The sequence below is a fragment of the Silene latifolia genome, unplaced genomic scaffold, assembly GCF_048544455.1.
Source record: "Silene latifolia isolate original U9 population unplaced genomic scaffold, ASM4854445v1 scaffold_112, whole genome shotgun sequence".
Classification (NCBI taxonomy): domain Eukaryota; kingdom Viridiplantae; phylum Streptophyta; class Magnoliopsida; order Caryophyllales; family Caryophyllaceae; genus Silene; species Silene latifolia.
Genome location: NW_027413126.1, coordinates 1769042 through 1841130, shown reverse-complemented (window position 1 = coordinate 1841130; position 72089 = coordinate 1769042). Strand labels below are relative to the sequence as shown.

The 72089-nt window shown below is 36.7% G+C and overlaps 4 protein-coding genes across 4 annotated transcripts; 1 reads left to right on the top strand and 3 right to left on the bottom strand.

Moving 5' to 3' along the window:
• Nucleotides 1-2050: 2050 nt before the first annotated feature.
• Nucleotides 2051-3583, bottom strand: LOC141637460 (uncharacterized). The gene is made up of 2 exons (XM_074446937.1): nucleotides 3121-3583; nucleotides 2051-3036 (listed from the first exon to the last, which is right to left on the bottom strand). Exons 1-2 carry the CDS (start codon nucleotides 3581-3583, stop codon nucleotides 2051-2053), a joined length of 1449 nt encoding a protein of 482 aa, XP_074303038.1.
• A 38217-nt stretch (nucleotides 3584-41800) lies between these two features.
• Nucleotides 41801-43561, bottom strand: LOC141637459 (uncharacterized). Its single transcript, XM_074446936.1, has 3 exons — nucleotides 43400-43561; nucleotides 43004-43197; nucleotides 41801-42044 (listed from the first exon to the last, which is right to left on the bottom strand). Exons 1-3 carry the CDS (start codon nucleotides 43559-43561, stop codon nucleotides 41801-41803), a joined length of 600 nt encoding a protein of 199 aa, XP_074303037.1.
• A 9738-nt stretch (nucleotides 43562-53299) lies between these two features.
• Nucleotides 53300-54310, top strand: LOC141637458 (protein FAR1-RELATED SEQUENCE 5-like). Its single transcript, XM_074446935.1, has one exon. The coding sequence runs from the start codon at nucleotides 53300-53302 to the stop codon at nucleotides 54308-54310; it is 1011 nt and encodes a 336-aa protein (XP_074303036.1).
• Nucleotides 54311-65102: 10792 nt separating this feature from the next.
• LOC141637457 (uncharacterized) lies at nucleotides 65103-70780 on the bottom strand. Its single transcript, XM_074446934.1, has 3 exons — nucleotides 70499-70780; nucleotides 68451-69662; nucleotides 65103-65747 (listed from the first exon to the last, which is right to left on the bottom strand). The coding sequence occupies exons 1-3, from the start codon at nucleotides 70778-70780 to the stop codon at nucleotides 65103-65105; spliced, it is 2139 nt and encodes a 712-aa protein (XP_074303035.1).
• Nucleotides 70781-72089: the final 1309 nt, after the last annotated feature.

Here is a 72089-nt window from a genome sequence, read left to right as displayed (position 1 = left end):
TCGCATTATTGTCGGGGACACTCCAACAATCTCCCACTTGTCCTCGACAAGTGTGCGTCACCAATTCTCGTGTCCTATTACTATCTCCCACTCAATGCAAGGTATCTTTCAGGTCGTACTTGCAAGTGATCACATCGAGAGTGGTTTCCTTGATCTGGAGAATAACTGATTGACCGGAATTATCTACCATAGATACCTTCCGAGCGTGGCCACGCATTTCCAGTTCATTACTCCTCGAGTGGCCCTGAGATATTGTTTTAACCCTGACAAGGGGGTGGACAATTCCTATCGCACTATTCCCTTCGACTAGCCACGACCATCATAACCCAAAATATGCCCATTTGACCCCATTTACGAAGGTCGTAGTAACATAAATCAAAGTTAATCTGAAACCATGCCACCTTAGGCGAACAGTCTTTAGTCAAAAGAATCGACTCATTAGAATACTATAGTATCTCTCGCCACGACCAGGCTTTATAAATTTGCCAGAACTCTATAAGCGGTCACTGCCCGACAAAGTGTTCCTAACAGTCTGCCTATGTGATCGACTAGTCATCTCACATGACTCTATGGCACTTGAACTTGCCATCAATCGCATCACACTCTAGTCACTTCGAGACGTCACCTCATACAAGTGACTATGGGCAAATACTAAGTTAATCCGGGTTCACTTTAACGGGGTTCAACATTGTCATACAACCCGTTTGGATGTAACAAAGTATAAGAAAAGAGTTTTTAAAGTAAAAACTCGAACGACAAATGCGATTATCACATATGAATAGTCAATGCCTGATTAATATTTCATATTCTATAATCTAATTTGATCTTGTATGTGATGCAGGAGCTAGTAACCAGGACAATCGACTATTCCATGGTCAAGCAACTCAAGCAACAACAGGCCACAACTACTCCTACCTGGACACTGATCAGTCTACTTTGCTGGGCCATAAGTATCAGTACAAGGCAAGTCATCAGCTGCCACCATGGCCAGCTGATAGAACACTCATGTAAGCATAAAAAAGTCCTAAGGAGCCAGGCCTAATTCTCATTGCAAAGTATTGAAAAACCAGTATGAAAACAAGTTGCAGAAAAGGGGAGATTCCAAAAAGTAACATTGCCATTTTTGGACAAACCAAGAAGGAGCTGTGTGAGGAGCTTCTTTGGCTTGAGTTTCCATAAATCAGAATATACCTTGATCCCAAGTCAAGACCAAAGGAGACCACTCGTCCTCATATAAACAGAAAAAACAACTGCTGCCACAGAAAAGCATGAAAGGCTAACAGATGTCACTGTCACCTGACTGTCCTCTGCAATCTCTTTTGTTTTCACCCTAGTTTACATTTATGATCTTTTTCCGTTGTAATATATTATTTAGACTCTTTTCCTCATGTATGGGACAATCCTGGCCCTTAGATGAACTTTTTTTTTTTTCATGTTTAACCTAAAAGCAAGGCCTATATAAAGACCCTTGCATCAGACTGTTGGAGGCAGCTGATTTTATGAATGAAACCTGAGTGTTACTCTCAATTCAAATCTCTTAAATCTTATGTTTAGAAGCATAGGTTAGAGTCAGGCTTATTAATACTCTGTGCTTGCTGTGAGTATTGAATAAGAACCTGGTAACAATGTGAGAACAGTCCTGTGCTTGCTGTGGATTGTTTGAGCTTTGTTGTCTGTTTCAACTCGAGTATTCCTGTGTTAAGCTGTGGTTTTCTTGAGTTAAACAACCTATATTGTTAAATTAACTTCCTGTGCTTGCTGTGGAAGGTAGTTAAACAATTATATCTCAAATTTGTCTCCTTTATTCACCAATTTCGTCCACACTGTCAAACTGCTCCATTCTCTGTCAGTCCAGGTTTAGTAATTTATTTAAAATACTTCTGAGTCTCCAAAAATCCTAGAATTTTAGCAGAATTTAGCTAAGGTATCAAAGTTAATTACTGCAAATTTTCATGAAATTAGGAGTCCTTTAGAGAGCATAAACCAAATTTAGAAGTTAGTCCTTTTCTGCAACTTCACAAATTGTCAAATTATTGTAAGGAGTGGGTGTTTACATATCAAACGCTGTTTTCCATTCGTCACCTTCACGAATTCTCATTTGATGATAACCACTTCGTAAATCAAGCTTCGAAAATACTCGTGATCCACTCAACTCGTCTAACATATCATCCAACCTCGGCATAGGAAATCGATATTTTATTGTGATATTGTTAACGGCTCTACTATCAATACACATCCTCCATGTCCCATCTTTCTTTGGCACCAATAGAGCTGGTACAACACAAGGACTCAAACTTTCTTGAACATAACCCCTATCAACTAATTCTTTCACATGCCTTTGTAATTCTTTTGCTTCTTCAGGATTACAACGATAGGCTGGTTTATATGGTAATTGAGCTCCTGGAATTAAGTCAATTTGATGTTCAATACCTCTTAAAGGAGGTAATCCAACCGGTAATTCTTCGGGAAATACATCGCAAAACTCTTTTAATAGCCCTTGAACTTCACGGCTGCTTCCTTCACCATTGGCTTCTAATTCACGAACCATAAGAACATAGGCTTGTTCTCCACGAGCTAGAACCTCTTCAACCTCACGAGCTTCCATAAATAAGCTCCCCTTCTTTGATTTCAGCTCCTTGATTTTATTAGGTGATAAAGGCTTCAAATTGAATGTTGTTTTGCCCTTGGTCACGCTATATATGTTAGTTCTTCCATCATGTTCAACCTTTCGATCAAACTGCCATGGTCGTGTCAATAGAATATGGCACGCACTCATAGGAATCACGTCGCACCAAATATCATCATTATAAGGTCCCAAGCTCAAAGAAACTAATGCCTGCTTCCTTACTTGTATTCTATTATCCCCATTCAACCAATGCAATTTATATGGCTTATTATGATTCTTGGTTTGTAATTTCAGCTCATCAACTAACTCCTTTGACACAACATTGGTACATGATCCACTATCAATGATTAGATTGCAAATTTTAGAATGTACCTTGCAACGAGTGTGAAATATATGCTCCCTTTGTTCAGCTTCAACCGGAGTTGTTTTCACATGAAGATTACGAATTACCAAACACTCATCTTCACTTAATGGATCAACATCATAGGCGACACCTTCTTCTTCGTCCTCTTCAATATCAGACAGTTCTGTGGACTGTTCGGTTTGAACGAATGCTGGAACTATGTTGCGCAATTCTTGAGCGGTGAGTGCTCGTTTGTGTGGACATTCATTAGCTATGTGACCATAGCCTTGGCATTTAAAACAACGCCTCAATGAGCTACCCTTAGGCTCCACGACACCCTTACCTTTGTCCTTTACTTCTTCTGTCACGACTTCCTTTTGCTTGCTTGTTGTTGATTTAGAATAAGAACTCAAACCAGAACTTGCTCCTCTTGAATAAGTATATGATTTCTTTGCTTTATCTTGCTTTTCAAATTTTAGAGCCAAACGACATACATCATCAAATCCATTGTAAATCTGAACCTCCACTTTTGACGCAAGTGACGGTATTAGACCCTTGATGAATCTTGCAACTCTAAGCTCTTCCTTTTCTTCAAGATCACAAACAATCATCATCCTTTCAAATTCTTTAATGTACTCGGCCACGGACAGATTTTCTTGTGATAAAGATTGCAATTTTAGGTAATTTTCTTGCTCATAATCTCTTGGTAAGAATCTCCTCATAAGATGCTTCTTAAGTTTCTCTCAAGTATCAATCTTGCTCTTCTTATCTCGCTTTCTCTACTTTTTCAAGTTTTCATACCACAATGATGCATATTTAGTGAGTTTTAGAATAGCTACCTTGAATTGTTTATGCTCATCGTATTCCTTGTACTTGAAAACTCGTTCAGCTTGCCTAATCCAATCCAAAAACTTTTCGGGATCCAAATCTCTATTGAAATCAGGTATGTCAAGTTTTAGACCTCGATCATCATCGTTTTTGTTCTCCTTTTTGGACTTGGAAACCGCATCATCAGAATATGATCCACGAGACCTACTACGACTTGGACTTCGTTCTCTACCTCGTCCAATTGGAAGGTTCTTCATCATGTATTTTAGCTCGGCCATAGCTTGTTTCATCTCGTCTAACTGTTCTTGAAGTGTGCTTGAACCATCACCGGTAGCCTTGCTGGAATCGTCATCTCCCGGCATCCTTACTTCTCAAGATTAACTTGTTAAGAAACAAATTAAGAACCTTGCTCTAGTAACCAAATTGATGTAAAATCTGGTCGATTTTATGGGTTTGAACAGTACGTTGGACTGTTCGATTGTGTAGTAAAATACGCAGCGGAATATTAAACTGTTTATTTGATTTTTATATGTTTTTGAGCAAAAATTAGAAGATATGACGTGATCACTCCCTCCTCCCTCGCAAGGAATTTGATTGTAACACACGACTGGTTTTTGTGACTCTCACCTCGCAAGGATCAACCACACTCTAATCTCTCCCTCGCAAGAAAGAAATAAGACACTCAAAGCTCGCAAGCAATAAGCAACAAGAAAACTTGTATTAATCTCTAAACTTGAATGAATAAAACTGAATACAATGACCCTTATTTATACTAAGTAGACAACCGACCTCCCTTCCCTAAACTTCCCTAAAAATGTCCTAAACTGATTAGGAAATCCGACCCATATTATGGCAAATTGCCTTATTACAATCTTGCTAAGATTAGGAAAGAAACTATAAGGAAATAACAATACTACCTTAAATTTATTGACTGGAATTAGGAAAGCAAAAATAAGGAAACTAATAATCCTAAACACTTCCATCAGCACCGACCTTGACCCTCCTTGGTTGGCGTGTTGACTTTAGACGGATTCCAACCCGTCACCCTTGCTTCTCCATGCTATCATATTCATGATAATTGAGCCCATTTTGAAACCTTCAGAAATGTGAGTTACATTTCGACTAATTACGACTTCATTTTCATTTTCTTCAAGTGCTCCTGCATCACAACTACTAATTGATTTGGACTTACTTAGGACCGTCTTGATTTTCTCGTGGGTGATCAAGAGCCGAAGCTCTGATACCACTTGATGCGTTTTTGAGCGGAAGCGGAAAATAATAAAAAGGATATTTGTTTCGACATCTTGTGAAGAGATCGAACCAATGGGATATTTGCTCAATCTAGACCTATAGCTTGACCAATGGTAATTGATTCTCAAGACCTATTGAGAGTAATCGGGTTTTAATCAAAACGCGTCGAATTAAAACAAAAGGTTTTTTCGCAACAACGAAGTTCATCAGAAATGTGAGAATTTTACATCATTCTTTAGTTGTCTTACAAATGAGGATTTCGGCCCTTATATAGCCGAAATGTGATTGGGCTCCAAGGCAAAATTAAATGCTAAGGGCAATTTCCTAGGTGATTATTCAAAGCCCTTGACTATGTAGAAAAACATGCTAGACTCTTATAAAAACTAGGTGATGAAAACTAGGTGAGGAAGACTAGGTCCATCCTCCATCCTTGGCGGGCACTCCTTGGACCCTCACGGGTCTTAGCGAGTTTTCTTGCGTGTTTCGGATCCTTGAGTCGAGACCAACTTGAGGCAATCCTATACGCATCAAATTGGGGACATTTGTTTTTGGTAAATCTGTGTAAGTATTGTGTTCAAACTGATGTGTCATTCTGATGTGTCAAACTGGCAATTTTTTTGGTAAGTCATTGTAAATTTCCAACTGCTAATTTGGGGGACAATATAAGTATGAAACTGATGTGCTGAATCTGGCATCTTGTATCCAACTGTTAATTTTGGTATCAAACTGATTCACATTTATACTGTTATGAGCTCAAAGTTACACTATGGGAACCCCAAAGTTACATTTTTCTAACTCAAAGTTAGATTGTTTTCAGAATTTCAACGTTATACTCAAAGTTACACTGTTATGATCTCAAAGTTACACTTTGAGAACCTGAAAGTTACACTTTTAGTAAGGTCAATGCTAAACCCTTCAAATTAATAAAGGTCAATGGTAACCCCTTCAAATTAATAAAGGTCATTGTTGGATCATATAGATATATGATTAAGTTTTGATAATGACAAGTGTGTGCTTCGTTTTATATATACTCTTGCTCGTAATCGTTTGTTTAGTCTGTGTTATATTGACTTAGGTTACAAGTTTAGCAAGTAATGTTATAGCAACCTTGGCTATAACATCGACGATTTGTGAAGCATCGCTCAAGTAATGTTATAGCAGCTTGAGCTATAACATTGAAGATTCTTAAAGCGTCATAGTAACTGTAACAAGTTTCAAGTATGATGATCACTCAAGCAAAAGGCTCGATCAAGTCTATAGCAAGCTCAAGATGAAGAGCTTATGATCAAGATGAAGAGATGATTCTACTACTGAAGATCTCCAGGAAGATTAGCTAGTATAGGTCATCATTCGATAACGGTAATTTTAGAAGTAATTTTGACAAGTAATGTTATAGCTGTTTTAGTTATAACTTTACTAGTTGAACTCAAAGTTATACTCCCTCCGATCCAGACAGATGTAAACATAAGCAAAAAGTAGTTATTTAAGAAAAGGTGGAAAAGTGAGGGGTAAAGTAGAAAATATTGATTGGGGCCACATGAATTTAGGTGGATTAAATAAGTAGTTGGTGAGTGGATGGTAAAGTTGTAAATAGGTAGTGGATGTAAGGGTAATTTAGTTATTTTTCAAGTCAAATATGGTATGTTACCATTGGTGTGGTTCATCCATTTTAGGTAAGTGTTACCATTTGTCTGGATCGGAGGGAGTAGGTGATTCTACTATAACTTTGAGCTGCAATATGAAGAACACGGTTTTAATGTTTTTAAAATATATTTTTCAAAGCTTAAATAATAAAATCTTTAAAGAAAAGTATGTTTATAGTAGAGTGAGATTTGGGACATGATTAGATCAAATGCGTTTGAGATTATCCTATTGATTAGTAAAACGACTTATGAGTTGTCATACTATCTAGGGTTTTCCTTTAATTCATATCTAAACCCTAATTTTCTAACCTAATATCTTAGCTAGGGTTTCGGTTTGGGTGGCCGGCCTATGAGCCGTTTTTCCTCCTTATTCGAATACTCTTTGTGCAAGTTAGGGTTTGGAATAAATCTTAGTAATAATATTTGGTTAAGATATTTTATCTTCATATATTATTTGATTTATTATTTTCCATTATATAAAGATATTATTAGGTTAAAATTAGATCTACTACTTACTATATACTTCACACGTGATCTATATAGTATCTAAAGTTTTATGGTAAAGATCTTAAATAAATATTTGTTAGAGATATTTTATCTCCTTATATTTATTTTGTATCTTTTATCTAAAATAGTGTTGGATTAAAATAGGAAAAAATAGATCTTATTCCTATCCAAATCTACACGAGATCTAGGGTTTAGGTAAAGATCTTAGATAAAATATTTGTTAAATATATTTTATCTCCTTATATTTATTCCATATCTTTTGGTAAGATATTATTAGAATAAATAAATGGATTAAGATCTTTTTCTTACTTGGATAAGAACTAAAGTAGATCAAAATAATATTTGTTAAAGATTTCTTATCTCCTTATATTATTTTTATTCTTTCTTACTTTCCAAGATTAAGGAAGATTTGACCATTCTTTCTTGCCTCTCACGACACACACACGGCATCTAGGGTTTTATTCCTAAACCTAGATCTCCTCTCTACTACAAATACAAGCACTTATTCATTCTCTAAAATTACTTTTTCAACTTTGAGCTTTAAAATATCCTTGCAAACAAATTAAGTTTATCATTATTTTGCAATCGAAAATTGTTTTGAAAAGTTGTGTTGTTCTTTATTGCAATTACTTTTTAAGTTACGTTATTGGATAATAATGCTTCATATTGTTTCTTACTCGTTCAATTGTGTGAACACCTAGAAGAACAATCAAGTGTTTTCTTAGTAACTTAAGATAGTCAAAACCGAATATCTAGTGATATTCAAATTGAGTTATAAATAGAGTTAGTTATATGAGTGGGTTGATAATTTTGTAATCCGGAGAAAGATACTAAAATTATTAATCGAGAATAGTGGACGTAGGCTTCGACGTGTGAAGCTGAACCACTTCAAAATCGTGTGTCTTTGCAGTTTTCCTTTTCGTTCATTTCATTACGTTCATAATCACTTAGTAAATTAGTTAAAGTTTAATCAATAATCTTTAAGTAATTAATCATTGATATAAAATAAAAAGTGGGCATAAGTTTTAAATACTCAATTCACCCCCCCCCCCCTTCGAGTATTTCGGGTGTGATAGACTCTTCAATTGGTATCAGAGCCTCGTGCTCTTGATTGCCTAACCGCAAAGAGGCTAGATCCGTCTATCTTTTTATCTTTTTATTTTATTTTTATTCCGCTGTCTTACACGTGTGAAATGGATTCCAAGTATCTTAAGTGTCCCGTCTTTCATGGGAAGAATTATGGACTTTGGAAAAACATGATGACACACTATATAAAAGGACATGATTAAGAGTGTTGGACGATCATCAAGAATGGACCAAACAAAAATTTGGTTGCATCTTCGGAAGGCACTACCTATGAGAAAAAGGAAGAAGACTATATTGAGGCTGATTACAAGAAGGCTGAGAAAAACTCGAAAGCGATAAGCCTGTTACAAAACAGCATGACATCGACTGAATTCGATCGTTTTTCCTCTTCCACTTCGGCCAAGGGAATATGGGATGGTCTTGAGTTGGCCTATGAAGGAACGTCAGCTGTAAGGAAATATCGCATTGACCTGCTGATTCAAAAATATGAACTTTTTAGAATGGAACAGAATGAATCACTTGATAGCATGTCAGCACGATTTTCTACTATAGTCAATGAGCTCAAAAATCGTGGTAAAACTTTTGACTCCGAGGATATTGCTAGAAAATTACTTAGGAGTCTAACCAAGAAATGGCGTACCAAGGTCACAGTTATGGAAGAAGTCAGAGATCTCACTTCTCTTCCTTATGCAGAACTTATTGGTGCTCTCATGGCTCATGAACTCGTCCTGGAAGACGATGAGGCCGAATCCAGCAATAATAAGAGCATGGCTCTACAAGCTTTTGCTAAGGAAGAAGAAGATGTAGAAATAGAGGACGAAACAGTTTTGTTGCCAAACGATTTAATAAACGAATTTTCATAAATAAGCAAGCAAAATCGTTTAACAACAACAACAAGTCCTATAATAAGAAAACTTCTGAGTCTAAGAATACGTTTGCTAACAGAGGATGCTTCAAGTGCGGAGAATCCAGTCATATGATTAAGAATTGTCCCACATGGGAGAAAATTAAAGACAAAGCAAAATGTGAGAAGACCAAGAAGGAATTCAAGCAAGTGATGATGGCATCATGCTGGGGAGATCTCGACTCTGAGGACGACGAAGCATCAGAAGAAGAAGTCGCTAACCTATGTCTAAGCAACGTTAGTCTTGACCTCTTCTCATACAATGATAAAGATAGCGTGGACTCCTACTGCTGCTTCCTAGCAGATTCCAATTCAGAAGAAGAAGAAGAAGAGGTAAGTTATCTTGAACTTAAGAAAAGTGTTAAGAAATTGCCTAAGAATGCTTTAATTGAATATTTTGAACAATCTCTTGATAAGTGTCACGAACAAGAGATGGAATTGAAAGACTTGAAAGATCAAATTCTCGATATTGCTGAAGAGAATCACCTCCTTAAAGCAAAGGTCAAAAAGCTCAAATCTAAAGTTACAGCTAATATGGCTACAACTTCAGATACGACAAATGCTGAGAAGAAGGCTCTTGAGTCTAAAGTTATTGATAATGAAGCTATAACCTCAGACCTGAAACTCAACATTAAGCATCTTCACGCCAAAGTTATAGCTAGTGAAGCTATAACATTGGAATTGAGGAAAGTCAAAGAGCTTCTTGAGTCCAAGGCTACGGCTAGAGAAGCCGTGATCTCAGATCAAAAGAAGGAGATTGAATCTCTAACTCAGCAATTAAAGGAATCTAAAACTGTTCTTTCAAATACTAAAAGAACGCATACCGAGATGGTATAAGTTCTTAATGATAGATTCCAAAACCTTCCCTTAACCTCTTATGTTTAAGGTTGTCATACCACAGTGATGCATAACCCTTTAATTTCAACACAGCAACTTTACAAGCCTTAACATCATTGTAATTTTTGAATTCAAATATCTTTTCAACATCCCTAATCCATTTTAGTAAGTCATCAGGATTAAGACTACCATAAAAATCAGGAATTTCTACCTTTACATGTTTGTCTGCTTGCTCAAGAGCCTCCTCTTGTGTTCTGATGCTTTCCTCATACCCTGACTCATAACCAGGTGGTGGTTGTCCTCTCCCTGCTCCCATAAAGATGCCTCTTCCTCTACATCTGCCTCTTCCTCTTGGAGGTGGTTGTCTCCTGGGATCATGGTTTGGAAACCTCTCCATCACCACATGAACAACATTGAATAGTGTGTCTACATTTCCTGCAAGTGTTTCTATTCTGGTTTCAATACCAGCAAGTCTCTCTTCACTCATGGTTGTTTTTTTGTGTTTTTAATGTAGGTAGGGATAATGATCTCACAGCTTCTCTCAGCCCAAGATTAACACAAAGGTGGAATTGTGTTAAACCTGAGCTCTAATAACCAAAGTTGCAGTGTAAACCCTATGGATAGGTAACAATGCAGCTGGGCTTTGCAGGATACTTTAAAAATAACAAATGACTTTGGAAAATTCTGAAAATTTGCATTATTTTAATTTGGATGTTAAGCTGTGACTGAGCCAAGTTTCATGAATTTTTAAGGTGCCTAAGTATTTTTAATATTAATAGAAACAACCTGAAATCCCGAGGTTCAGACAGACTGGCTTAATTGAGAATGTGATTTGTTTGAGTGACTCAAGGATATAGCTAAGACCCTAAACCTCCACAGATAATTCACAGGAAATTTAAGATTATAACTTAACAAATTTCAGACTCAAATCCATAGATTGACACAGGATTAAAGCTGAACTTTGCTCAACACAATTAAAAGGAACCACAGATGGACACAGGTTCAATTTAATGATGCTAAACTGACTTTGATCAATTAACCACAGAGTTCACAGGTTAATTATCAGGCCAGGTTTCCAAACTACAGTTTAACACAAGTTTGAAAGAAATGAGAGAAGTCTCAAGGCTATTTTTTCATTCAAAAACAATCTGCCTGAAACAGATGAGACACAGGTCCTTATATAGGCCTTGTCTTTGCATTAAAATTCGAAACCCTAGCATCCAATGGTCCATAATTAATCTAAGATGAATACAAACAACATAAATTATCTTACAAGATGGTAAATAAAGTGAAAAAGTGAAAACAAAAGCAATTGGGGTAAAACAGACTGAAATAAAGCATGGTTGCAGGCTGTCACTGTCAGTTGTCCTCTTGTGCACAGTTTCTGTTTATTTGGTGGCTAGCTGAAGGCAAGGCTTCTTGTTGCTGCCTATGGCAGGCTTTATGAAAAAAGTTGCAGCAACTCTTTTCAAGGAGCCTCAACAATCCTCACTAAATAAGGAAATGTTGCTTTATGCTTTAACTTCAACATGTGACTACCTTGCTTTCCTGTTGCTGGAAATTCTGCTGAATTACATTGCATTTTAGGATGACTGGTAGGATGCTTAGGGACCTTGCTTGGACTTTCAGTTGAGGCCTGCTCCAGCTGGCCATATAGGCAGCTGATAGCTGGACCTGGTGAATCTCTTGGTTGGCTGAGCTGGGGGTGGTTCAAGGGGTGTTGCTGGGACTTGGACTGTGGTCAGGTCAAGATTGGGAGCCCCTGATTCTGCTCCTGCTGCAGCTTACCTTCTTGAAAAGGGCTTGACCTCAAGCCTGGTCCCCCTTCATCATCAGACTCACCATAGTAAGGACTCAGGTCTCCTATATTGAATGTGCCATGTACCCCATACTCACCAGGAAGGTCTATCTTGTAAGCATTTAGGCCAATTTTCTCAATGACCTCAAAAGGACCCTCTGCTCTAGGCATCAGCTTGTTCTTTCTCTTAGCAGGGAACCTCTCCTTCCTTAAGTGGATCCATACAAGATCTCCTGACATGAATTCTTTCTTCTGCTTAGGACTCTTGGCCTGTTTCTTATACCTGTTATTGGCCTTTTCAATTTGTTTCTTGACAGTTTCATGGAGCTTCAGCATCTGTTCCACCCTCTTCTTAGCATCATAGTTCATTTCTTCCTTAGGTACACTTGAAAGATCTAAGGGCATCAGAGGATTGATTCCATAAACCACTTCAAATGGACTGTGACCAGTTGCAGATGCAGGAGCCCTGTTGAAAGCAAACTCAGCTTGTGGCAGTTTTAAATCCCAGTCCTTCAAAGACTTGCTAACAATGCATCTTAATATTCTTCCCAAGGTTTTGTTAGTGACCTCAGTCTGGCCATCTGTGTGTGGGTGGTGTTATGTACTGAACAACAACCTGGTATGGAGTAACTTCCACAAGGTCTTCCAGAAATAACTCATTAACTTGACATCCCTGTCTGAGACTATGGTCTTAGGGACCCATGTAGCTTGACAATATTAGTGAAATAAAGCTCAGCAACACTCACAGCATCCTCAGTTTTCTTACAGGCTATGAAAAGAGCCATTTTGCTGAACATGTCAACTATAACCATCACTGAGTCATTCCCCCTTGAGGTCCTTGGTAAGGCTATAATAAAATCCATGCTCACATCCTCCCAGGGTTTGTTTGGTACTGGCAATGGGGTGTAAGGGCCTCCTTGGAAGGAGCTCTTAGCCTGCTGGCAGATGGAGCATTTCCTGAGTGTCACCTGGACATCTCCCATCATTCTGGGCCAATAGAACTGCTCCTGTAAGATATCCAGAGTCTTTTGGACCCTAAAATGACCTCTTAAACCACTGGAGTGGACTTCCTTGATCAGTAGTTCCCTGTATGAACCCCTTGGAACACATAGCTTGTTCCCATGGAACAGGAATCCCTTCTGTAGCAGGAATTTAGTTCCCTGAACCTTAGTTCCTTCTTTTGAGCTAACCAATCCTCATAGAAATCAGGATCATCTTTGTACAACTCTTTCATGAACTCAAACCCAAGAACTTTCTGTTCCATGATTGTCAACAATGAATATCTCCTAGACAGTGCATCAGCAACAATGTTTTGCTTTCCCTCCATGTACTTGCTTGAGAATGTGAAGGTTTGTAAGAACTCAACCCACTTAGCATGCCTCTGATTCAGCTTGTGTTGGCCATTGATGTATTTCAAAGCTTCATGATCTGAATGCAGCACAAAAGGCTTTGGCTTAAGATAATGACTCCAATGCATAAGAGCTCTGACAATTGCATAGAACTCCTTGTCATAAGTGGAGTAGTTTAGTTTAGCTCCACTCAACTTCTCACTAAAGTAAGCCACTGGCTTCCTTTCCTGAATTAGTACAGCTCCTATGCCAACTCCACTGACATCACATTCTACCTCAAATAAGCAGTTGAAATCAGGTAGCCTGAGAACAGGTGCCTCACACAGCATTCTCTTGATCAGGTTGAATGCTTGTTGAGCATTCTCAGTTCATTTTTACTCTCCTTTCTTCATACACTCTGTGATTGGGGCAGCAACAGCACTGAAGTTCTTAATAAATCTTCTGTAAAAGGAAGCAAGGCCATGGAATCCCCTTACTTCAGTGATGCTCTTTGGGATTGGCCAAGATTTTATGGCATCAATATTATCTTGATCCACAGATATTCCCCTCCCAGAGATGATGTACCCTAAGAACTTAATTTCATAAGCTAAGAAGGTACATTTCTCTAACTTTCCAAACAGCTTGCTGCCTATCAGAATCTGGAACACTTTCTCAAGATGGCTCAAATGTTCTCCTGTGGATTTGTTGTAGATGAGGATATCATCAAAGTATACCACAACAAACCTTCCCAAACAAGGCCTCAACACTTCTGTCATTAATCTCATAAAAGTGCTTGGGGCATTTGATAACCCAAACGGCATAACCAACCACTCATAGAGCCCTTGCTTAGTTTTGAAGGCAGTCTTCCACTCATCACCTTCTCTGATTCTCACTTGGTGATAACCTTACCTAAGATCAATTTTAGAAAAGATCCTGACACCACTTAACGCACCTAGCATGTTATCCAATCTAGGTATAGGGAACCGATACTTGACTGTTATCTTGTTGATAGCTCTGCTGTCAATACACATCCTCCAAGTGCCATCCTTTTTAGGTACCAATGGTGCTGGGACAGCACATGGACTCAGGGATTCTCTTACAAACCCCTTGTTCATTAGCTCATCAATCTGCTTCTGTAATTCTCTTGTAGCATCAGGATCACACCTGTATGCAGGCCTGTTAGGGAGTACAGATCGTGGCAAAAGGTCAATCTGGTGCTCAATGCCTCTTAGTAGGGGCAGTCCACTGGGAAATTCAGCAGAGAAGACATCCTGGTATTGTTCCAGTAATGGTCTAATCTCTGCTGGCAGCTTATGCTCCACATCCTTATGAATCTCCCTGGACAGCAAGAATAGAACATGCTGCTCATGCTGCATTTCCTTGACCATTTCTGCTTCAGATAGAAACAAGACTCCATTGAGTCCATCAGTCACACTTGGACTCCCATAGTTCTTCTAATTAGGTGGTAGAGGGGTCAATGTGATCTTCTTGCTACCTTGCTTGAAGGAATAGGTATTGCTCCTTCCCTAGTGGATAGAATTCTTATCAAATTCCCATGGTCTACCCAACAGCAGGTGGCAAGCATCCATAGGGACCACATCACACAAGATCTCATCCTTAAAAACATTGCCAATTGAAAATGGAACCAGACATTGTTTGTCCACCTTGACTTCTGCTCCCTTGTTTAACCATCTGAGCTTGTAAGGGTTGGGGTGCTCCTGGGTGCTAAGATTGAGTTTATTAACCATGGTGATGGATTCCACATTGGTGCAGCTTCCCCCATCAATGATCAAATTGCATACCCTTCCCTGAATAGTACATCTACTCCTGAAAATGAGGGATCTCTGGTCCTCCTCTAATGGTGCTTGTTGAGAGTGCATCACCCTCCACAAAACAAGACTATGGCCTGTATCAGGGTGAGCCAAGACTTGTTCCTGCTTGGGTTCCTCCTCAAAAGTTATCTCCTGATTCACTGGCTCCTCCTCATACTCAACTGAACCCTCTCTTTCCCACTCTTCTACTTCCATTGCTGTCAATGCTCTCTTGGAAGGACAGTCCTTCCTAAAGTGACCATACCCTTGGCATTGAAAGCATTTAATCTTTTCTTTGGTTAGAGGTGGGTTGGACTAAGGAAACATGGGTGCCTTTCCTTTGTCTCCTCCAGTTTGGGACACTGGTTTAGGTGTCTCAGAAATTTTAACACCAGTGTAAGATCTAAAGACAGGTTTGGGATTAGGAGTAGTAGGTTTAGATTTCCCCATTTTTTCCACTCTGAGTGCCAAGTTCACAACATCATTATAAGACCAAAGTGGTTGCATTCTAACCTTAGTAGCAATGTTCTTATCAAGCCCTTCTAAGAACCTAGCAATTCTTTGTTCAGGTTTCTCATTTATCTCACACTGTAAGGTTAGTTGTTCAAATTCTCTCAAATAGGTCTCAAGAGGTCTCTCATCCTGCCTACGCTTAGATAACTTAATGAACAGATCCTGGGTGTAATCCTTGGTAACAAATTTATCCAGCATTTTCTTTTTAAGCTTAGCCCAAGATCTAATGGGTTCTTTCCCTTCCCTTAACCTCTGATGTTGAAGGTTGTCATACCACAGTGATGCATAACCCTTTAATTTCAACACAGCAACTTCACAAGCCTTAGTATCATTGTAATTTTTGGATTCAAATATCTTTTCAACATCCCTAATCCATTATAGTAAGTCATCAGGATTAAGACTACCAGAAAAATCAGGAATTTCTACCTTTAGATGTTTGTCTACTTGCTCAAGAGCCTCCTCTTGTGTTTTGATGCTTTCCTCAGACTCTGACTCATAAACAGGTGGTGGTTGTCCTCTCCCTACTCCCATAAAGAAGCCTCTGCCTCTGCCTCTGCCTCTTCCTCTTGGAGGTGGTTGTCTCCTGGGATCATGGTTTGGAAACCTCTCCATCACCACATGAACAACATTGAGTAGTGTGTCTACATTTCCTGCAAGTGTTTCTATTCTGGTTTCAATACCAGCAAGTCTCTCTTCACTCATGGTTGTTTTTTTGTGTTTTTAATGTAGGTAGGGATAATGATCTCACAGCTTCTCTCAACCCAAGATTAACACAAAGGTGGAATTGTGTTAAACCTGAGCTCTGATAACCAAAGTTGCAGTGTAAACCCTATGGATATGTAACAATGCAGCTGGGCTTTGCAGGATACTTTAAAAATACCAAATGACTTTGGAAAATTCTGAAAATTTGCAGTATTTAAATTTGGATGTTAAGCTGTGACTGAGCCAAGTTTCATGAATTTTGAAGGTGCCTAAGTATTTTTAATATTAATAGAAACAGCCTGAAATCCTGAGGTTCAGATAGACTGGCTTAACTGAGAATGTGATTTGTTTGAGTGACTCAAGGATATAGTTAAGACCCTAAACCCCCACAGATAATTCACAGGAAATTTAAGATTATAACTTAACAAATTTCAGACTCAAATCCATAGATTGACACAGGATTAAAGCTGAACTTTGCTCAACACAATTAAAAGGAACCACAGATGGACACAGGTTCAATTTAATGATGCTAAACTGACTTTGATCAATTAACCACAGAGTTCACAGGTTAATTATCAGGCCAGGTTTCCAAACTACAGTTTAACACAAGTTTGAAATAAATGAGAGAAGTCTCAAGGCTATTTTTTCATTCAAAAACAATCTGTCTGAAACAGATGAGACACAGGTCCTTATATAGGCCTTGTCTTTGCATTACAATTCGAAACCCTAGCATCCAATGGTCCAGAATTAATCTAAGATGAATACAAACAACATAAATTATCTTACAAGCTGGTAAATAAAGTGAACAAGTGAAAACAAAAGTAATTGGGGTAACAGACTGAAATAAAGCATGGTTGCAGGCTGTCACTGTCAGTTGTCCTCTTGTGCACAGTTTCTGTTTATTTGGTGGCTAGCTGAAGTCAAGGCTTCTTGTTGCTGCCTATGGCAGGATTTGTGGAAAACGTTGCAACAACTCTTTTCAAGGAGCCTCAACAATGCCTCACTAAATAAGGAAATGCTGCTTTATGCTTTAACTTCAACATGTGACTGCCTTGCTTTCCTGTTGCTGGAAATTCTGCTGAATTACATTGCATTTTAGGATGACTGGTAGGATGCTTAGGGACCTTGCTTGGACTTTCAGTTGAGGCCTGCTCTAGCTGGCCACATAGGCAACTGATAGCTGGACCTGGTGAATCTTTTGGTTGGCTGAGCTGGGGGTGTTTCAAGGGGTGTTGCTGGGACATGGACTGTGGTCAGGTCAGGATTGGGAGCCCCTAATTCAACTCCTGCTGCACTCATCCTCCCAAAGTCGTAGAGTCAGACCATTCCAAATGCAACAAAGAAATACAGTCCTTAAAAGAATTACTCTTGCACGCTAGAAAGGTTCACGAAAAATGGGAAGGTAGCACACGTGTTCTAAATTTCCTAACTGAGCAATCAGATAATAACATGAAAATGGGATTAGGGCACGAGTGCTATGGTCATAGAGATCACTCTAAATGCAAATCAACCCCTTCCGAATGAGATTTCAGAAGGAGAAAATATTCAAATTTACCAGAATATTTGATTTGCAATTACTGTGGTCATACTGGACATATCCAAGAAAATTGTGTCAAACATGTTCAGGATTTAAGAAAAGGAATCAATTTTGTTAAAGCATCTGACACTGCTTTCGAGGAAAGTAATTGTACCCCATCTGAACCATGTACCAATGAAGAACGCAACAATGATCATCGTTGGTTCTACTATATGAGCTTCGATTTCAAGAAGGCTACCAAATCAAAACAAACATCTAAACCAAAAGAGCCCTTCAAAACCAAAGCTCCTCCAAAACAACCTGAAAGACCACGACATAAGGAACCCACAACTCAACCCAAGACGGTTCCCAAACAAACCCATTCACCTCAAAAACGTAAAGTTACTAAAAGGGTTTGGGTTAGAAAGGATATGGTCTTTAGGGTGACTAACGTCAAAGGACCTAACTTAGCTTGGGTACCTAAAAACTGTCTCTAATCATTTTTGCAGGTTGTAGTGAAAGAAAATAACTTATGGTACCTTGATAGTGGATGTTCAAGGCACGTGAAGATGTAAATTTATTTCTTTCACTTGAACCTTTCGATGGAGTAACGACAGATGATCCGTGTCTGTGGCACAAAAGATTTGCTCACATAAATTCAACAACGTTGAATAAGCTAAAGAAATGGGATTTGGTTGAAGGACTTCCCTCAATCAAATTCGATCAAGAAACATTATGTTATTCATGTGCCTGATGCAAACATGTGAGATCATCATTCAAACCCAAGAGAATGGTAAGTACCAAGGAACCACTAGAACTCGTGCATATGGATCTTTGTGGCCCACAGGTGAGAAGTAGAGGTGGATCTAGGTATGTCTTCGTTCTAGTTGATGATTATTCCAGATATGTTTGGCCAATCTTTCTCAATTCAAAAGATGAAACTTTCGAAGAGTTTGCAGTTCTAATGAAGCTTGCCCGATTTTGATAACCATGCTTTTATAGAATACTGTAGAGAGAATGGTGTTGGGCATAACTTCTCAGCACCACGAACCCCACAACAAAATGGTGTTGTTGAACGTATGAATAGAACATTGGAGGATATGGCACACACGATGTTGTTGTGTAGCGGCCTACCTCGAAATTTCTGGGCCGAGGATATTAGTACTGCATGCTATGTTCATAATCGAGCTTTGATTAGACCCATTCTCAAGAAGACTCCTTATGAGCTTCTTAGGAGACGTAAACCTAACATATCACATCTGTTAGGTTCATATACCTATTATTAGACTCCTCTAATAGTGAACTAATTAACTTGTTAATTATTTGTTCTTTAGATCTAGTGCATGCATAACAAAATGAAAGATTTATAAGAAGAACAATGTTCCTTACATTGTTATGTGTTTCGAAATTATGGGCACAAGTAAGGTCACCTTCCTTCACTTGTTCTTGAGCTAAATATGATGGATGATCCTCCTAAGACTCCAAGTATAGAAGCCACTCCAATAAATTGCACCCAAGATTAATCCCAAAAATTCCTACTAATATTAACTAAATATTTAGTAGATATATAACCTTAATAATACTAATGTTCTTTTATTACTACCTCTAGTAATATATGATAATTGTATTAGTATTCTAGAGAGTTATTTGATCTTGCATGTGAGGAAAGTTTAGAGAGAAGCATGAGCAAAACAAGCAAAAACAAGAGTTGTCAAAAATGAGCAACAAATGCTCATTTTAAGACACCAAAACCGGTGGCCTCAAAGGCATGGGAGAATCTTTCCCATTTGTTTTTTACCTCTTGTTTAGCATGTTTAGTGTATAGGGAACAATAGTGTAAGATATAGCATGATAAAAGCTTTATATGACAAGTCACAATCATGCGTTAATCCAAACAAATAAAGACAAAAGAGCATCTTGTGCTCTCTTGTTTTGGCCAAAATAATGGACTTGTTTTGGTCCATTTTTGCCTTTTGTCATTTGTCCCACAAATGCTTATAAGTCATATGTTTAACTATCTTACATTTTTAATTATTAATGTAATCATTTAACACTTAAATATTACAATTAATAATATAATATACACTCCACTTTTTGAGTAGTATACTACCATTATATCAACATATAATGGGTCCCATAATTCTTAGTTAGTTAAAATTACAACTTCTTGTAACTTTAAATAACTAATTACCTCTATCTCAAAACTTCTATTAATACCTCAACCAATTTAGTAATATAACACTTAATTACTAAATTTAATCTTATTTAATCACATTACAATAAGACGCAAAATTGCACTCCCATAATTAAGGAATTAATTAATTCGTATCGCATACAATTAATTAAATATCTATTTGGGCCTCATCCTATAGGTGTGACCTAAAGGGATCAACTAACCACCACCGTCACACGACAGTAATGTCAAACTCTAGTGAGCCAATCATTACCGATTAATGACGGTCAGTTGACTATATAAAGAATCATCCCTCACGTATTCTTAATATGAGATTTAATAATGATATTTAAATCATGTGATCGCACTATTGTTGAGGACACATTTCCCAACAATCTCCCACTTGTCCTCGACAAGTGTGCGTCACCAATTCTCTTGTCCTATTACAATCTCCCACTCAATGCAAGGTGTCTTGCAGGTCGTACTTACATTTGATCATATCTTGAGTGGTTTTCTCGATCTGGAGATTAACTGTCTGACCGGAATTATCTATCAGAGATACCTTCCGAGCGTGGCCACGCATTTCCAGTTAACTACTCCTCGAGTGGCCTTGAGATTTCAAACAACCCTGACAAGGGGTGGACAATTCCTATCGCCCTATTCCCTTCGTTCAGCCACAGTCCATCATAACCCAAAATATACCCAGTTTGACCTCATTTACGAAATCGTAGAGTATAAATCAAAGCTAATCAGAAGTTGTGCCAACTTGGGCGAATAGTCTCTAGTCAAAAGAATTGACTCATAAGAATACTATAGTAGCTCTTGCCACGACCAGGCTTTATGAATTACCAGAACTCTATAAGCGGTCACTGCCCGACAGATTGTCCCATACAGTCTGCCTATGTGATCGACTAGTCATCCCATATGACTCTATGGCACTTGAACTTGCCATCAACCGCATCACACTCTAGTCACTTCGAGACGTCACCTCATATAAGTAACTAGGGGTGAATACCATGTCAATCCAGTTCACTTTAATTGGGTTCAATTTGTCTCTACAACCCATTCGGATACGACAAGGTAGCGGGTGAGTTTAATAAAACTCAATTGATAAATGTGATTATCACATATGAACAGTCAATACACTATTACTACTTCATATTTTATAATCTTTAGTGTATTATAACACTATTTAAAATGCAATACAAGCTTTGCAAGTGGATATACCCGATATCCATATATTCCAACTTTATTAATTGCTATTTCCTTCCATTCAATGTTATCTCTAATGACATGAATTTCGCTAAGTATATGTCTAGACTTCATACTAGACCTGAGCTCTTTAACTTGAAAGAAGCTCCCACTGTTATCGCATAACTTGTGATAAAGTCATTTGTAGAGGGATTCACCCTTAATCACTATTTACTTAGAATCCTTTTGTAGAATTTTTAATGCGCGAAACTAAAACACCTTTCTTAGTCTCTTACTCTTTTGTCAATAAGACATCCTAGGATTTCAACAAATCCCTTTTGGTTTGGAAACTAAAGTTTGTGTATCCCTTCAACACCTAACTTAGTTTATCATCCAAACATGTGAACGACTCCTTCTTTAATTCTTCTCAAGAATCTCAAGGATGTTCTTTAAGGCTCTCACAAGCCATATCATGGGAATTATCTTGTTATTGACTTATCATGCCTTAGGCATATGTTTCATCACCGCACGTGTGTCTGTTGGCATACATAATCGTTCTAATGGCGGAAACATTAGCAATCGATTTCATGTAATCAACAACTTAATGGGTTCAGTGAACGACTATGATTCCATCATAGTAATTCCACTTTCATCATCATGAATAAGCCATTCATCCTTGTTGATGTTAAACAGATACCAAAGATCTTATCCTCATAAGACTCTCAACTCTATGCCAATATACTCTCACATAGATTCGGTAATCTAAAGTATATTGCACCTTTTCCCAGTCTCCCAATCACTCTTGCCAGAAGAGAGCATTGGTACATTATTCTCAATAATTAATATGTTATCAACATATAAGACATGGAAAAATAATTCTAGCTCCCACTTAACTTCATGTATATCATGATTCTTCAATCATGTGAATGAAACAATTCACTATAATCACATGAACGAAAAGTATAATCCTTTAATGCTTGCTTGAGATCATTCTAAGATCACTTAAGAAAGCTACGCATAATATGTTAGGATTCTTAGATCTTCATCTAAGAATTTGTGTTTCAAACACTTCCTTCTCTAAATTCTCATTTTAGAAAAGCGAATTTTTATTTGCCATTCTTCATTAAAATGAAATGCGGCAATTCCTAACACTATTTATCTTGATTAACATCTTCATGTAAATCTTATGCATTTGTGTACTCTAAAGCTCTATTTACTTTTGAGGAGACCCGCGCTTTAAAGTAAATCTACTCTTGAGCAACAATTTTCGGATTGTAATGCTTCGGCTCGTATGTAACAAGGTCATGATACTATCACTTTCACAAAGTAATATTTTTAAACAATAAGACATGTGCGATAAACTCCCACTGAACTATGCTCTCATACTATCTTCATAGATAATAGTTCAATACTAACTCCCACTCTATAATTCTATTTCTTTCACAAAGTAACATTTCAACTATAAGAGATGTTTGTGACGATTCAATCTACTCCCACTCTATCTCTCAAAAATATATCAATATTACGAGAGATAGCTTTGTGAGTCACAAACATATATATTTAACGGAGTATTAGGAGTTTTACTTAGACTATGTATTAGCTTTCAAAAGGCCATCCTAACATGGCAGCTTGATAATATACGAGTCTTATCCATGTCATCTGTTTAATAGACTCTCTATTCTAGGTATCTCATGGTTGACCATCCGTTTAGAATTACTTGTCCGTATTGGATTGCAAATTCCCAAAATTGAGTTCATCAACTCAAACCAACTCATATTAGTTTGATCTTATGGGTAGTGACGCTAGGTCATAAACCATCTTTAATAAATCAAATTTATTACTTAGATCTTTGCCACTGCGATTGGGTCGTAATGCTTAGAACTTTATTCAATTGGTTCTCTACGTCATTTAGAAATTTCTCAAATCTCTCAAATGCTTCACCTTTTATTTGATTAAGTAAATATACCCTTATCTACTTAAATCATTGGTAAAAGTGACGAAGTAGTCATAACCTTTCCTTACGGTGATGCTCGTATGACCATACACATCGGCATATATTTAGCCCTAACAAATCACTTGCTCGTGTTCCTTTACCACTAAAGGAAGTACAAATTATATTGCAAAGGAGACAAAATTCGCATATTCCATATGATTGAAAATCAAATGGTTCAAAAATTCTAGTCGACACTAGCGTTTAATGCGTTTCTCATTTACGTAACCTAATTGAAAAATCAAATGTACAAATCATTTGGATTACCAGTTATGAGTCTTTTGGTGCGTATTATGTAGATATCTTTACATGAGTTGGAACGGTCTAAAACTTGTGTATCATAAAGATAAGTGACATGGCTCACATCCATGTTAATTTTCAATAATATACAACAATTGTCTTTGATGGCAAAATATAGATCCTTTCATGTCTCACATAGAAATGGAAATAATGTTTTAGACTAAGTGGGTACATAATAACAATTATGTAAATTATAACTCAAAGCTATTAGCTAAAACAAGTATATAAATTTCTCTTGAAGTGGTGGCTACCTGAGCTCCATTTCATTGTCGGCGATCCACATCACCCTTGTTTAGCTTCTCCACATTTCCAAGTCCCACTTGGAGTAATAAGTCCAACTTGATATCTTCCAAATACTCGAAGCAAATATGCTTCCATTGGCCTATGACATTAAAATAATGATATTCATGGTAGGATTGGATACATCTTGGTTTTGTGGTAGTCTCACTATCAACTTCCAATTCACAATCGGATTTGGGTTTCTTACCTTTCTTTACTTTTCCTTTATTAATACCAATACTCCTTTCATTTGCAAGGACACTCTTGCTAGAACTCCCACTTAATTTGATATTTCTCCTTGTTTCATCAAACAAGGATATCTTGGAATCTGTGAGATTCCTCTCATATGAACCTCTTACCTGAGAGGTAGGCATGATTATGTGAGTGGGAGGTGAAGAAGTAGTAAAAAGACAAAGATTTCCATCCTCACTAAAGCCAACGCGTAATTCTCTAATCGTATCATTGTCATAATCGGAGCATTTTTCATCGTATGATTGGAGCTATGAATTAAGGTGATGGGTGTAGGAGTATACGATGAATTCATTGCGAATAATTAACTACAAAATAGAAAATGAAGGAATTAATTAACATCTATCGTTTTAATAATACTCGTAAATTTAACTACAAGTATTGCATTTATATAGTGACCTCCACCCAACTATATAAATGATTCCGAGATCCAAATTCATATCAACTCGGGCACGGTGAGCCGATTCATCCCTTATTAATATAACTCGGTGGATTAACTCTTTAATCGATTCTACTTTTAGAACTCTCGGTCGATAAAAATTACTCTAATTCTCATCTTTAGCCCGGAACACATGCGACTACGGTCAACAATACTTCCGTTGAGCTCAATCCAAATTTCGATGTAATAACTTTTTACTACCCCACTTCGCCAACGTAACAAGGTTTGTATTACGGTGAAGCCGGATTAACTCCCTTGTGAAATTGGTACTTCATGGGTTTCTACTTTTTGGTAAGGCTATTTCTCAATTATTATATGTGAGAGGTCTTGTCAATTTATTATCTATCACATTTTAAGTGAACTAAAGCGGTGAACTACGATAATTATAATTGACACGGTCGATTACTCGATATGATATGCATGTGTTGTTATGGCGATTTGGCAATGCATGCAACATATTAAAAGAAATGCAAAGCAATAAATAAAATTTCTAGTATGGCCTTCCTAAAATAGAAAATCAAATAATCTATTACATATTCGGAAACCAACTCCTTTGGTCCCTTGAATCTTCAAATGGCACGTCTCCCAAGACACCGTCTTTGTCGGATCACCTTTCCGAATGGCACCGTTTTTGAAGATGCTCCATAATTACAAATAATAACAAAAAGACAAAACTATTCCTATTATACATTTGAAAAAATGGAAAAACTACTGAAATAAAAATAAAAGTGATACGAGATCACATTAAATTACAACTGAATCAATATTCCCTTTCATTACGGGTAATATCGATTAAAACTAAGGCCATACTAAGATAAAATTACATAATTCAAAATTATATAAATAAAAGACATTCAACAATTGAAATATGCAGCATTATAATATGTACCTATCATGCAAAATCATGTGCCAAATCGCCCTATTTAACTTATGTCGTACATATAACCCGATTTCATGGAAATGCGTGATAATAACCTTTTAAAATCACTAATTAACACTTAAATCACATCTAAGCTCAAGTTAATTATCCTAACACATTTTAGGACTCAAAAATCAGTCATCACTAAATGTTTGACAATAATTCAACTTGATTTAATTTTATGCTCATTTTTTACCTTAAAATCATAATATTTATGAAATAAATCCACATTAAATCATAAAGATTTCAAAATTTGAATTTTAAATTTCTGAACATTCTGGAATAAATCCATGACACTCATAATGTCAAAAATCATGGTTAAAATTTTCGAATTTATTTTGAGAAAATATAGTTGCATTTTATCGGTTTTATCTCATTAAATACATAAAGTATCCGGAAATGAAACCAATAATTTTTACAACATTATATATGATTAGTGGGAAATTAATGCAACTTAAAATAATTTTCTCAAGCCATGTAATACGTTTTAGCCAATTTTTACTAAAATAGTCACTATTTATGCTATTTTTACTCAAAAATCCATAAATCATGCTAAAGAAGATCTTTTGATCTAGTAATTTACATAAACTCTTTAAATCATGCATGTGACATCATATTAAAAGATCATGGCTTAATTCGAGATTTAACTATTTTTAACCATTTTACCTCTTTTAATCCATTTTTATCTCATAAAAATCATAAATCATGCAATATTAATCAAATTAACACGTCCTTTTACACACAACTTTTAAAATATGCATGTGAGGTCATATAAAATTTCCAAGGTTAGAAACGAAGTTTAACTATTTTTAGAATTTTAATTCCCATTTTAGTCATAAAAATGTAATAAAATGACCAAAAATCCTTAAAATGAGCAATAAATTTCCATAAATCATAAAAATGACCTAAAAACATTTTAGAACCAGAATATATAACATGCATGGTGATTTCGTGGCTTATACTTATAAATCACAAATTTTTATAGTTTTATATGTTAACCTTTTAACTCGGAAAAACAATAACCGATTATGCATGCAACATCCTTATGCTCTGATACCACTTGTTAGGTTCATATACCTATTATTAGACTCCTATAATAGTGAACTAATTAACTTGTTAATTATTTGTTCTTTAGATCTAGTGCATGCATAACAAAATGAAAGATTTATAAGAAGAACAATGTTCCTTACATTGTTATGTGTTTCGAAATTATGGGCACAAGTAAAGTCACCTTCCTTCACTTATTCTTGAGCTAAATATGATGAATGATCCTCCTAAGACTCCAAGTATAGAAGCCACTCCAATAAATTGCACCCAAGATTAATCCCAAAAATTCCTACTAATATTAACTAGATATTTAGTAGAAATATAACCTTAATAATACTAATGTTCTTGTATTACTACCTCTAGTAATATATGATAAGTGTATTAGTATTCTAGAGAGTTATTTGATCTTGCATGTGAGGAAAGTTTAGAGAGAAGCATGAGCAAAACAAGCAAAAACAAGAGTTGTCAAAAATGAGCAACAAATGCTCATTTTAAGACACCAAAACCGGTGGCCTCAAAGGCATGGGAGAATCTTTCCCATTTGTTTTTTAGCTCTTGTTTAGCATGTTTAGTGTATAGGGAACAATAGTGTAAGATATAGCATGATAAAAGCTTCATATGACAAGTCACAATCATGCTTTAATCCAAACAAATAAAGACAAAAGAGCATCTTGTGCTCTCTTGTTTTGGCCGAAATAATGGACTTGTTTTGGTCCATTTTTGCCTTTTGTCATTTGTCCCACAAATGCTTATAAGTCATATGCTTAACTATCTTACATTTTTAATTATTAATGTAATCATTTAACACTTAAATATTATAATTAATAATATAATATACACTCCACTTTTTGAGTAGTATACTACCATTATATCAACATATAATGGGTCCCATAATTTTTAGTTAGTTAAAATTACAACTTCTTGTAACTTTAAATAACTAATTACCTCTACCTCAAAACTTCTATTAATACCTCAACCAATTTAGTAATATAACACTTAATTACTAAATTTAATCTTATTTAATCACATTACAATAAGACACAAAATTGCACTCCCATAATTAAGGAATTAATTAATTCGTATCGCATACAATTAATTAAATATCTATTTGGGCCTCATCCTATAGGTGTGACCTAAAGGGATCAACTGACCACCACCGTCACACGACAGTAATGTCAAACTCTAGTTAGCCAATCATTACCGATTAATGACGGTCAGTTGACTGTATAAAGAATCATCCCTCATGTATTCTTAATATGAGATTTAATAATGATATTTAAATCATTTGATCGCACTATTGTTGAGGACACATTTCCCAACAATATCTACGTTGCTTCGGGAGTAAATGTTTTGTCCATAATAATGGCAAAAATAGATTAAGCAAATTCGATCCCAGAAGTGACGAAGCGGTGTTTGTCGGTTATTCTAATCATAGTAAAGCATTTAAGGTTTTCAATAAGAGAACCTTATGCATCGAAGAAAGTGTTCATGTTGTTTTTGATGAGAATAATATGTTTGCCAAAGCTGAACAGGATGAGGAAGAAGATTTGAATGAACCTGATTTCCGACTATCCAGGGATGAACTTCCAGAAGTGAATGAGGAAGATAAAGAAATTGAGGGCACAAATGATGAACAAAGAAGCCCTTCGAATGATAAAGGAAAGATAACTGATGAAGCTATAACTTCAACTCCAAATCAACGAACTAGGTCCAATGTTATAACTAATTCTGTTATAACACCAGGATTGGATTCAGAGGGAACAAGGCTTGAACCCCAATCATTCGAAGAAGGTGAGACTAGTTCAGATGAAGATGTGCCTCCTGTTTCTAAGAAATGGAGATATAAGGACTCTTATCCAATGGAAACCATCCTAGGAAATTTGAATGAGGGTGTTCGAACTCGTAGAAGACTTAAAAACTTTTGTTCGTTCTACTCCTTTCTCTTAACCATTGAGCCAACTAATATCAAAGAAGCTAAGCACTTGCCGAACCAGATTGGATCATTGCTATGCAAGAAGAGCTTCAATAGTTCGAACGGAACAAAGTGTGGCATTTGGTTCCAAGACCTAAAGACCGAACGGTTATTGGTACAAGATGGGTTTTTAGAAACAAGCTGGACGATACATGAGTCATTGTACGAAATAAAGCTAGATTGGTTGTACAAGGGTATAATCAACAATAAGGAATTGACTATGATGAGACCTTCGCTCTTGTAGCCAGACTTGAGGCTATTAGACTATTAAACATATGATTGCAGTTAAGAGAATCTTAAAGTATTTAATCAGTACATCTAAATTATATCTGTGGTATCCTCTTGAGTGTAATTTCGATCTCATAGGGTATTCAGAAGCAGATTATGCAGGTTATTCACTTGACAAAAAAAGTACTTCCGGCATAGCCACGTTTGTTGGACCGTGTAGTATTACGTGGGGGTCAAAGAAGCAAAATTCTGTTGCGTTATCTACAGCTGAAGCCGAATATATTGATGCTGGATTGGTATGTTCTCAACTTTTATGGCTTAAGCAACAATTATGTGATTACGGTGTTAATGTTGGATGTATACCTATTTTATGCGATAACACGAATGCTATAATTATATCTAAGAACCTTGCGCAGCACTCACGAACTAAGCATATAGACATTAGACACCATTTTCTACGTGATCATGTAGATAAGGGCCACATAAGACTGGAATGTTATAGTACAGAAAAACAATGGGATGACATTTTTACCAAAGCATTGGCTAGAGAACATATTGAGAATTTACGGTTGAAAATTGGTTTAATTGGTGGCAACTAAACTTGTCACAAATATTTTATTTTCCGTATGATTGACTAGTTAAGACGAGATTGTATGTCTGTGTCCGTATTTTCCGTTGCAAGTACATTCTTATATAGTATTTTATTATTTTATAAGAATATTCCGTTTGCTAGTCTAATATATTTTGTGTTGCATACAAACCATATCTTTCATCACTTATAAATTCTAAGGTTTAGAGCTTCATAAACCAATGACATTCATGATTGGTTTCATTTAGGATGTAAGTAGTACTCCTTACATGGCATGTACATCAAATTGCATAAGCATGAAATTTGTCTTTTATTACCTGTATACACTCGGGTTTGTGGTGGTGACACATGTGGAGAGGCGATCCTTCCTTTACGTTTTACCTACTAACCTCACATTAGCAAAATTTGCCGTGTTTTGACCTATTTATTCTACTACATTCCATATGGCCTACCCTTGTCAAGCTAGTCTTGTTGGTAAGTTTGGAAGTCTTGTTGTGGTCCATTTTGTTGGTGTTGTGATGAATATTGGAAGGAAGAAGAAAAAGATGAAGTGAAACAAAAAAATGAAAGAAAATAAAAAGGGAGAAAAATGTTATTATAAAAGGCGGAAAAGCGGAAATCTCTTATTACTCCTATTCTTATTCATTTCCGTATTACATAAGGAGAAGTACTTGTTGATGTGAGTGAGTTTTTGCCATACTTGGCATGGTGCATCATCTTTTATATTGGATTGGAAAGTGGAATATGGCTACTTTTGATTGTGATCGGTTCTAGCTTGGCTTTTACCTCTACATATCCAAATTATTTTGCCCCTTATTACCCAATTACCTCACCTCACATTACTTTGTAAGTCCTTGGCATGTGTTTTGGACCTCGATTGGTTGGAGTGTGTATGTACGGTCACTAGAGATATCTATCATGTTAGATTGCATGCATGCTTTTGTAGGTCGTAGTTAGGTGAGTGGTTATTTTCATTCTCTCCTACAAAATCTATACTCATCTTGGTTTGTATTACACACTTTATATGTAGAGCTTTCTTATGTTGAAATCGTTCTTATGCTATAATATATGCTTTGATTAATTTATATTTCTTGCCACGGTTGATATCATTCTAGTTGTTTTATGTCTGTTCTCGTCTTTTCGATGATGTCAAGAGGGGGAAGAAATGATCGTGACTTAAGTATTTGCCTAAGCTTGCTCCTTGTCAGAACCTTTAATCTCTTAAGGTCCTTAGATGCTATACTTTGTATATAAGTGACTGTTCTTGCGTTCAACTGTCTATGACTTTTATAGTATTATGTTGAGGGGGAACTTACACTTAATCACAAATCGTAAGAGACTTGTCATCATCAAAAAGGGGGAATTTGTTGGAACATATAGATATATGATTAAGTTTTGATAATGGCAAGTGTGTGCTTCATCTTGCTCGTAATCGTTTGTTTAGTCTTTGTTAGATTGACTTAGGTTACAAGTTTAGCAAGTAATGTTATAGCAACCTTGGCTATAACATTGAAGATTTGTGAAGCATCGCTCAAGTAATGTTATAGGAGCTTGAGCTATAACATTGAAGAATCTTAAAGTGTCATAGTAACTGTAATAAGTTTCAAGTATGATGATCACTCAAGCAAAAGGCTCGATCAAGCCTATAGCAAGCTCAAGATGAAGAGCTTATGATCAAGATGAAGAGATGATTCCACTACTGAAGATCTCCAGGAAGATTAGCTAGTATAGGTCATCATTCGATAACGGTAATTTTAGAAGTAATTTTGACAAGTAATGTTATAGTTGTTTTAGTTATAACTTTACTAGTTGAACTCAAAGTTATAGGTGATTCTACTATAACTTTGAGCTGCAATATGAAGAACACGATTTTAATGTTTTTAAAATATATTTTTCAAAGCTTAAATAATAAAATCTTTAAAGAAAAGTATGTTTATAGTAGAGTGAGATTCGGGACATGATTAGATCAAATGAGTTTGAGATTATCCTATTGATTAGTAAAACAACTTATGAGTTGTCATGCTATCTAGGGTTTTCCTTTAATTCATATCTAAACCCTAATTTTCTAACCTAATATCTTAGCTTAGGGTTTCGGTTTGAGTGGCCGGTTTATGAGCCGTTTTTCCTCCTTATTCGAATACTCATTGTGCAAGTTAGGGTTTGGAATAAATCTTAGTAATAATATTTGGTTAAGATATTTTATCTTCATATATTATTTGATTTATTCTTTTCCATTATATAAAGATATTATTAGGTTAAAATTAGATCTTCTACTTACTATATAGTTCACACATGATCTATATAGTATCTAGGGTTTTATGGTAAAGATCTTAAATAAATATTTGTTAGAGATATTTTATCTCCTTATATTTATTTTGTATATTTTATCTAAAATAGTGTTGGATTAAAATAGGAAAAATATAGATCTTATTCCTTTCCTATTCTACACGAAATCTAGGGTTTAGGTAAAGATCTTAGATAAAATATTTGTTAAATATATTTTATCTCCTTATATTTATTCCATATCTTTTTGTAAGATATTAAATATATTTTATCTCCTTATACTTATTCATTCTCTAAAATTACTTTTTCAACTTTGAGCTTTAAAATATCCTTGCAAACAAATTAAGTTTATCACTATTTTGCAATCGAAAATTGTTTTGAAAAGTCGTGTTGTTCTTTATTGCAATTACTTTTTAAGTTACGTTATTGGATAATAGTGCTTCATATTGTTTCTTACTCGTTCAATTGTGTGAACACCTAGAAGAACAATCAAGTGCTTTCTTAGTAACTTAATATAGTTAAAACCGAATATCTAGTGATATTCAAATTGAGTTATAACTAGAGTTAGTTATAGGAGTGGGTTGATAATTTTGTAATCCGGAGAAAGGTACTAAAATTATTAATCGAGAATAGTGGACGTACGCTTCGACGTGTGAAGCTGAACCACTTCAAAATCATGTGTCTTTGCAGTTTTTCTTTTCGTTCATTTCATTACGTTCATAATCACTTAGTTAAAGTTTAATCAATAAACTTTAAGTAATTAATCATTGATATAAAATAAAAAGTGGGCATAAGTTTTTAAATACTCAATTCACCCCCCTCCTCGAGTATTTCGGGTGTGATAGACTCTTCAATTGGTATCAGAGCCTCGTGCTCTTGATTGCCTAACCGGAAAGAGGCTAGATCCGTCTATCTTTTTATCTTTTTATTTTATTTTTATTCCGCTGCCTTACACGTGTGAAATGGATTCTAAGTATCTTAAGTGTCCTGTCTTTGATGGGAAGAATTATGGACTTTGGAAAAACATGATGACACGCTATATAAAAAGACGTGATTGGGAGTGCTGGACGATCATCAAGAATGGACCAAACAAAAATTTGGTTGCATCTTCGAAAGGCACTACCTATGAGAAAAAGGAAGAAGACTATATTGAGGCTGATTACAAGAAGGCTGAGAAAAACTCGAAAGCGATAAGCCTGTTACAAAACGGCATGACATCGACTGAATTCGATCGTTTTTTCTCTTGCACTTCGGCCAAGGGAATATGGGATGGTCTTGAGTTGGCCTATGAAGGAACGTCAGCTGTAAGGAAATATTGCATTGACCTGCTGATTCAAAAATATGAACTTTTTAGAATAGAAAAGAATGAATCACTTGATAGCATGTCAGCACGATTTTCTACTATAGTCAATGAGTTCAAAACTCTTGGTAAAACTTTTGACTCCGAGGATATTGCTAGAAAAGTACTTAGGAGTCTAACCAAGAAATTTCGTCCCAAGGTCACAATTATGGAAGAAGTTAGAGATCTCACTTCTCTTCCTTATGCAGAACTTATTGGTGCTCTCATGGCTCATGAACTCGTCCTGGAAGACGATGAGGCCGAGTCCAGCAATAATAAGAGCATGGCTCTACAAGCTTATGCTAAGGAAGAAGAAGATGTAGAAATAGGGGACGAAACCGTTTTGTTTGCCAAACGATTTAATAAACGAATTTTCAGAAATAAGTAAGCAAAATCGTTTAACAACAACAACAAGTCCTATAATAAGAGAACTTCTGAGTCTAAGAATATGTTTGCTAACAGAGGATGCTTCAAGTGCGGAGAATCCAGTCATATGATTAAGGATTGTCCCACATGGGAGAAAATTAAAGACAAAGCAAAACGTGAGAAGACCAAGAAAGAATTCAAGCAAGTGATGATGGCATCGTGCTGGGGAGATCTCGACCCTGAGGACGACGAAGCATCAGAAGAAGAAGAAGTTGCTAACCTATGTCTAAGCAACGTTAGTCTTGACCTCTTCTCAGACAATGATAAAGATAGCGTGGACTCCTACTACTGCTTCCTAGGAGATTCCGATTCAGAAGAAGAAGAAGAGATAAGTTATCTTGAACTTAAGAAAAGTGTTAAGAAATTGCCTAAGAATGCTTTAATTGAATATTTTGAACAATCTCTTGATAAGTGTCACGAACAAGAGATGTAATTGAAAGACTTGAAAGAACAAATTCTCGATATTGCTGAAGAGAATCACCTCCTTAAAGCAAAGGCCAAAAAGCTCAAATCTAAAGTTACAGCTAATATGGCTACAACTTCAGATACGACAAATGCTGAGAAGAAGGCTCTTGAGTCTAAAGTTATAGCCAATGAAGCTATAACCTCAGACCTGAAACTCAACATTAAGCATCTTCACGCCAAAGTTATAGCTAGTGAAGCTATAATATTAGAATTGAGGAAAGTCAAAGAGCTTCTTGAGTCCAAGGCTACGGATAGAGAAGTCGTGATCTCAGATCAAAAGAAGGAGATTGAATCTCTAACTCAGCAATTAAAGGAAACTAAAACCGTTCTTTCAAATACTAAAAGAACACATACCGAGACGGTACGAGTTCTTAATGATAAATTCCAAAATTTCGTGACAATTATGAAGAGACTCATCCTCCCAAAGTCGTAGAGTCAGACCATTCCAAATGCAACAAAGAAATACAGTCCTTAAAAGAATTACTCCTGCACGCTAGAAAGGTTCACGAAAAATGGGAAGGTAGCACACGTGTTCTAAATTTCCTAACTGAGCAATCAGACAATAACATGAAAATGGGATTAGGGCACGAGTGCTATGGTAGTAGAGATCACTCTAAATGCAAATCAACCCCTTCCGAACGAGATTTCAGAAGGAGAAAATATAAAAATTTACCAGAATATTTGATTTGCAATTACTGTGGTCATACTGGACATATCCAAGAAAATTGTGTCAAACATGCTCAGGATTTAAGAAAAGGAATCAATTTTGTTAAAGCATCTGACACTGCTTTCGAGGAAAGTAATTGTACCCCATCTGAACCATGTACCAATGAAGAACGCAACAATGATCATCGTTGGTTCTACTATATGAGCTTCGATTTCAAGAAGGCTACCAAATCAAAACAAACATCTAAACCAAAAGAGCCCTTCAAAACCAAAGCTCCTCCAAAACAACCTGAAAGACCACGACATAAGGAACCCACAACTCAACCCAAGACGGTTCCCAAACAAACCCATTCACCTCAAAAACGTAAAGTTACTAAAAGGGTTTGGGTTAGAAAGGATATGGTCTTTAGGGTGACTAACGTCAAAGGACCCAACTTAGCTTGGGTACCTAAAAACTGTCTCTAATCATTTTTGCAGGTTGTAGTGAAAGAAAATAACTTATGGTACCTTGATAGTGGATGTTCAAGGCACATGACTGGAGATGTAAATTTATTTCTTTCACTTGAACCTTTCGATGGAGTAACGACAGATGATCCGTGTCTGTGGCACAAAAGATTTGCTCACATAAATTCAACAACGTTGAATAAGCTAAAGAAATGGGATTTGGTTGAAGGACTTCCCTCAATCAAATTCGATCAAGAAACATTATGTGATTTATGTGCCCGATGCAAACATGTGAGATCATCATTCAAACCCAAGTGAATGGTAAGTACCAAGGAACTACTAGAACTTGTGCATATTGATCTTTGTGGCCCAATGAAGGTGAGAAGTAGAGGTGGATTCAGGTATGTCTTCGTTCTAGTTGATGATTATTCCAGATATGTTTGGCCAATCTTTCTCAATTCAAAAGATGAAACTTTCGAAAAGTTTGCAGTTCTAATGAAGCTTGGCCAAAATAAGTATAAATCAAAATTAGTTTCCATTCGTACGGATCATGGCACCGAATTTGATAACCATGCTTTTATAGAATACTATAGAGAGAATGGTGTTGGGCATAACTTCTCAGCACCACGAACCCCACAACAAAACGGTGTTGTTGAACGTATGAATAGAACATTGGAGGATATGGCACGCACGATGTTGTTGTGTAGCGGCCTACCTCGAAATTTATGGGCCGAGGTTATTAGTACTGCATGTTATGTTCATAATCGAGCTTTGATTAGACCCATTCTCAAGAAGACTCCTTATGAGCTTCTTAGGGGACGTAAACCTAACATATCACATCTACGTTCCTTCGAGAGTAAATGTTTTGTCCAAAATAATGGCAAAAATAGATTAAGCAAATTCGATCCCAGAAGTGACGAAGCGGTGTTTCTCGGTTATTCTAATCATAGTAAAGCATATAAGGTTTTTAATAAGAGAACCTTATGCATCGAAGAAAGTGTTCATGTTGTTTTTGATGAGAATAGTATGTTTGACAAAGCTGAACAGGATGAGGAAGAAGATTTGAACGAACCTGATTTCCGACTATCCAGGGATGAACTTCCAGAAGTGAATGAGGAAGATAAAGAAATTGAGGGCACAAATGATGAACAAAGAAGCCCTTCGAATGACAAAGGAAAGAGAACTGAGAGTTTAGTTGATGATACTAAAACCTCTTCTCAATCTAAGCAATTGGAGGATAAAGTTATAACTGATGAAGCTATAACTTCAACTCCAAATCAACGAACTAGGTCCAATGTTATAACTGATTCTGTTATAACACCAGGGTTGGATTCAGGGGGAACAAGGCTTGAATCCCATTCATTCAAAGAAGGTGAGACTAGTTCAGATGAAGATGTGCCTCCTGTTTCTAAGAAATGGAGATATAAGGACTCTCATCCAATGGAAACCATCCTAGGAAATTTGAATGAGGGTGTTCGAACTCATAGAAGACTTAACAACTTTTGTTCGTTCTACTCCTTTCTCTCAACCATTGAGCCAACTAATATCAAAGAAGCTAAGCACTTGCCGAACCAGATTGGATTATTGCTATGCAAGAAGAGCTTCAACAGTTCGAACGGAACAAAGTGTGGCATTTGGTTCCAAGACCTAAAGACCGAACAATTATTGGTACAAGATGGGTTTTTAGAAACAAGCTGGACGATACAGGAGTCATTGTACGAAATAAAGCTAGATTGGTTGTACAAGGGTATAATCAACAAGAAGGAATTGACTATGATGAGACCTTCGCTCCCGTAGCCAGACTTGAGGCTATTAGACAATTAATAGCGTTTGCTGCTCATAAAGGAATTAAACATTATCAAATGGACGTTAAGATAGCATTTCTTAACGGTTATTTGAATGAGGAGGTTTTCGTCGAACAGCCTCCAGGATTTCTCGATAGCAAGTTTCAAAACCATGTTTTCAAATTAGATAAAGCCTTGTATGGTTTGAAACAAGCTCCGAGGTTGTGGTATGAGAGATTGTCAAAATATCTTATTGAAAGTGGTTTTAAAAGAGAATCTGTTGATAAAACCCTATTTCTGAAAATTGAGAATTCCGATTTATTAGTTGTACAAATTTACATTGATGATATTATTTTTGGTTCAACTAATAATCGTTTATGCAAGTATTTTTCAGAATTAATGACCTCAGAATTCGAGATGAGCATGATGGGAGAACTCAAGTTCTTCCTTGGACTCCATATTCAACAAACTCCTGAAGGAATTATGATACACCAACAGAAATAAATCAAGGAGCTAATAAAGAAATTCGGTATGGAAAACTCTAATTCTAAACCTACTCCTATGGGTACGGATAAGAAGTTGACCTTGGATGAAAACGGTAAGTGTGTCGATGAGACGACTTATCGAGGTATGATTGGCTCACTTCTTTATTTAACTGCAAGTCGTCCGGATATTATGTTTAGTGTATGCGTATGCGCTCGGTTCCAATCGTGCCCTAAAGAATCACATATTATTGCAGTTAAGAGAATCTTGAAGTATTTAATCGGTACATCTAAATTATATCTGTGGTATCCTCTTGAGTGTAATTTCGATCTCATAGGGTATTCAGATGCAGATTATGCAGGTTGTTCACCTGACAGAAAAAGTACTTCCGACATAGCCACGTTTGTTGGACCGTGTATTATTACGTGGGGGTCAAAGAAGCAAAATTCCGTTGCGTTATCTACAGCTGAAGCCAAATATATTGTTGCTGGATTGGTATGTTCTCAACTTTTATGGCTTAAGCAACAGTTATGTGATTACGGTGTTAATGTTGGATGTATACCTATTTTATGCGATAACACGAGTGCTATAATTATATCTAAGAACCCTGCGCAGAACTCACGAACTAAGCATATAGACATTAAACACCATTTTCTACGTGATCATGTAGATAAGGGCAACATAAGACTAGAATGTTATAGTACAGAAAAACAATGGGCTGACATTTTTACAAAAGCATTGGCTAGAGAGCGTTTTGAGATTTTACGGTTGGAAATTGGTTTAATTGGTGGCAACTAAACTTGTCACAAATATTTTATTTCCCGTATGATTGACTAGTTAAGACGAGATTGTATGTCTGTGTCCGTATTTTCCGTTGCAAGTACATTCTTATATAGTATTTTATTATTTTATAAGAATATTCCGTTTGCTAGTCTATTATATTTTGTGTTGCATACAAACCATATCTTTCATCACTTATACATTCTAAGGTTTAGAGCTTCATAAACCAATGACATTCATGATTGGTTTCATTTAGGATGTGAGTAGTACTCCTTACATGGCATGTAACATCAAATTGCATAAGCATGAAATTTGTCTCTTATTACCTGTATACACTCGGGTTTGTGGTGGTGACACATGTAGAGAGGCGATCCTTCCTTTACGTTTTACCTACTAACCTCACATTAGCCAAATTTGCTGTGTTTTGACCTATTTATTCTACTACATTCCATATGGCCTACCCTTGTCAAGCTAGTCTTGTTGGTAAGTTTGGAAGTCTTGTTGTGGTCCATTTTGTTGGTGTTATGATGAATATTGGAAGGAAGAAGAAAAAGATGAAGTGAAACAAAAAAATGAAAGAAAAGAAAAAGGGAGAAAAATGTTATTATAAAAGATGGAAAAGCAGAAATCTCTTATTACTCCTATTCTTATTCATTTCCGTATTACTTGGGGAGAAGTACTTGTTGATGTGAGTGAGTTTTTGCCATACTTAGCATGGTGTATCATCTTTTATATTGGATTGGAAAGTGGAATATGGCTACTTTTGATTGTGATCGGTTCTAGCTTGGCTTTTACCTCTACATATCCAAATTATTTTGCCCCTTCTTACCCAGTTACCTCACCTCACATTACTTTGTAAGTCCTTGGCATGTGTTTTGGACCTCGATTGGGTTGAGTATGTAGGTACGGTCACTAGAGATATCTATCATGTTAGATTGCATGCATGCTTTTGTAGGTCGTAGTTAGGTGCGTGATTATTTTCATTCTCTCTCACAAAATCTATACTCATCTTGGTTTGTATTACACACTTTATATGTAGAGCTTTCTTATGTTGAAGTCGTTCTTATGCTATAATATACGCTTTGATTAATTTATATTTCTTGCCTCGGTTGATATCATTCTAGTCGTTTTATGTCTGTTCTCGTCTTTTCGATGATGTCAAGAGGGGGAAGAAATGATCGTGACTTAAGTATTTGCCTAAGCTTGCTCCTTGTCAGAACCTTTAATCTCTTAAGGTCCTTAGATGCTATACATTGTATATAAGTGATTGTTCTTGCGTTCAACTGTCTATGACTTTTATAGTATTATGTTGAGGGGAAACTTACACTTAGTCACAAATCGTAAGAGACTTGTCATCATCAAAAAGGGGGAATTTGTTGGACCATATAGATATATGATTAAGTTTTGATAATGACAAGTGTGTGCTTCATCTTGCTGTAATCGTTTGTTTAGTCTTTGTTAGATTGACTTAAGTTACAAGTTTAGCAAGTAATGTTATAGCAACCTTGGCTATAACATTGAATATTTGTGAAGCATCGCTCAAGTAATGTTATAGCAGCTTGAGCTATAACATTGAAGATTCTTAAAGCGTCATAGTAACTGTAATAAGTTTCAAGTATGATGATCACTCAAGCAAAAGGCTCAATCAAGTCTATAGCAAGCTCAAGATGAAGAGCTTATGATCAAGATGAAGAGATGATTCTACTACTGAAGATCTCCAGGAAGATTAGCTAGTATAGGTCATCATTCGATAACGGTAATTTTAGAAGTAATTTTGAGAAGTAATGTTATAGCTGTTTTAGTTATAACTTTACTAGTTGAACTCAAAGTTATAGGTGATTCTACTATAACTTTGAGCTGCAATATGAAGAACACGATTTTAGTGTGTTTAAAATATATTTTTCAATGCTTAAATAATAAAATCTTTAAAGAAACGTATGTTTATAGTAGAGTGAGATTTGGGACATGATTAGATCAAATGAGTTTGAGATTATCTTATTGATTAGTAAAATAACTTATGACTTGTCATGCTATCTAGGGTTTTCCTTTAATTCATATCTAAACCCTAATTTTCTAACCTAATATCTTAGCTAGGGTTTCGGTTTGGGTGGCCGGCCTATGAGTCGTTTTTCCTCCTTATTCGAATACTCTTTGTGCAAGTTAGAGTTTGGAATAAATCTTAGTAATAATATTTGGTTAAGATATTTTATCTTCATATATTATTTGATTATTCTTTTCCATTATATAAAGATATGATTAGGTTAAAATTAGATCTCCTACTTACTATATACTTCACACGTGATCTATATAGTATCTAGGGTTTTATGGTAAAGATCTTAAATATATATTTTTTAGAGATATTTTATCTCCTTATATTCATTTTGTATCTTTTATCTAAAATAGTGTTGGATTAAAATAGGAAAAAGATAGATCTTATTCATTTCCTAATCTACACGAGATCTAGGGTTTAGGTAAAGATCTTAGATAAATATTTGTTAAATATATTTTATCTCCTTATATTTATTCCATATCTTTTGGTAAGATATTATTAGAATAAATAAATGGATTAAGATCTTTTTCTTACTTGGATAAGAACTAAAGTAGATCAAAATAATATTTGTTAGAGATTTCTTATCTCCTTATATTATTTTTATTCTTTCTTACTTTCCAAGATTAAGGAAGATTTGACCTAATCTCTCTTGCCTCTCACGACACACACACAACATCTAAGGTTTTCTTCCTAAACCTAGATCTCCTCTCTACTATAAATACAAGCACTTATTCATTCTCTAAAATTACTTTTTCAACTTTGAGCTTTAAAATATCCTTGCAAACAAATTAAGTTTATCATTATTTTGCAATCGAAAATTGTTTTGAAAAGTCGTGTTGTTCTTTATTGCAATTACTTTTTAAGTTACGTTATTGGATAATAGTGCTTCATATTGTTTCTTACTCGTTCAATTGTGTGAACACCTAGAAGAACAATCAAGTGTTTTCTTAGTAACTGAAGATAGTCAAAACCGAATATCTAATGATATTCAAATTGAGTTACAACTAGAGTTAGTTATACGAGTGGGTTGATAATTTTGTAATCTGGAGAAAAGTACTAAAATTATTAATCGAGAATAGTGGACGTGGGCTTGGACGTGTGAAGCTGAACCACTTCAAAATCGTGTGTCTTTGCAGTTTTCCTTTTCGTTCATTTCATTACGTTCATAATCACTTAGTTAATTAGTTAAAGTTTAATCAATAAACTTTAAATAATTAATCATTGATATAAAATAAAAAGTGGGCATAAGTTTTTAAATACTCAATTCACCCCCCCCCCCCCCTCTCTCTCTCGAGTATTTCGGGTGTGATAGACTCTTCAGTCACGGTTAAACCCTCCAAGGGTACATTATAATTCAGAAACTTCAATTCAAAACACAAATATTAATGAAGTTCCAAACAACATCAATGTTTTGATAGTGTAACTTTGACCTTTGACAGTGTAACTTTCTAGTTTGGGCAGTGTAACCTTAGATTTAAAGTTACACTATACAAACTTCAAAGTTATACTGTACGGTCACCAAAGTTATCCTACCCAAACATAAGCAAAATAAAGTTTGAATGTAACGTCAAAGTTCAACTTTGGAAACACAAGGGTCAATGTGGCACCCTCCCAAAAAAACACGAACAACTTCACAATGGCGCTTTCCAGAGGCCTCAGTTCTCATCTTGTTCCTCCTCTTCCTTTGTATCTTGTTCCTCCTCCTCCTCCTCCTCTAATTCTAATAATACCTCGGACAATGGTGGATGTTCTACAAAGGGGTTTGGGCAGTTCCTCTTGTCGTGATTCGCCATTTGCTTGCAATTTTTGCACATGCGTTTGGGTTTACTTGCTAAGGCAACGACTTTTGTTTTGGATGACAGTAATCTCTTACCACTCCCCTTATTATTGCACTTTTTAGGCCGCTGTATGTTTATTTCCTCGGTGCTTGGACAACCCAGTAGCATATGCAATTGTTGATTTTTATTCACTGCCTCGCCTGATGGGGATAAATTGTCTCTAAATTCGCGAATCAAAGTGGAGAAGCGCTCACATAAGCCTTATCTTTGAGATGAAGGATACTAATAGTTTGATGAAATTCCGACCACATTGCCGACATTGATAGTTGCATTCCGCCAATGATATCAATGTGCTCTGTCCCTTCACCATCATAATTAAAAATTCTGTAGCGAGTTGCATCTTTCGTCCATCTTTTTGCAATATAAGCATCTAGTATGGACTTCACACCATTTGATGAATAAATCCATATTAGATGCCTGCATAGTATCCCGGATTTTTCAAACATCCTACAATTGCAGCTTGCTTCCAATGTACCTTGGGTCAATAGCAGTATTTCATTGTGCCTAGGTCAGAGTTACACTTTGATAGTCTCAGAGTTATACTTCAATAGACAGCAAAGTTACAGTTTTATAGACTTCAATATTACACTTTTGTAGTCTCAGAGTTAAATTTTTGTAGACTTCAAAATTACACTTTTATAATCTCTTTGTTACACTTTTATAATTTCTTTAACGGTACACTTTTTTAGTCTCCAAGTTACAGTTTTGTTGGCTCAGCGTTACACTTTGATAGACAACGAAGTTACACTTTTAAATTCTTCAAGGTTAGACTTTTATAATTAGAGTGTTACAGTTTTATGTACCTCAATGTTATACTTTTAAATTCTTCAGGATTACACTTTTATAATCTCAGTGTTACATTTAAAATTATACTTAGATATGTCCACTCCACATTTGTCGGATCAAACATATCAGATATTTGTTTTTATTTAGTAAGATGTCTAACCTCTGTTGAAATTAACGTCATAACTCTTTCCTCTTTGTGCATCTTTTACGGTTGTCACTTCTACTTCTCCTCTCTCTTCAAACCCCCTGCTTTACACGTATCTATTGGCACTTGACCTCTTCTTGGAAGGTTCTGAATGCTGTATGGGTGTAAACATTTGCCCCGTGTTTCTTTAAATCCACATGTGTGCTAATCTTTGGGGACAAGTGTTTATTATCGTTGTCAAGCCTCTCATGTGTATGTCTTTGCTGGTCCATAGCACTCTCAAAGCGCATCCAAATTCAACCAAAGTACCTGACTTATGCTCAAATCTCTTAAAAAAACTATTTTCGCTCTCTGATCTTTGCGTTGTTCTCATAACACCCCCATCCTTAGATCTCTGGAATGTGCCTTGACCCACTATTTCCTTATAGTGTATGTGTCTGCAAACCAATCATTGTCACCGATTCCATGCTTTTGAACCATGAAAATCCACTGAGCATCAAATTCTTCTGCTTCAAGATCTTCATCCCACATAATTTCATTTAACAGTATCATAAAATCATGATAATCGTCCCTCGTTACGCTAAACTTACATGGTACCTTTTTAAGTATATGCCACATATAAAATCGGTGTCTTGCTGTCTTGAAAACAAGCGGGACAGATTTAATAATACACAGACCCTGATTGGTGATAATACATTATGGTTCATTCCCCAACGTGGCAATCAAGAAATGGCTGAAAACCCAATTGAACGATTTATAGTCCTCCTTTGCAAAAAGTGTCCCGCAAAATGTGATTGATCGTGCGTTTATGATGATCTACACCGGCGAAGGGGGTGAAAACCATTGAATACTTGTTGGTCCAGTAAGTTGGGTCGAACGACACCGCATCGCCAAACAGAGAGTAATTCTTTCGGGCAATACCGACAGTCCATATAGCCCTGGTAAGACTACCATCACTGTCGACATCATAGTCATAGTATAACCCTTCCTGGTTTCCAGCCATCTTTTTAAAGTAGTCTACAAAAAACTGAGCGTCCCGTTCATGAATGAAACATTTAATATCTCGATAAAAGTTATTAAAATCATTTAAGCTGGCTCCAATATTATCAAACCCATTGACGTGTTCCTTGATCATTTTGTACGTCCTCGTTGCTCCAATCTTCAACAGTGAATAAAAAAACTAAAATTTAATATTGTTTTAAATTTTTCCGATCAATATTCAAATACTAGCAGAACAGGTATAAAAGACTAACCCCAGAGTTATATAAGATTATTATTTTATGATAATCAGTTATGTTGCGCAATAACTTTTGAAATTCCCTATCCCTAATTGAGACAAGCTCGTGGTTGTGACCCTTATGAAACATGTCAATTAATAATAGACTATTTTTCATGAATAACCTAATCCTTGCTCTACATCCCACCCTTCTGACAGCTGTTCTTCTGGATGAACTCTCACCATCACCTTCTAGATGTAATTGTTTCCCTTTAGGATTGAACCCCTCACGATTACAAACCAACAGCTTCGACTTTATCCGTCCGTCCCGCCTCCTCAATTTCGAAAAACTCTTGTCCAACGTACGGTGTAAACTTGTTTTCAACTTCCCTACACAATTCACTCATTTGGCTTCTTCCCTACATTGTCATCAAAATTAAAAATATAAAAGTTACAGTTCTGTAAGCTCAGAGTTACACAGATGTAAGAGTTACACTTCTTCAAGGTCAGAGTTACACTTCTTTATGAACAGAGTTACACTTATATCAGTGTTACACTTCTTTAAGGTCACAGTTACACTTCTGTAAGGTCAAAGTTACACTTATATCGGTGTTACACTTCTACAATATCATCAAAATTAGACATGAATTTTTAAGAAATACACTTATACAAGCTCAGACGTACACATATATAAGAGTTACACTTCTTCAAGGTCAGAGTTACACTTTTTTAAGGTTAGAGTTACAATTATATCAGAGTTACACTTCTACAATGTCACAGTTACACTTATACAAGCTCAGAGTTACACTTATATCAGAGTTATAGTTTTTATCACATCAAAGTTTCAGTTTTAAAATTACACCTGGAAATTTCAGAAATTACACTATTCAAAACATCAAAGTTACAGTTCTCTAAGGTCACAGTTATACTTATACAAGCTCAGACTTACACTTATATCAGAGTTACACTTCTACAATGTTACAGTTACAGTTATACAAGTTCAGAGTAACACTTATATTAGAGTTACAGTTTTTATCACATCAAAGTTTCAGTTTTAAAATTACATATGGAAATTTCAAAAATTACACTATTTCAAAACACCAAAGTTACAGTTCTGTAAGGTCACAGTTATACTTATACAAGCTCAGACTTACACTTATATCAGAGTTACACTTCTTCAAGGTCAGAGTTATACTTTTGTAACGCCAGAGTTAAACTTATATCAGAGTTACAATTTTTAGCACGACAAAATTTCAGTTTCAAATTACACATGGAAATTTAAGAAATTACACTATATCAAAACACCAAAGTTACAGTTCTGTAAGGTCACAGTTATACTTATACAAACTCAAAGTTACACTTTCAAAGTTACACACGTAAAATTAAACATGAAAAAACATTAAAGTTACCCATTCCATGATATTCAAGTTTCACTTGCATGGCATCAAAGTTACACTTTCATAATCCAAAGTTACACTTTCATAAACAAAATTTATACTTTAAAGCTGTAAATACAAATTCAGTGGCAATTAAAATTGATTTTCCTTGATATTTAACGCTTTGTTCGTGGCTTAACAACCATATTATGCCCTAAAATGCGATAAAGATGAGTGGATTTGAAAAACCCATAAAAAATTATTTACAGCTTGATAATATAACATGTTTGAGATCTAGCATATTAAATATGAATAAACAAAAAAAAAAAAGAGTAAAAGAATACCATTGTTGTCTTCTACAATCTGCTTTTCTGCCATTATCGTATCTGTTTTTTACGAATATATGTAAAGATTGTGTTTTCGTGATTTTTTTTTGTTGCTAAATATTGATCTTTTAGAATTTTTCTGGGGTTTTTGGCGGAAATTGAGAGGAAAATGATGGAGAGATAAGGAAGTGTAAGAAAGAAGGAATGAGATAAAGTGAAAGAGTAGGTTAGAAGAGGAAAACATGCAAGGCATGGAGAAGAACAATAGTACTATCATGCAACCTCTCTCATGATATTAGCTTTTTCCCTTTTTTTTGTAGCCTAGAGACCCTACCTTACCTTTTAATATCAACCATTGATCTCCTTCATCCAAGAGTCCTTAAGTCCTTATAAGGGCTCTTGGATGAAGGGAATGGAGGGATGAGATTACATCTCAATGAAGGGCCATCTTCTCCCTTCCTAATCTCCCTCCCTAATCCTCCATAACTTCTTTCTAATCTGTATAACTCCTTCCTCATTCTAATTTCCCTACTCAACTTCCTCATTATTCATTCTCTCACACTTCTCTCGTCCCCTCATTCTCTCTCATTTTCCTCTCATTCTCTCAAAACAAAATAAACCAAATCAAAAAACCCAAAAAAAAAACCCAAAAAACAAACAAAACAAAAATCAAATCAAATCAAAAAAAAAAATTATCACCTATCTCCCTCACATTCACCAGCCACCACAAGCAAAAAAACCCAAATAATAACCCAAATCTCGACACCACCGATTACACCACCCGACCAACAACCCAACCTACCCAACACCACCGACTACACCACCACACGTCACCACCGACTACACCACCGCCGACACCACCCACAACTTGCCACCACAACCTGCCACAGCAGGCGCTCCGACCCCTCGCGTAGATCCACCTCAAACGCCGCCTCCCTTCACTGCCACCCCGACGCATCTCCCCACCACCACACCTCCCTTTCTCCTTTTTTTTCCAGATTTGTCTTCACCAAAACCGACACAACACCATCACTCCACGCCGACCTCCTCTCTTCTCCTCTGAACCGCCTGCCGCCGATCCTCCCTCCTCCTCTCCTCTTTGCCGCGGCTTCTCTTCTCATTTCTCTCTATTTTTTTCATTTTTTCAGATCTGGCCCGTGGGCTGGTGGTCGCGGCTACTGTGGTTGTTGTTGGGTCGTGGGCCGTGTTGTTGTGAGGTAGGTGTGGTGGTTGTTTTTCAGATTTATATTTTTTTTGTCTTTTATTTCATTCCTTTTCTTTTCTTTATTGGTTTTGTATGATGGTTGTTTGGTGGTTGTTGAGGGTATTGTTAGTGTCTAATTTTTTAATTGTTTTCATTTCTTTCCTTTTCTGGTTGTGTTTTTTTGTAATGTTTTTTATTTATTTTCTTTTTCAGATTTGTTATTTTTGTTATTCAAATTTGTTATTTTTTTTTTGTTTTTTTAGTTATTCTATGGGATGATTTTATTTGTTTATTTAATCTTAGATCTATAATATGAAGTATGCAAAAAATGGACTATAAGACTAAAGTTACACTATTTATGACTGAAGTTATACTATTTACGACTAAAGTTATACCCTTGTAACATTAAAGTTACGTAAACTTTGTTACACTATTTATGACTGAAATTATACTATTTACGACTAAAGTTATACCCTTGTAACATTAAAGTTACGTAAACTTTAATGTTAATTTTTAAAAGTTTTAGATCTAATTTTTTTAAAAAAAATTCTAAATACTTGTATTTCTTTGGTATTTGTGTGTCGGTGTTGTTGTGAGACGGTTTTTTCTACTTTTTAATTTTTGTTGTCAATTTACATTTGTTAAATTTTTTTAATATTGAATTTTTCAGATCTACTTTTGAATTTGTAGTCACAAATTATATTTTAATTTTCATATCTATTTTTTGGTGTTTGTTTGATCTAATATTATTTTGGGCATTATGTGCAACTTTATTACACATTTTTTGTAACTTTAATGGCATTATGTGCAACTTCAATCCTCATTATGCGCAACTTTAGAGATAGTATTTGAAACTTCAATCTCGTCTTGTTATTGTGTTCGTTTCAAATTTGAATTTAAATTTGGACTAAAGTTACCCGATGTTGGACTAAAGTTACACGGTTTTTTGGACTAAAGTTACATGATTTTTAAATTTGGACTAAAGTTACACAATTTTGGACTAAAATTACACGATTTTGGACTAAAGTTATACAATTTTGGACTAAAGTTATACAAAAAGGACTAAAGTTACAGTAGAACAAATTATATACACTTATCATAAAATTAAATGGAAACTAATTAATTTTGCACTAAAGTTACACAATATTGGACTAAAGTTACATAATTTTGAACTAAAGTTATACAAACAATACTGATATAAATTCAAGTTCATAGTGTTGGTTTTTATTTGTTATTTTTTGTTGTTATACTTATATTTTTTTCATTTGTCAACAAAGAGAAATGAGAAAACAAAAGTTATACTTTCATTGAAGTTACACACATTCCTACTGGAGTTATACATTCATTGAGTAGAAGTTACTCATATCGTTACTAGATTTATACATTCATTGAGTAGAAGTTCAACACATTCCTAATGTAGTTATACATTAATTGAGTAGAAGTTACACATATCCGCGCTGGAGTTATACATTCATTGAGTTATACTTAATATTTCATTTGTCAACAAAGAGCAATGAGAAAACAAAAGTTATACTTTCATTGAAGTTACACACATTCCTACTGGAGTTATACATTCATTGAGTAGAAGTCACTCATATCGTTACTAGAGTTATACATTCATTGAGTAGAAGTTCAACACATTCCTAATGTAGTTATACACTCATTGAGTAGAAGTTTCACATATCCGCGATGGAGTTATACATTCATTGAGTAGAAGTTACACATAAACTTACTGTAGTCCTATTGTAACTTTAGTCCATGACGGTGTAACTTTAGTTCATAACAGTATAACTTTTGTTCATAACTGTGTAACTTTAGTCATTTTATATCATTTTTATATGAAAATGTGAAATATAAGATTAAAATCAACAAATTATAAGAATTTTTATATAGCTAAAATTAAAACAACAAATTTTATGAAAAATATTTTAGTAGATCTTAGATGAAAAAAAAAGTATCTCACAAAAAAAAAACAAGATTTAAAAATCCGAAATCTTTAAAAAAAATGTATAACAAGAAGAGATTTGAAAAGAATAAATAACAACAAAAACCAACAAAAATTAACATATAAAATAAACCGACCCCAAACAACAAATTTAACACAAAATATGGAAAAAAAAAAGTGACGAAAAAAACCGAGACGTAAAATCTGGAAAAAAAAAATTATAAAAGTTACCTGCGGTGGTGAGGGTGGGTGGCGGTGGGGGTGGGCGGTGGGTGGTGGTGTCGGGTGGGGTAGTGGTGGGTGGTGGTGAATGAAGAAGAGAGGAATGAATGATTTTTTTGGGTTTTGTATTTTTTTGGGTTTTTGATTTTTTTGGGTTTTTTAGAGAGGAAGGAGAAGTGAGATGTAGAGAGAGGAGAAGAAGTTGTGATAATGAGATGATGAATGATTAGTGAGGTATGTTAATTGAATTGATGAGCTAATTAGAGAAAAGATGGAGGGATTAATTTGTAGCCATCCATTGAGATCTAATCCTAGCCTTCCATTCCCTTCATCTAAGGGCCCTTAGAAGGACTTATGGACTCATATTATATAATAGACTTATATATATATATATATATATATATATATATATATATATATATATATATATATATATATATATATATATATATATATATATATATATATATATATATATATAGAGAGAGAGAGAGAGAGAGAGAGAGTAAAGTTCTAATAAGTCCCTTATATTATTTGAGTCCCTAAGTCCTTACTAGAGCCCTTGGATCATCCAATATGGATGGTTGAGATTGAAACAAAAAAACACCATTAACACTAATTTATTACTCTATCTCCTACTCACATTAATTAATCACTTACAACATAATTAAACACTAATTCACAATATATATTTTCCACACATCTACTTCTCTCTCATCTTACACATTTTACTACTCTCCTCTCTCAAAAACCCAAAAAATTCAAATAAATCATAAACCCAAAAAATTCAAATAAATCATAAACCCAAAAAATCCAAATAAATCAAAAACCAAAAAAATCCAATAAATCTAAAACCCCAAAACCCAAATAAATCACTTAATTTTCTCTTACTTCACTCACCACCACCGTCCACCACCTACCACTACCACCCTCACCACCACCGGCCACCACCACCGTCGCCCACCACCACGTTTTTTTTTTCAAATTTCATTTTTTTTTTATTTTTTTTTCAGATTTAGTATTATAATGTACATTTTTTTTGGATCGGTTTTTTGGTGATAGGTGTGTTGTCTTTTTTTTTCTAAAATATTATTTAAATTTGTATCATTTTTTACTAGGTCTATACATGAAGACGATGAAGATTTAATTTTTTTTTTTAGAATTAGTACCTCTTTTTAGTCATGAATATGAGAAAAATTTATTATTAATTTTGTTTTGTTGTTGTTGTTGTTGGTGGTGGTGGTGGTGGTGGTGGTGATGGTAGTGATATAATTTGTTGTTATTAATGGTGTTGTTGGTGGTGATGGTGTTGATATTTGTTGATTTTAATCTTCTAATAAAATTAAAGTTACACTTATCTCTATTAAAGTCACATTTTTTTTTTCAAATTTGTTTATTCAAAGCTAGTAAAATTTGTTGAGTTAAAGATACACTTATCTTTATGGACTAAAGTTACACTTATCTTTATTAAAGTTACACATATCTCTGACTAAGGTTACACTTATATCCATTAAAGTTACATTTATCTCCATTAAAGTTATATTTATCTGTATGGACTAAAGTTATACTTATCTCCATTAAAATTACACTTATCTTCATTAAAGTTACATTTATCTGTATGGACTAAAGTTACACTTATCTCCATTAAAGTTACACTTATCTCGATTAAAGTTACAATAAAAGTTACATTTTTAATATGGACTAAAGTTACACTCTCTATGGACTAAAATTACACTCTCAATGGACTAAAGTTACACGATTTTGGACTAAAGTTACACTAATTTTGGACTAAACTTACACAATTTTCGTAATTTTATCATAACTTATTGTAACAATTTTTGTAATTTTTGACAAATAATATTTTGATTTTTGTAATTTTATTTTAACTTATTTTAACATTAGTCTTTTACGAGTGTAATTTTAGCAAAAGAAAGTGTAACTTTAATATTTTAGAAATGTAACTTTAGTCCATTGAAAGTGTAACTTTAGTCCAATGAGAGTATAACCTAGACCATTGAGAGTGTAGCTTTAGTCCATATAAAAAGTGTAACTTTAGTCCATTGAAAATGTAATTTTAGTCCATTGAGAGTGTAACTTTAGTCCATATTAAAAATGTAACTTTAGTCCATTGAGAGGATAACTTTAGTCATTGAGGGGGTAACCTTAAGAGAGGTAAGTGTAACTTTAATGAAATAAGTGTAATTTTAATGGAGATAAGTGTAACTTTAATAAGTAAAACTGTAACTCTAATAAGTGTAACTTTAATAGAGAAAAGTGTAACTTTAATAGAGAAAAATGTAACTTTAATAGAGAAAACTGGAACTTTAATAAGTGTAACCTTAACAGAGAAAACTGTAATTTTAATAGAGAAAAGTGTAACTTTAATGGAGAAAAATGTAACTTTAATAGAGAAAAAATGTAACTTTAGAAAATGTAACTTTAATAGAGATAAGTGTTACTCTAACAGAGAAAAATGTAACTTTAATAGAGATAAGTATAACTCTAATAGAGAAAAATATAACTTTAACTTAAAAAATCAACAAATTTTAATAGAAGAAAAAAATGTTGTGAGAATAGTGGTAGATCTGAAATGTTAATGAAAACAACATTTTAAATCCAAATGTGAAAAAAAAAACATAAAAAAAACACACTAAATACGAAAAAAATAGTATAACCAACACCACCACCAAGAAGTACAAGAAACCGAAAAAAAATAAATGTGACTAAAATAATATAAGATCTATTTAGTAGATCTAAGACTAAAATAAAAAGATCTCACAAAATATGAACAAGATTTAAGAAAAAAAATATAAACAAATTTTTTTAAAAAAATATGTGTAACAAAACAAATTTAGAAGGAGAGATATGAAGGAGAAAAGAACACACAAACAAAAAAAAAAGTACACAAACGCCCAGATCTGGGAAGAAATTAAAAAAAAAAAACTCGAGACAGGCGGTGCGGGATAGTGGGCGGCGGTGGTGGTGGCCGGTGAGGAAGAGCGGGGTCTTTGAGTTTTGATTGTTTTGGGTTTTAGTTTTTTGAGATTTTTTGGGTTTTAATTTTTTGAGGTTTTGAGAGAATTGGGTTTTAGAAAGAGAGGAAGAGTGAAATTGTGAATGAGGAATAGAGGAGTGAATGGTTTTTTTGGGTTTTTTTTGGGTTTTTGAGAGAATAGGTAGAAGTGAGATATAGAGGAGTGAATAATTTATTTGGGTTTTTTATTTGTTGGGTTTTTTTTTTTGGGTTTTTGAGAGAATAAGGAGAAGTGAGATATAGAGAGAGAAGGAGGAGATGTGATAATGAGATGATGAATGAGTAGCGAGGACGACTCATAGAGTTAATGAGTAAATTAGAGGGAGAGAGTAAATTAGAGCATTAACCATCTTTTTTATGTTTTCATCTTAGCCCTCCATTTCCTTGATCCAAAAGGCCAATAATAGGACTTAAGGACTCAAAGTTTGGTGGTGGACTCATTTGATTATATTATATATATATATATATATATATATATATATATATATATATATATATATATATATATATATAGGGTCGAGATCCGGTGAGAACCACCCATATAATGAGAACCGTGAGAACCACCTTAATCTAATATAATAATAGAACGGAGGATTGTACAGTGCGCCAAAATCAATCTCGGTCCTACCCCTAAACCTTCTAAACTCCCTCATTTACCAATTTTCTTTTCCCTCTCATATTTCTTTCTCTCTCTTCGAATATCACCATCTTCCACAACGCGATCTTTCTTTCTTCTACGATCGATACGATTGATCGTCAACTACTGATCCATCAATCTCTTCAACGATCTACCTATTCGACGCGTCCTTAATCAATGGAACCTTTTTTTATTCAAGATAATATTTCGAAATTGCTGATTAATTTTTGTGAAATTAGGGTTTATATTTTGATCTGTTTGTAATTTTATAATTCGTCGATTAAATTAGTTGAATTAGTTGTTTGTATTATCGTCTTTAGCCTAATTGAGAAATTAGGGTTCGGAAAATTGAGAAATTGTTTAAATTGGTTGAAATCGTGTTATTGTTGACTCAGTTTCATGAATTAGACTGGTTTTACCATCATCAAACTATTAGTTACGTGCATCAAGTTGTTGCTATGTGCATCAAATTAGGGTTTATATTTTGATCTTTTTGTTATTTTCAATTAATGGATTAAATTAGTTGAATTCGTTGTTTGTATTATCGTCTTTAGCTTAATTGAGAAATTAGGGTTCGGAAAATTGAGATATTGTTTAAATTGGTTGAAATCATGATATTGTTGACTCCGTTTCATGAATTAGACAGGTTTTACAATCATCAAACTATTAGTTACATGCATCAAATTGTTGCTATGTGCATCAAATTAGCGTTTAGAGTAGGAATGTGGAAAATAAGAGCAATACAAAGTCAGTGAAAATTACAAGAGTAGGTTGTCTTGCAATGATCAGGTTTAGATATAACAGCAAAGGTTATGTTGTTGACATGTTCCATGATTTTCACAATCACATTCTTTGCTCTGTTAAGGATGCTCATCTCCAGAAATTGACAAGGAAGCTTAATGCATTTCACAAGCAGGCATTTATCAATATAGGTACTTCAACAAGTTTTAGGCTTTGCAAAGAGTATGCAAATGGCTATGAAAATGTTGGTACATCATTGACGGAGTTTAAGAATTTCAACAGGGATGTCAAGTGTTTTACAGGTGGAAAAGATGCTCAAATGGTCATTGATCGATTTAAAGAGATTTCTGAAACAAGTACGGGTTTTTATTTTGCGTATTACACTGATGAATCACATATTTTGTCTAGACTCTTTTGGTGTGATTCACAATCTAGGCAAAACTATTCATTGTTTGGCGATGCTGTTAGTTTTGATGCAACTTATGGAACCAACAAGTATAATATAATGTTTGCACCTTTCACTGGTGTTGACCATCATAAGAAGTCTGTTACATTTGGTGCAGCATTGCTTGAACACGAGGATGAGGAATCATTTAAGTGGTGTCTTGAAAATTTTTTGGATGCAATGAATAAAAAAGAACCTCAATGTGTTGTTACTGATCAGGCCCCTGGACTTATACTGGCCGTTCCCAAAGTTTTTAATAAAGCTCGTCACCGCTTTTGCATGTGGCATATCATGCAAAAAGTGACCGTTAAAGTAAGTCCATCCATATGCAAGGATATAGACTTTCTGCCTCGTTTCAATTCAGTTGTTTGGGATATTACTTTGACTGTTCCTGAGTTTGAGTTTAAGTGGGTGGAGATATGTGCTCTCGTGTTCATTACTGTTCACCTTCACCATTCACCGCACTGTTCACCATCACTATTCACCGAATTGTTCCCCGTCACTATTCACCTCCAATGTTCATCATTGCGCTGTTCGTGTTCGTGCGTTGCTGCTACTGCTCGTTGGGTATTAATCTCGTGTTCCTCTTTAATATCTACAGTGTAAGCCATAGGGTCAGACACAAATTGGACAAACCCTGACAATAGACAAAGGACAACTTCAGGGAATATAATGAACTTTAGGATTTTTGTAAAAATAGTAAATGACCTTGATAAATCATGAAAATTAGTGATAATTTAGTTAAGATATCAAACTAAATCTGAGCCAAAATTCAGAATTTTACAAGCACTCTAGGTATTTTAATTAAAATGAAAACCAGACTGAAATATGGTGATTCTGAGACAGTTTTCTCAGCAGAGATGAATGACTCGTTTTGTGACTAGAAACCAAGATATAATTATCAAATTCACCCTCAAGCATACACAGAAGGTTAACTTAATAATTTAGGAGGATTAAGACTGAATTATTCAAGCAAGCACATAATTAATTCAACCTCAACCAGACAATGCACTTAAAACCGCTCAAGCAAGCACAGACCTGTTCTAAGTAACACCACAGATCCTTAATCAATACCTAAGAAAGCACAAGGTATTATTAAGTCTGAATTACAACTAAGACTCAGCAAAGTTGAAAAGATTTGCAAATTTTGAGAGAAATCTCAAGGTTTTTTCATTAATCAAAGTTTGAGTAAAACAGACTGAGGAATGGTCCTTATATAGGCTTTTCCTGTGAAGTCTCGACATAAATAAAACCCTAGATACCTCCATCTAAGGGCCATGATTAGTCTTAGGAAGAAAACAAAAGCAGTGGAAATATTTTACAACGGATACAAAAGGAATTAAAGCAAACTGAGCAAAAACAAAAGAGCTGCAGGCATGATAGTGACAGGCTGCTCAATGACTGCTGCATTTCTTTGGCTGATTGTGTGAAGGTCAAATGGCTTTGGATTAGGCACCATCTATTGCTCTAGGTGTTATCTGATGAATGCTGAAACAGGCCAAGAGTCCTTTGTTGAGATTTTTTCCCTTGTTTGGCCAAAAATGGCAATTCTACTTTCTCTGATTTACCCTTTCTGTAACTTGCTCTTCAGTTTGATTTTCTGTGAAATGCCTTGGGAATTAAGCCTGGCTCCCTAGGGTTGATTTAATCTTAGTTGAATAAAGACTCAGCTGGCCAACATGGCAGCTGGTGGTTAGCCTGAGTCGTGCGCTTGTGAACTGATGAACTTGGACTGACAGTTGATGTTGCCTGATCATTGTTGTTAGCCTGAATCTGGTTTGATGAGACTGTTGTGGCCTGGCCTGTGTCTGGTGATCCTAGGTCATGCCCTGGCAAGGTGAGGCTATGGCTAGATTATCCCTGGCCTTCCCTCAAATGATCAGGGACCTGGTTATCAGCTCCTGCTGCAACCCTCCCGGTTGAATAGGGCTTGTCCTCAAGCTTGGGTCCTCCTCTCCCTCAGAATCTTCATAAAATAGATTGAGATCACCCACATTGAACGTTCCATGAACCCCATAGTCCCCTGACAAGTCAATCTTATAAGCATTTGGACCAATTCTCTCCAAGACCTCAAATGGTCCATCTGCCCTATGCATAAGCTTGTTCTTTCTTTTTGATGGAAATCTTTCTTTCCTGAGGTGCAGCCATACCAGATCTCCTGCCTCAAATTCTTTCTTTTTTTTCTAGGCTTCTTGGATTGCTTCTTATACAGTTCATTGGACCTCTCAATTTGCTTTCTCACACACTCATGTAACTTCAGAATTTGTTCAGCTGTCTTTTTAGCATCTGGATTCAGTTCTTCCCTTGGGACAGAAGACAAGTCCAAGGTCATTAGTGGATTAATCCCATAGACTACCTCAAAAGAACTATGACCAGTAGCAGTGGAAGGTGCTATGTTGAATGCAAATTCAGCTGCAGCTAGCTTTAGATCCCAATCTTTCAAGGTCTTGCTGACTAGACACCTTAGTATCCTCCCCAAAGTTTTGTTGGTGACCTCAGTTTGGCCATCTGTTTGTGGGTGGTGGGAAGTACTGAACAAGAGCTTTATCTTTAGGAGCTTCCATAGGGTTTTCCAGAAATAACTCATGAACTTGGTGTCTCTGTCTGAGACAATTGTCTTAGGAATCCCATGGTTTCTCACATTCTTTGAGCTATAGCTCAACAACACTGGCAGCATCCTCAGTCTTCTTGCAGGCTACAAAGCGAGCCATTTTACTGAACCTATCCATAACTACCATGATTGAATCCTTCCCTCTCTGTGTCCTAGGCAGGGCCATAATGAAATCAAGGCTCACATCTTCCCATAGCCTTTCAAAGACAGGCAGTAGTGTGTAGGGTCCAACTTGGAAAGAGCTCTTGGCTTTCTGGCATGTTGAGCACCTTCTAAGGACTGCCTGAACATCACCTATCATTCTTGGCCAGTAAAACTGATCTTGTAAAATCTCTAGGGTTTTCTGGACCCCAAAATGTCCCCCTAGTCCTTCTGAATGGACTTCCCTGATTAGCAAATCCCTGTAAGATCCCCTTGGCACACACAGTTTGTTGCCATGAAATAGAAAACCCTCTTGCACCAGATATTTCCTCCCCTGGATTGGTCCTCCTTCTGTATGAGTGATCAATTCCTCAGAGAAATCAGTATCCTCTTTATACATCTCCTTCGTGAACTCAAACCCAAGAACCTTGTTACTCATGACAGTCAACAGAGAGTGCCTCCTAGATAGGGTATCAGCTACTATATTTTGTTTCCCTTCCTTGTATGTGTTTGAAAAGGTGAATGCTTGCAGGAACTCCACCCATTTAGCATGCTTATGGCTTAGCTTATGTTGGCCATTGATGTATTTCAGGGCATCATGATTTGAGTGCAACACAAATGGCTTGGGTTTCAGGTAGTTACCCCAATGTGTGAGGGCCCTGATGATGGCATAGAATTCCCTATCATAAGTTGAGTATCTCAACTTAGCTCCATTCAGTTTCTCACTGAAGTAAGCCACTGGTTTTTGTCCTTGGAGTAGGACAGCTCCTATTCCAACTCCACTAGCATCACACTCTGCCTCAAATAATTGATCAAAGTTTGGTAGCTTCAGAATGGGAGTCTCACACATCAACATCTTGATATTTTTAAAAGACTGTTGAGCAGCTTCAGTCCATTGGAAATCCCCTTTTCTCATGCACTCAGTGATTGGTGCAACAACTGTACTGAAATTCTTGATGAATCTCCTATAAAAGGATGCCAGACCATGGAACCCCCTTACTTCTGTGATTTTTTGTGGGACTAGCCATGTCTGTATAGCTTTTATCTTCTCCTGATCAACTGATATTCCTCTTCTAGATATAATATACCCTAGAAAGGCTACCTCATTGACCATGAAAGTACATTTCTCAAGCTTCCCATACAGCTTCTGTTCCTTGAGTATTTTAAAGACTGCTTTCAAGTGTGATAGATGTTCAGATGGATTGTTGTTGTAGATGAGTATGTCATCAAATTATACCACAGCAAATCTTCCAAGGCAAGGTCTCAGAACTTCAGTCATTAGTCTCATGAAGGTGCTTGGGGCACTGGACATGCCAAATGGCATAACAAGCCACTCATACAAGTTATGCTTGGTTTTGAAAGCTGTTTTCCACTCATCACCTTCTCTTATCCTCACCTGATGATAACCTTGCCTAAGATCTATTTTTGAAAAGATCTGAGCTCCACTGAGCTCATCCAACCTATCATCCAACCTTGGAATAGGGAACCTGTATTTGACTGTGATATTGTTTATAGCCCTGTTATCAGTACACATTCTCCATGTTCCATATTTCTTAGGCACCAGTAGAGCAGGCACTGCACATAGACTCAGTGACTCCCTTATAAAGCCCTTTGTCATTAATTCCTCAATATGGTGCTGAAGTTCCTTGGTTGCTGTGGGATCACATATGTAAGCTGGTCTGTTAGGAAGTATAGAACCAGGTACAAGGTATGTGATGCTCAATTCCTCTCAGGGGTGGTAATCCACTAGGCAACTCATCTGGAAAAACTTCTTTGTATCACTGAATTAGAGGCTCAACCTCTGCAGGCACACCAGTGCTCTCATTAGTGTTGATTTCCCTTGACAACATAATTATCACAGGTTGTTCTTGCTTCATTTCTTTGATTATGGCTGCCTCAGATAGAAACAGCACTCCAATGACTTTCTCAGGCATGTTAGGACTTCCATAACCTCTTTGGTTTGGTGACAAGGGGGTCAGGGTAACCTTCTTGCCATTGTGCTTGAAACTATAGACATTTTCCTTTCCCTGGTGAGTGGTGTTCCTGTCAAACTCCCATGGCCTCCTTAACAGTAGGTGACAGGCATCCATAGGGACCATATCACATAACACTTCATCCTTGTACACCTTCCCAATTGAAAAAGGAACAATGCATTGTTCGTCAACTCTCACTTCAAAACCCTTGTTTAACCACCTCAACCTGTATGGCCTTGGATGCTCTTGGGTGGGTAAACTCAGCTTGCTGACCACAATGGTGGAAGCTACATTGGTACAGCTACCTCCATCAATGATTAGATTACACACCCTCCCTTGGACAGTGCATCTACTTCTGAAGATCATGGATCTTTGGTCAGCTTCTAAAGGAGCTGGTTGAGAGTGCATAACCCTCCATAGGATCAAACTGCGCCCTGTGACAGGGTGGGCTACAACTTGTCCTTCTTCTGTTCCCTCCTCAGTTTCCACTTATTCTAGGACCATTGTCTCATCCTCCTCATACTCAACTAGACCTTCCCTTTCCCACTCTTCAATCTCCATAGTTGTGAGAGCCCTGTTAGAAGGACAATCCTTCTTGAAATGGCCAAAGCCTTGGCAATGAAAACATATGATCTTATCCCTGGATAGAGGTGGGTTAGCCTTAAGGTACATGAGTGCCTTTCCCTTGTCTTCTGTGCATTTGGTTGTTGGTTTAGGTGTCTCAGTGATCTTAACACCAGTATAAGGTTTGAATGTTGGTCTGGTGGGGAATTTGGGTGTTACAGGTTTCACTTTTCCCAGTTTCTCAACTCTTAAGGTTAGGTTGACTGCCTCATCAAATGACCAAACCTGCTGCATCCTTACCCTGCTAGCTATCTTAGGATCCAAACCCTTAATAAACCTAGCAATCTTTTGCTCAGGTTTCTCAGTAGCCTCACATTGCAGGCTTAGCAGTTCAAAGCTCCTAAGGTAGGCCTCAACAGATAGCTGGCTGATATGTAATAGCTATGTTGTCGTAATAACTAGTATTAACTACCAAATTAACAATTTATAAGCCAAACTATACTCTAGATTACTCTAATGGATAAAGCAATATAGTGCAAGTAAGAGTCGATCCCAAGAGAAGGACTTTTAAGCTAAAGACTTGAATTGTAAACTATTGAATACTAATTAAGACCCTAATGACAATTTAAACTTAACAAAAGGAACTAATCACAAACAATGGATATTAACAATGTTCAACTAGTAGGAAACATAGATGGAAAAGGCATGGGTTTGGAAACAAACATGGAAATTGAGTAAAAATGGAGATTTTCTTATTGAGACAATTCTACAAACAACTAGTATGCAAGATTCAATATAAAGGGGAAAACTTGATGTAATTCTCTCTTAGTAACCCAACAATGATAAAGTCTAACTCTTTTTACTCTTTTACTATTATCTACCCAATACTACCATCTCAAGATGTTGATACATGCAAATTAAACCATCAACACATACCCTTCAAACTTAGACAACAAGTCATTAAACCATGAAAAGAGCCTAAGCATGAACATTAAGATTTTAACCAAAATATGGAACTAGGATCAATTCCTCATGAGATTAAACCATACAAATGAGCAAAAGACATAAACTTTCCTATTTGTTATATGAATCCTTTAAACCAAATCAACATACAACAAATTTGCTTCAAACAATCCTAGATAGATTAAACCATTTCTCTAGAATTTGCAATAGTTGGACAACAATAAGCAAGGATGGCCAACCCAAACATAAACATCATTCAACATATAAAATTAAGCACAAGGAAAGGATATTAGATAAATTAAGAGATGGTTAAGAGTCTTACAATACTAAAGTTGGATACTTTGATCAAATTACATCAAGATTAAAGCTTAGCCTTCCATATCCTTAGAAAAACCCAAGAAATGTGGAAAGATTAACATCCAATGTCAAAAGATTATAACTTTCTTCCTAAAATACCAAGTTCTCTTCTCATACAAGGTTTTGAGAATTATTCCCTAATAATATCCTTTTTAGGTCTTCAAAACATGAACTATATATAGGGCTGCACCCCCATCTAGGTTAAACATGGTTTTGGGCTTCAACCAAAATGATTAAGGATGGTTGATCAACTCTTCAAGGCCGAGGAGGACGCAGGCTGCATCATCCACCGCAGGCCTGCGTCATACGGCGTAGGTTGCATCAACAGACGCAGGTTGCGTCCTGGACTGATCTCCACTCCAAAATGGTTCTTCCTTTTCACGATTTCTTCATCACTTAGCCTCCATGCGTTACACCAAGGGATGTTAACTCCTATAATACCTCGCGTATAGCCGTCTTCACTTGATTGCTTGCTTATGAGTATGGCTAGAGGCTCTTGCTCGGGATTCCGGACTCTCCTCTCAAAACAATGCTCCACACATACATTAAAACTCATTAATCGCGACAAACAATGGGACGGGAAGATTAACTCATTGTTCCTACAAAATGACCCTTAAATTAAACAAACTGGGCCTAAGAAGGCCTTATTGACTCGACACTTTTGACCCTATCAAACTCCCCCACACTTGGACTTTTGCTCGTCCCGAGTAAAACTCAACGAAGACACTTGGGCAAGTCCATAGATGAGTATAGGGGTGAATGATCACTCTTTCCTTTCCACATCCTTCTTATGTCTCCCTCAAACACAATTCACTGATTAAATGAAAATCTAGACTCAAGGTTTTTGACACTCGCTCTTCCCTCACTCTCCCGCCTTATATCTCCCTTATACAAAGACATGACACACCACCAACTCCGACTCATTCCAAATCCACCCTTCTTGTATCTCCTAAAGGTAGTATTGGTCACTCATGCCTTATCCCAAGGCAATAGCAAAGTGACCTCTCAATCCTCCTATCACACACCACTCATCACCACTTATAACACCCCCTTATCACTCCATTCAATGAACATTGTGCTACTTGGTTGGCCAAACTCCTTCATGAATCAACAACTCAAGTAGCCAAATCAAAATTCCACTAATTTGGGACAAGTTTTTGTGACTCAAAAGAAATTAAATCCTAAAACTAACCTCCTTCCAAGGCCCTCCTTATCACTCCCTTCTTATCCCTCCATCTTTTTGGTGTTACATTGTTCAATTTTATAATTTTTGTTGTTGAAAATCCCTCATTTTGCTTAAGGTGCCCTTTCGGGTTTTCACCTTAACTTTTCCTTACCTCTCATGGTGGCTCACAACTTGTTTCTTCATTTTTCCCGGAATTCCCTTTCGGGTTTTCATTCCATCCTCGGCCACCTTCTCAATCTTGCCTTCGGTGCCCACCCTTGGTTTTCACCTAGCCTGGATTTTCGTTGTTTTTTTTTTTTTTTTGAAGAAAATGCATCAAAGCTATGTATACACATATTTTACAATCATCTCACTCCCCCACACTTAGACCACACATTGTCCTCAATGTGGAGGAGTACTATCACCTTGTCAAGATTAGTTGTTGAAGGGACTCGAGCCTTCACCTTGCTCATATGTCCCTTGGTGTCTTCTCCTCCTCTCCCTTGCCTCTCTCACTCTTTTTGCCCTTTCAAAGCCTTCATCAACTTGTTGCTCACTAATGGTGGGTTGGTAGTTGGGGTCATTATGGTAGAGGGTCATGCCAAAGAGGCCGCGGATGAGGCCGAAGGAATCTTCTTGTGTTTGGGCATCTTGGTATGAGTCCTCAATATATTGGTGGTGCCTTTCATTATGCACCCCTAATTGGTGACTCACTTACTCTCTCCACTCATTTTGAGCCTTCCACAAGGCTTGATTATCCGCCCATTGCTTGGCTTTTTATTGTTGCCAAGCATGGGATTCCTCTTGCGTTTGGCTATCCCTTCAAGCATCCTCATTTGAGCCAACTCGGCTTCATCTCCCAACCGCTTATGCTCATCAAAAGCATTCTTGAATTGTTCCAAGCTCTCCAACCTTGGCCCATATTGTTGTTGCCAATTGTGGGAGCTCTCAACCCATCCACTAATAGTTTGTAAAGTCCCCCGGGTGTCCTCAAAATACTTGAACATTTGATGTTGCCAAGGTTCCATGGTGGGAGTGGTGGAAACTCCGGCTTCATGCATAGGAGTGTCTTGTACATAAGTGGAGTGCACACCCGGTTGTTGAAGACTAGATCCTTCCATTCTTTAGATCTCCCTCTCTTCTTCTTGTCTCTCACTCTCCCTCTCCCTCCTTGGTCTTACTTCACTTCTCCTAGCCACACTCCTCCTAGGCTCCTACTGTTGCTCTTTTTCAATATCGGGGTCGCGACGGCAATTGAAATGGGGTGCCGTAGGCCCTTTACGAAGAGGCGTAAGAGGAGGCAACCGAAGATAAGACAAACCATTATTTCCTAACCAATGACCCGAAAGTGGCACCGTAGGAAGAATTCTAAACATATTGCATTCTTGAAGGGCAAATTCGTTGTAATAACAAACTCCCCGAGCTTCATTGGCTGCTTGACTCAAGGAAATTTGCCCATGGAAATGACGGACAAAGAAGGTCACAAGTCCACCACAATGAATATTTCCACCCGATTGCTTCAATTTGTGATGCAAGCATGCATCCATGAATAATTTGGCCCAATTCGGAATGCCTACTCCCTCGGGGAGCATAGTCCACAAATAAATCTTTACCGCTTCACTCACCTTGGTTGGCTCTCCAACGGCCGTGAAAAGGGTGATAAGAAAACGGGCAAGTATGCGGAGGGGTGGGTTTGTTAGGGCGGAAATTTTATCATCTTTGGTGGTAGAGGTTTTGTCGGTGAGTGCATTCCAAAAGGCCTCGGCAGTTCATTTTCATGACATGATGGGCTCGGGATTTTTGGTTATTTTTAGGATCTCCCTCACTTGTGAGAGGGTGCACTCGTACCACTTTTGATGGATTCTAAACTTATATGAACGCTCACCATCCTCATCCATATCAAGTTCGGTCAATGTGGTTAGGAACTCGTAAGTGTAGGATCAATATGTTGTGTCCCATGTATCATTATGGAGGTAGGCCTCTAACCCCACCTTAGCAAGTAAAGGAAAAGTGGTGTCGTAGAGGCCGAGCTTTTTCAATGTGGTTGGGCACAAGAATTTGGTTGTAACAACGTTTTGTGATTTAGGGGCAAAAATTTTGTTCCAAATTTTCAGTTGGGCGGCGGTCATGCCCTTATGTCCCATAAAAACTTCCTCGACATCCGAATCGGATGCTTCAACCGCTCTCTTATTCGACTTTCCCTTCCCACCAAACAACTTTGCGATCCTTGGGGCCATCCTATACTTCATTGCAAGATAAAAACAATGCAAATACCACTCAAAACAGTTTTTCACTCAATGAGGCAAATCAATAAACACTTGGTGTGCACCACTTTGCAACTTCTCAAAAGTTTGTGTTTGATGATTTCCTCTACCTTACCCAGAAATGTTTTTGCCACAACAAGTATATAATCCTAACAACAACAATGGGAACGAAACAAGGAGTCCTAAAACTCTAGATTTCGACCTAAAACAAGTATGTAAAAATAAAGAGAGGAGAGTATAGTTATACCTTCCCGGTTTCCACACAAAACTTGCTAAAAGTTGTTGAATAAACCTTGCAAAACCCGTCTAGAACCTTAAAATCCCGAGTGAAGCCTTGATTTTGACGATTCTTGAGTTAGGGTTCTTGATTGATTTGGGAAAAATCTGTCAAAAGGGTATATGGGAGGTACTTGATGGTGGTAGTCACAAAATTGAGGGATTTGTGACAAGGAGGGAGGATTAAAGGTGATAATTTGTGGGGATTTTGATGAGAGTTGGGGAATTTTTGAAGGGGTTTTGATGAAGATGAAGGTAAGGGGAATCCGGAATTATGAAGGTAGTTTTGTGTTTTTAGTGTTTTGAGGATTGACGGGGGCACTATTCAGCCTGGGACACAAGCTGCGTCAAACAACGAAGGCCTGCGTGAACCGATGCAGGCTGCATCAAATGACGCAGGGTGCATTCTAGACTGCCGGGGGTGCCAAATTGAATTTTTTAATTCTTATTTTCTTTGGGTGTAATGAGCATCCCCTATACTTAAGTCGTCCTTCATACTTCACAAATTCCGAGTTGACCCTTTTTATCGCGTTTCCCCATGCAAAACTCGTCTATCAAATCTCCACAAGAGCATTAGTAACTTCCAAGTATTTGATGCAATTCATTTTTAACAAGGAATGAAATGATATGAATTGAAATGACATGAATGTAAATTCTATCTATGAAAGCGGTAAATTATGCTAAAGAGAGTGTATTAACAAAGGTTGTCGTATTTTTAACGTCTATGGATCGACTTAGTGCTTCATTTGATCATGTTTGATAAATTGGGTATTCCAAAGTGACTTCTTCCACCATTTGTGGTTCCATTCCTTCATGATATTCCTTGAGACGTTGTCCATTTACTTTGATCATCTTTCCCGTGCTTGGGTTTTCAACTTCCACCGCTCCATAAGAATGGACCTTCTTCACAATGTACGGTCTAAGCCATCTTGACCTTAGCTTTCCGAAGAACAACTTGATCCTACTTTAGAAGACAAGAACTTTTCTACCCTCCTTGAACTCCCTACAACTTATCATCCGGTCATGGCTATATTCTCGCTTTCTCCTTGTATATGGCGGCATTGTCCTAGGAGTCAAGACGGATTTATTGAATCTCTTGAAGTTGAAGCTTCCTATGGAAGCCCGCGTCATCTATGATTTGGTTGAAAGACTTGATTGCCCAATAGGCCTTATGCTCCACTTCCAAGGGAAGGTGACATGCCTTGCCATAGATGAGCCGGTATGGGGACATACCAATCAGGGTCTTGTAGGCGGTGCGGTATGCCCAAAGAGCGTCGTTCAACCTTTGACTCCAATCTTTTCTATCGGGGTTCACCGTTTCTTCTAAGATACCCTTGATCTCCCGATTAGACACCTCCGCTTGCCCGTTTGTTTGAGGGTGGTAAGCGGTGGAGACTTTATGCACGACCCCGTACTTCTTGAGCAACCCCTCCATAATCCGGTTGCAAAAGTGGGTGCCTCGATCACTTATCAACGCCCTTGGATAAGCAAACCTTGAGAAAATGTGGCTTTGAACAAAACTTGAAACCATTCTTGCATCATCATTCCTAGTTGGTATGGCCTCAACCCATTTTGAAACATAGTCTACCGCAAATAAAATGTAGAGATAGCCATCCGATTTTGGAAATTGCCCCATGAAGTCTATTCCCCACACATCAAATATCTCCAAGTATAGCATGGGTTGTTGAGGAATTTCATTCCTCTTTGATATGTTGCCAACCCGTTGGCACTTGTCACAAGTTTTTTTGAATATGTGGGCATCTTTAAAGATGTTTGGCCAATAGAACCCGCTTTAAAGAATTTTCCGGGCCGTTCTTTGGGGTCCAAAGTGACCTCTGCAAGTATATTCATGGCAATGTTTAAGGATAGGCGGTATCTCTACATCCGACACACATCTTCGGATAACTTGGTCTTGACATATCTTCCATAGATAGGGATCATCCCATATATAAAACCGTGCATCGGCTTTGATCTTGCTTCTTTGGCTTGATGACAAAGAGGTAGGAAACTTCTTTGTCACTATGTAATTCACCAAGTTGGCGTACCATGGCTCCGTCATCCTCAAAGCATAAAGAGATTCATGAGGAAAACTCCCATCAACTACCCCCATTCTTTGCATTTGTTGATCATTAAGTTGTAGTCGACTAAGGTGGTCAGCCACAACATTTTCCAATCCCTTTTTCTCTCTTATTTCGATGTCAAATTCACTTAATAGGAGAACCCACCGCATAAGCCTCGATTTTGTGTCTTTTTTGCTCACAAGTTGAGTGATGGCCTTGTGGTCGGTATAGACAATCACTTTGACTCCTAATAAGTATGACCGAAATTTATCAAGAGCTTATACTACTGCCAAGAATTCCTACTCGGTTGTAGTGTAATTCCTTTGTGCATCGTTGAGAAGGGAGCAAGCATATTGGATGACATAAGAAGCTTTGTCCTCCTTTTGCCCCAACACGGCTCCAATGGCAAAATCGCTTGCATCCGTCATGATCTCAAATAACCGATCCCATTTGGGTGCTTGGATGATTAGGGCCGATATATGTCTCTCCTTCAACAAGTCAAATGCTTCCCTACAATCATTATCAAACACGAACTCCACATCCTTGTGCAAGAGTTTGCACAAGGAGTTAGTGATTTCGGAAAAATCATTGATAAACCTTCGATAAAATCCGGCGTGTCCCAAGAACGACCTCACGTCTCGAGTATTATATGGATACGGTAAGGTCTTAATCACATCCACCTTTGTCGTATCCACCTCAATCCCTTTTTTCGACACTATATGCCCTAGCACGATGCCACTACTCACCATTAAATGACACTTTTTGGAATTTAGTATGAGGTGAGACTCTATACACCGTGTTAGGACCATAGCAAGGTGGTCTAGACATGACTGAAAGTAATCTCCATCAGAGACAAAGCTACGCCTGGGCCGAACGGGCCATGGCCCAGGCGAGATTTCTAAGAACAAGTAATAAATAAGTAGGCTAATGATCAATAAATTACACATGGCACAGTGGTAATTGGCAAAGTGGTAAAGACATCTATGTGAATTCAGCCAAAAGGTCACGCGTTCGAGGAATGTACTTTGTATTTTTTAAGTTTTATTTTAAATTTTTTAACAATTTGCTTCATTTGTTTAGGTTGTCTATTAAACATTCTTTTTTGTCAACAATAGTTCTTTCGCCCAATAATTGTTTACACTATTTAAAAAAAGGAAGGACCCATATTTTATCAAAGTACTATTTATACGACTTTAAGCCCCATTTTAATTTATCATAAAGGCGTCTTATAAGAGATTTATTAGTGTTTATATTTGTAATTTAATTCATCATTTAAGCTAGTATTAAAAACGCTTTGTAAATATTGAGTAAATTAATTTATTGGAAAAAAGGAATGAAAAAACCAATAATTAAACAAAAATAAATCCTAATTCAATAAATATGTTTTATACTCCGCTAAAAATCCTATTAAAAATAAAAAACGTTGACATAATGGTTTGAGACTTTGAGGTCACCCTAATAAATGAGTATATACCGATAAAATAAAAAATCGGCCCAGGTAAAAATTTTGTCCTAGCTTCGTCCCTGGTCTCCATGGATGGTGCCATGAAGACTTCCAAAATACACTCCACATAGTCCGAGAAAATGCTCATCATGCAACGTTGAAAAGTTCCGGGAGCGTTGCACAATCCAAAGGGCATACGGCGGTAAGCATAAGTGCCAAATGGGCAAGTAAAAATTGTTTTGGATTGGTCCTCCGGGTGAATGTGGATTTGAAAATACCCGTACCCGTCCAAAAAGCAATAGTACACTTTTCCACCTAACCTCTCTAGCATTTGATCTAGAAAGGGTAGGGGAAAATGATCCTTCAAAGTGACTTGGTTGGGGCGGCGATAATCAATACATACCCTCCATCCCGTTTGTAAACGGGTGGGGATCAATGCCTCTTGGGTGTTTTTGACTACCGTCACCCCTCCTTTCTTTGGCACAACTTGAGTAGAACTTACCCATTGTGAATCACTAATGGGGTAGATGATTCTCATTTGAAGGAGCTTGATGACTTCCTCTTTTACCACCTCCATCATGGGTGGATTGAGTCTCCTTTGAGGTTGTCTCACGAGCTTAGCCTCTTTCTCCAACAGAATCTTGTGCATGCAAGTACTTGGACTTATCCCCTTGATATTGACTATGCTCCACCCAAAAGCTTCCTTATGCTCTTTCAACATGGTCACTAACCTCTCCTCTTGCTCCTTTTAGAGTTGGTTTGAGATAATCAATGGAAGAGGGTTGTTTTCTCCCACGAAAATATATTTGAGGTGATTTGGGAGGGGTTTTGGTTCATGTTTGTGTGGTTTTATGATGGAGGGTAAAGGTCTCTCAAGGTTGGCTTCTAAGAAGAGAAAGGGTATAAGGAATTTATGCTCTTGATATGCCAAAGTTTCAGCTGAAACCCGAGGAGGACGCAGGCTGCGTGAGGAGACGCATGCTGCATCGTTTGACGCAGGCTGCGTTGAATGGCGCAGGCTGCGTCCTAGGCTGGATCGTGGTGTTTCATTTTTATCTTTGGATAATTCTTCCCCATCTTCAAGCTCTTCTTCCTTGTCTGAGTCTTCGGAATACTTCTGCACATCATGAAACAACACTACACGCAAACCTTCTTGTTCCAAATTGTTAGTGAGAGCAACCTCAAGAGGGTTCCTTTGACACAAATTATACACTTGTGAGACAATTGGTTCAATGATGTTAAAGAAATAGCGTGAATGTGAATCGCTAGGTTGTTTCATAGCATTATAGATGTTGTATGTGAGTTTCTTTCCGTCAAATTCCATAGTGAGGTTCCCATTAGACACATCAATCTTTGTTTTATAGGTTTTCATGAAAGGCCTCCCTAAAAGGATCGGAGTGGCCCTCGAGTCGGCTTCCATATCAAGAACATAGAAGTCGGCCGGGAAAGTTAAGTGGTCTACCTCTACCAACACATCCTCGACCATCCCCTTTGGGTAAATATTTGAGCGATCCGCGAGTTGGATCACTACGTCGGTTTTGTTCAAAGGTGGAAGCCCTAAGGTCTCATAAAGTGTGTAGGGCATGACATTGATTGATGCACCTAGATATAACATATCATGAGTGAAACGTTTCTTCCCAATTGAGCATGGTATAGTGAACATCCCCGGATCGCCACACTTTTTGGGAAGGGATCTTTTAAAAATGGCGGAGACATCTTCACTTACCCTTACCTTGTGGGCTCCCTTTTTTGTGTTTCTCCTAGGCGTACAAAGTTCCTTGAGAAACTTTGCATACCTCGGGACGCGTTTTAAAAGATTGAGTAGGGGAATGTTTACTTCACAGTTCCTAAAGGTTTCATAGAGATCTTCGTCTCTTTCAAACCTTTTGGAGTGTGTGAGAGCGTGAGGAAAAGGTACTTCCACGTCATGCTCTTTCACTATCTCCTCAATATGATCATTGGTGTTGTTGTTTGCTTTCCCTCCTTTGTCCTTGCTCAAAGGAGTCTTTAACTCTTCTCCACTATCCTTGGATTTTGAATCCTTTGCTTTGTCTACCACAATCTCTTCCTCCTCTTGTACCTCAATGTCAATGATCCTCTCATTTGACTTTGCCTTTCTCTTCTTCTTTGGGGGGAGATTCTAAGGTTCTCCCCTTCCTCAAGGTCATGGCACTAGCATTTTCTTTTAGAGGGAATGTTGTGGAAGGGATTGAAGTGGAGTGCTTTTGGTTGTTTCTGGCAATTTCTTGGGAAATTTGGCCAAATTGGATCTCAAGGTTCTTCACCCTTGCATCACTTGAGAGCTTATCCGCATCTATTTTGTCAAACCTCTTGGTTATCTCGGCTTGCCCTTTCACAAGAATCTTCAACATCTCCTGGGTGGATAACTCGTCATCTCCTTGAGAGGAGGAACCCCCTCCTTGAAAATTCTTGTAGTTGCCTTGAGGACCTTGGTTACCTTGATTTCCAAATTGGAAGGATCCTCCTTTTCTTTGTTGAAAATTTTGGTTTCTTTGGAAATTTGGGTTGGGACCTTGTGAATTTTGATTCCTCAAATGGTTGAATTGTCCATTTTGGAAACTCTTTGAAGTATCCCCTCCCCAACTAAGGTTTAGATTGTCCCTTGAGCCGATATTGTAAGTGTTGCCACTTGGATCGTATTTGTTGTATCCTCCCCCGGTGGGATTTCTAGAATTTTAGTTACCATGCATCATGGCACTCACATACTCCTTGTTTATCCCTTGTTCTTCCATGATGGGACAAGACTCCACCGGGTGTGGACCTTGACAATAATTGCACTCCACATTGGATCCTTGTGCTCCACCTTGGTTGTTCCCCATTAATTGAGCTACCATTTTGGTGAGATCATCCACGGTCTTCTCAAGTTTTTGGTTGGAAGGAGAGGTTGTTTAAATTGAGTGGACAGTCTTAGACCCTCGTCCCCCACTCCCATAGCTTCTTGTGCTCGCGGCTAACCTCTATGATTTCATTTGCCTCCGCCACGGAGTAGTTGTCAACCCCACCACCCGTAGCGGCATTCACCATTATTTGGTATTGTTGAGTAAGAGCGTCACAAAAGTTAACCAAAAGATCATCACCACTTAGCCCATGGTAGGGACATTGGGCAACCAACTTCTTGAACCTTTCCCAATACTCATACAAGCTTTCACTTGGATCTTGCTCCGGAGAAGTGATGGCCTTCTTGGCAGGGTTGTATCTTGAATGGGAGTAGAACTTTTCATGAAATGCGGATTTCATGGCCTTCCAAGTACGAATTTAATCCGGTGGAAGGTAGAATAGCCAATCCTTTGCCGCATCTAGTAAAGAGAATGGAAAAGCTCGCAATTTAAATTGGTCTTCCCTGACACCATTTGGTATAGCATCCTCATACATCATATGGAATTCGGAGAGATGATGGTTGGGGTCATCCCCCGCATGCCCATGAAACTTGGGTAGATTGTGGATAAAGTAGCCCTTTAACTCAAAGTTTGCATTAGCCCCCTTGGGTGGGTAGGTAATGCATAGAGGTTGAGTATCATAGTTTCTTGCCCGGAGCTCCCGGATGGTTCTTGTATAATTAGCCATTGTTGGATATTCTACTTCTATTGGATCAATCGAAAGGGGTTCTAAGGCTTACTCTTCAAATTGTCCTCCCCTTTGAGGTCATTGATACCGAGGGTTGGTGAATAACCAAGAATATGCTCCAAATGCGTCTTGTTCAATTGGAGTGAACTCACCACCTTGTTGGGACCTAGGCATAAACTTCCACACTAAACAAGATATATTAGAACTACCACTTACTTTTGACAATAACAAGGTAATAAGAACAACAAAGCATAAATCACAACTCAAGTTCTAGTTACGTTGCCTTCTCCGACAACGGCGCCAAAATTTGATATGTAATAACTAGGTTGTCGTAATAACTAGCATTAACTACCAAATTAACAATTTATAAGCCAAACTATACTCTAGATTACTCTAATGGATAAAGCAATATAGTGCAAGTAAGGGTCGATCCCAAGAGAAGGACTTTTAAACTAAAGACTTGAATTCTAAACTATTGAATACTAATTAAGACCCTAATGACAATTTAAACTTAACAAAAGGAACTAATCACAAACAATGGATATTAACAATGTTCAAATAGTAGGAAACATAGATGGAAAAGGCATGGGTTTGGAAACAAACATGGAAATTGAGTAAAAATGGAGATTTTCTTATTGAGACAATTCTACAAACAACTAGTATGCAAGATTCAATATAAAGGGAAAAACTTGATGTAATTCTCTCTTAGTAACCCAACAATGATAAAGTCTAACTCTTTTTACTCTTTTACTATTATCTATCCAATACTACCATCTCAAGATGTTGATACATGCAAATTAAACCATCTACACATACCCTTCAAACTTAGACAACAAGTCATTAAACCATGAAAAGAGACTACGCATGGGCATTAAGATTTTAACCAAAAGATGGAGCTAGGATCAATTCCTCATGAGATTAAACCATACAAATGAGAAAAAGACATAAACTTTCCTATTTGTTATATGAATCCTTTAAACCA

Bases quoted from the DNA above. Each gene is read 5' to 3' on its own strand.
- LOC141637457 (XM_074446934.1), bottom strand. From the start codon at position 70,780: ATGAAATCCGCATTTCATGAAAAGTTCTACTCCCATTCAAGATACAAC. The intron at 69,663-70,498 runs GTTAGCCGCGAG...GGAGAACCTTAG, and splicing joins AGGCAAATGAAATCATAGAG to AATCTCCCCCCAAAGAAGAA. The intron at 65,748-68,450 runs GCATATCAAGAG...ACTTGTGACAAG, and splicing joins GGGTTTCAGCTGAAACTTTG to TGCCAACGGGTTGGCAACAT.
- LOC141637458 (XM_074446935.1), top strand. From the start codon at position 53,300: ATGATCAGGTTTAGATATAACAGCAAAGGTTATGTTGTTGACATGTTC.
- LOC141637459 (XM_074446936.1), bottom strand. From the start codon at position 43,561: ATGGCTGGAAACCAGGAAGGGTTATACTATGACTATGATGTCGACAGT. The intron at 43,198-43,399 runs GTTTTCACCCCC...CTTGTTTTCAAG, and splicing joins GGACCAACAAGTATTCAATG to ACAGCAAGACACCGATTTTA. The intron at 42,045-43,003 runs GTTTGCAGACAC...GATACTATGCAG, and splicing joins GGAATCGGTGACAATGATTG to GCATCTAATATGGATTTATT.
- LOC141637460 (XM_074446937.1), bottom strand. From the start codon at position 3,583: ATGATGATTGTTTGTGATCTTGAAGAAAAGGAAGAGCTTAGAGTTGCA. The intron at 3,037-3,120 runs GTGTCGCCTATG...CTCCGGTTGAAG, and splicing joins TGAAGAGGACGAAGAAGAAG to CTGAACAAAGGGAGCATATA.